Genomic DNA, 72089 nt, shown 5'->3' with positions numbered 1-72089 from the left:
TTTGCCCATCATAATAATTTTGTTCATACTGAAAGCATAGGGCGTCATGAACCCGAGGAGTAATTCTACATAATACAGGGAGGGCCAGTGCTGATGGTGCTGGTCCAAAACAGAGCATCGTGCGGGGTCAACCCGGGGAAACTCGGGAGATTTCTATCAGGCCACCGTATGCTTCGCTTATCCGTCGTGTCCTAAGAACGAGATACACGGCTCCTATCGGGATCGTCGACACGTCGGGCGGCCTTGCTGTATTAGTTTTACCTTTGACGAAATATCTTGTGCATCGGGATTCCGGTGATGCTTTGGGTATTCTAAGAGTTGAGGTTTTCCACTAGGGAATCCGACAAGATCTCGAGCTTCGTGATTGAGGATTTCTATGCGGCTTGTGGTCATTTGTGATGCACTAGTTGGAGCACCCCTGCAGGGTTAAATCTTTTCGGAAAGCCGCGCCCGCGGTTATGTGGCAACGTGAAAACTTTGTTTAACACTGGTTCTAGATAACTTGAAGTTAAATTAATTAAAGCATGCCAACTGTGTGCGCAACCGTGACTGTCTCTTTCGTGAGTTCCTTGTCCGATCGAGAACATGGTGGGGTTATGTCTGACGTAGGTAGGTGTTCAGGATCATTCATTTGATCATCAGTAGTTCACGTCCGCTATGCGTAGATCTTCCCCCTCTTATTTCTTGTACTCGTAAGTTAGCCACCATATATATTTGCTTAGTCGCTGCTGCAACCTCACCACTTAACCATACCTCACCCATTAAGCTTTGCTAGTCTTGATACCTTTGGAAATGAGATTGCTCAGTCCCCTGTGGCTCACAGATTACGACAACACCAGTTGAAGGTACAGGTAAAGGTTACTTGACGTGAGCGGCGTTGATTGTTCATTTGGAGTTGCTTCTTCGTTTTCTTCTTCATCGATCTAGGATGGGTTCCAGGCCGACAGCCTGTGATAGCAAGGATGGACGTCGTTCTTCTTTTCTCGTTTGTTTTCGTCCGTTGTCGGACCCTGCTCTTACTCCTGATGATTATGTAATGTACTGATGTGACTCTGATGTAGCTTGTGGCGAGTGTAAGCCAATTCTATATATATATATATCTCTTCTTTTCAGTACATGTACTTGTAACGATATCCATTCTTGCAACACGACGAGATGCGCTTCTATCCTTGAGGAGGACTTCGTGCCAAATTGAGGATAGGGTCGCATCTTGGGCGTGACGCATTGTCACTCCTGATGTGTTTGATCTTGACGCCGAAGTTCGTCGAGGCCCTTGAGGAAAATCGTTTGAAGACTTCCTGCACTTCAGTTTTATACAGAATGATGTGTACCCAAGTATAGCGAGAATAGTCATCAATGATGACAGAGCCATATAAAGATGCTACATTGGTTAGAGTAGCATAATGAGTAGGTCCAAACAGATCCATGTGAAGCAATTCAAATGGACGAGTAGTAGTCATGATAGTCTTTGAGGGGTGTTTGGATCTAGTTATTTTTCCACACTCACAAGCACCGCCGGGATGGTCCTTGTGGAATTTGAATGATTTGATGCCAATGACATGCTTCTTCATCGCCAGTGTGTGCAAATTCCTCATGCCTGCATGACCAAGTCGTCGATGCCATAGCCAGCCTTCTGAGGTCTTTGCTAGTAAGCATGTGGATGGTTTAGGACTTGTGGTAACATAAACATATACAAATTTCCTCTCCTAGAGCCTTCGAAGACTTTGGATTTGTCGGATTCCATGATGACTACACATCTATATTTTCCAAAGATGACAATCATATCAAGATCACAAAGCATTGAGACTAACATGAGGTTAAACCCAAGGGGATCGACAAGCATGACTTTGTCCATGTGCCTGTCCTTGGAGATAGCCACTTTGCCAAGTCCCAATACCTTGCTTTTACCTTTATCAGCGTAAGTGATTTGCTCCAGTGGTGATGGAGTCAATGGCATATTCATCAACAAGATTCTATCACCAGTCATGTGATTTGTGCAACCATTGTCCAAAACTCATTCTGCGTTCTTGGGTTGGTCATCCTGCAGATCAATTAGTACAACTTACCATCTCATATACTTCACACTTGAAGAATATGATATCAATTTCATCATAAACAGTAAATTTGAGGACGTATGAAATGTAATCATTTCATCATTTTTAACTTGCGTCCAATCAACCAATTTCCTCACGTCTCCAGCAAATTCTTCAGATGATGACTTTCATTTGGAGACCTGACCTCTGGAAGTGATTAGTTCAATTTCTTCACCACCCACATCTAAAGGGGTGAGAAAGAGTTCATCATCCTAGGAGCACCATATGAAAATGGAGGCATTGAAGCTAGTGCACTTCTTTTCACAGTAGTAGGGTTAGAGTACTCAAATGAATAGGCAGAGAAATTTTATGAGGACTTATGAACTTAATGATTTAAGGAATAACGCTCATATTCATGTCCCTTGTAGTTTCCCTGCATATCAGAACCATTAGAGCGAGTACGAGCATAATAATGACCATTTGAAGAATTTGATACTCGTTAAGACTTTAGTCCACCTGAGGAATTTGATCTGGTGTTCTGGTGCTTCACTGTTAGTGTCATGAGGAAATTCAACTGAAGATTTTCCAAGCAACCTTTGGGGACCCAGATTTTCCTCAGGGGTGGTCCATGTAACAGCCCAAGACCGACGCTACAGAGGATTCCCCTTTTATTCCGTTGTTGATGTGGTATTATATTGTTTGTCACACTCATCATCGCATCATTCACATCATCCGCATTGCATCAGCACTCCGTTGCCACCCGTTTTTAAACTTGCATCCGTTATTAGTTGTCGGTTCTTGCCATTTTCATCGTTGACCGTTTTGAGCCCAACCACACATGCACGCGCCCGCGTCATCGCTAAAATCTTGTTTTTAAAGGTGTCGGGAAACTATTCTCGGATTGGGTTGAAAGTTGGTGTGCGGTCTTAATATATTGTAGGTAGGCTGCGTGTCAAATTTCATCGCGGTCGGAGCTCGTTTGATACCCGAACGGTCGATCGTAGCGGTACCGTCATCGGGTTATCGTCGGTCGTTTTCGGTGTTTAAAAACTCTGTCGCTGTGTTGCCGCTATTCCCTCTCATCTCCGCCTAGCCCTGTGCACAGTGCACTCATCCTACGCGTAGCCTAGTTTGAAAACCTCCCAGAACCTGATCCGGGCATTCGTGGCCATTCGATCCAAATCAACCCAGTTTAACCGCAAACCGTCATCACTTTGTCAATTGGACCCCCTAACCTAGTTATTTGTGACCGTCCGATTTAAGTCGTAGGGCCAAAATAGCTCGTCCACCTAAACCCATTTATTCCATATAGATCCACTTAGGCCAAATCAGAACAAAACCTACAGATCCTCCCGAGTCCCATCCAGCACCGCCACCCCACCTAGTTGTTCCCATCCAGCCAATTCCCCCGAGATCCACCGCAACCCGTATCAGAGCAAGTACAATAGAGCTGAGTGAGCTGGATATAAGAAATAAATTAATATATTTTTATTTAGTTAGAGTAAAGAGAAGAGGAGGGAGAAAGTAAGCGGGCTCTTAGCTAAGAGCCATCTCTAGCACGTGCTCCTAGGCATTTTGTGAGTATGAAAGATGGATCATATAATGAAGAAATAATACACTTTTGTAATGAACTATTATACTATTGTAGTTTCTCTCAGCCTAGAGGGTCTCCTCGTGCCCAGCCCTGTCGTTGACCTCGCCTCCGCCTCCAGCCACTCGTCGCGTGTGTGGCAAGTGCCAGCCCACAGCAAGTCGTCCCCGACCACGACTCGTGCAGCTCGCGTTTCCCCCACCGGCGAGCATCATATTCATCAGGCCAGGTCCTCGTGCCCCGCTCCTTTCTCTCCATCCCTGCCTTCTTCTCTCTTCTCTCTCACACATCTCTGTATCTTTCTCTCTCTATGTACCTCCAGGACATCCATGGCACATCCAGCCGAGGCCCCGCCGCCCGATCGAGCTCCCGCGGGTGGGAATAGATTTGCCTCGACCGAGCCCGTCCGTTCTGCCGCCCAAGACCTCTCCTGCATCTCGCCTTGCCCCGCGCAAGCAAGTGGCTGCCGCGCAAGGCCTTTGCCCCGTCGCTGATGTGCTTCCTGCGCCAGTGGAATGCAACGAGCGCTCCCCTTCGACACCGCGTGGGTGGGCTGCGACGGCCGCGACCTGCCCTACATGCGCTGCCCTAGCCGTAACCGCGACCCCGAGCTATCCAAGCTCATCACCGGCCTCTAGTTTCCCCGCTGTAAGTAGTCCCGTCAAGGCTGGAACTTAGGTTCTATTCAGATCCATTCTGGCAGTAGAGGTTGTTTAGTTTTGGCACTAGTTTTATACAAAAGTTAGTTAGCAGCCGAGTTGGTAGCGCAGTCATGTTCCAAGCCACAGATTTAGGTTCGAATCCCTTGTTTAACAATATATTTCATCCTTTTGGCCGTGTCGTGTTGATCTGCCCGTGTCGAAGTGCTGCTACTTCTTCTTAGGTTCGTGTGCTATATAAAAACCAGAGTAATAGCTTAGTTGGCTAGCGCAGCGGGTTTTCCACCACGAAGTCCAGGGATCAAATGGCCTACCTTTATGTGTGTATATCTTTTGCATGCATGCTGCATCGATGTCATATGATCTCATGTTGCTCGGATCTCTTAGGCCGTATTTTCGTTGGAGATGAGTCATATATGTAAATGGACTAGAACAACAAGTAGAATCACGTGAACCACTTTGTTTTGTCATCTAGCAAACATAAAATGTGCTTAGGACAAATCTAGACAGAATTCAAAGTTAATTTGTGGGGTCATCTCGGAGATGTTATATGTCGTTTTCGGCCTCATTAAAAATGCCTAGAGTGGTAGATTAATTTGTGCTTCACCCTTGCCATGTTAACAACATATTAATAAACATGAGTTAACCAAATAAGTAAATGTGAATTTCTGTCAATATGCAACGAGCTTCACTTAATGTGTAGCGTTTGACTGTGTGAATTGCCATGCCATGCCTTGTATATTTGAAACTTCTCATGCATGATATGTGTTCTGCATCATGTCGTGCATGTGTCGTGGTGAATATTGTGTGTTGATTGTTGTTTCGGTTTGCTTCATCTCGATAGAGTTCGGCAAGCGTATCATAATATGAGGACCCGTTCGACTACGTCGGTTCGTCTGCTTCACGTAGTCATTCTTCTTCCAAGCGCGATCTCACGCAAGATAAATATTTTCCAGATATCAATATTGTCATTGCCATGCCAGTTGTTTCGTTTCTATCATTATGTCTCGCTGCCTACCACATGTTAAATATCATCCTCTCAACATTGCCATGTAAACCTTCAACCTTTCTACAACCTAGCAAACCACTGACTGGCTATGTTACCGCTTGCTTAACCATGTGATAGTGTTGCTAGTTACAGGTGCAGTTGCTTCCATGTGATAACATGGGTTCCTTGTTATCTCACTCTATTAAATGCTATTTATTTTAATGCACCTATATACTTGCTAAAAGGTGGAAGGCTCGACCTTTCTAGCCTGGTGTTTTGTTCTTCCTTTTTCGCCTTAGTTTCGGCTACCGGTGTTATGTTCCATAATGAGCGCTCATACCATGCTTGGGGTTGTTATGGGGACCCCCTAGATTCTGGTTCTGGGATAAAGGTCGTTTGGCAAGGCCCAACATTGGTACTATTTTTGCCTATATAAATAATGAACCGCATATGCTTTTATCACCCCATGGATAATTAATCACCCCCCGGGCCAGTGCTCCTCATGATTGTTGGTCCAAACTACAGTCGTGTGCGGGGCCAACCCGGGATATTTCTATCAGTCCACTATACGATGCGCTCATCCGATTGAGCCCTCAGAACGAGATACGCGGCTCCTATCGGGATGTCGGCACGTCGGGCAGCCTTGCTAGTCTTGTTTTACCTTTCTTGAGCGTCTTGCGCGAGGGATTCTAAGGATACTTTGGGCTATCCCGAGGTTGAGGTTTTCCAATAGGAACCGGAGGAGATCATGGGTATTCCCTCATTGAGGTTATTCCTTCGCAGCGTGTTGTCGGCGATGCTAGGTCGACACCTATGGAGATAACCATGATACCCTTGTAATCGTAGGGAGGGGAAAACAACGTCAAGAGCAGACCTAACGATCAACACCCGACAAGCCTTTTTACCCAGGTTCGGGCCGCTTACGCGTAAAACCCTACGTCATGCTCGTCTAATCGTGTTAAGCATTGTTTCGTTGTTCGTTACAGTGATGATAACCATCTTCTTGGCCAATCTCCAGAGAGTCTAACCCCTAGTGAATGAGCTAAGGGCCTCATTTTATAGTAAAGGGGTCACCTACAATGCTCGATGGTAGGTTCATGAGATGTTACAGTGAACCTACAATGGTGCTTATCTATCTAACATTGTCAGGTGCATTAAACGCACGTCTTGTTCATGTCAGCTAAGTGCTGGTGAAGACATGTGTCCAGGTGTTTCGACACCTGGACGCCCCGCTGGCGCATGCGGAATGCGCTGGAACTCAGGGGGCGGTGGCACTATGGCAAGGGCGGTCGCCCTCTGGTATCTTGCCACGTCATCCTGGCAAGGGAGCTTGCCGGGGCCTTGGTTCTTCGTCCCGGCAAGGAAGCTTGTCGGGGACTTCAGATGTCTTCTCGACGAGGGATGCTCGCCTGGGCCTTGCCCTAGGTGCGGTCATCACGTCCATTAGTCAAACATGGCCTTGGGTGTCTTCCCGGCAAGGCAGGCTTGTCGGGTCCTTAGGGCCAGTTCTTTTGGAGCTTTTTTCAGCTTTTTGTCAAATTAAGGCAGAAGCCCAAAAGAACTAGTTTAGAAAAAGTTGCCTCAGCTTATTTTCACCGTCTAGGCACGTGCAATGAGAAAAAAGCTCGTGCCTGGTGGCTCCCCGCAGCTTCCCGCAAGTGAAACTAACAGGCATGACGAAGGGTCATATTGTTTGGTGTTATTTACGGCCGAATTGCCACCGAGAGAAAAAACCCGCCTCGTCCCGCACCAAGAACCGCGCGAGCCTCTCCCACCTCGCCGTTCTGTGTCTCTCTGCTCCAAGGGAACTGCTGCGCCGCCGCCCCGCCCTGGCACCGTCACCGACCCGCTGCGGCCGCCCCTCCCCGCCGCCCCTCCTCGTTGCCCCTCCCCGCCCCCCTCCCCGCTGCTCCATTCCCACTCCGCGAATGCCCCAGATCCGTCCCCGCGGGCGGCACGCCTCCCTCCCGTTGACCCGGTCCGGGGCAACACTCCGGCGACCCACTTCTCCGGCGCCCCACCACCGTTCCCTCTCCCCTCTTGTGAGGCAGCAAGGTGAGCAGCTCATATGTGTTATTTTTTGGGCTTTTTTATAGCAACTCATATGAAAGAAATTTGATATAGATTGTGTGGTTGATTTCTGTTGCTGTGAGCAGCTCATATATATAAATTATTCCTATTCTTTTGTATTGGCATGATGAAAAATAGATGAAAGCACATTGGGATAATATTGTTCTTAGATCTTTCATTGATATATGTGTGGAAGAAGTGAATGCCAATAACCGTGGCAAAGAAGGAACATTGACACCACATGGATATGACAATGTGGTAAGAAAGTTTTTTGAGCGCACGAGGAGAGAATATAGCAAAAAACAATTCAAGAATAAGTGGGATGTGCTGAAAAAGATTATATTGTTTGGAAGACATTAACCCAAAAGGCAACATGCATTGGGTTTGATCCTATTACCAAGACTATTGCAGCTAGTGATGAATGGTGGGCAAATGAGATACAGGTATACATTAACACGACCATTGTTTGGAATTTGTTGCTCTTGCAATTGTTGCACTAATTTGTGATATGTTTGTTTTTAGAGAAATGAACTTGCCGCCAAGTTTCGATTTGCTCCATTAGAGGATAAGATCAAACTGAGTACTATATTTGATGATGTTAGTGTGACAAATAAGTATGCGAAGGCGGCACCTCCCACCTCTCAAGTTGATTGCTCTCAAATTCTCATTGATGATGATGATGTGGGAGGCTTAGGATGTGATATAGATGTTACTCACGTGACACCTAAACCTAAAGGTCGTAAGAAGAGATCATGTCCTTATTCCCCTAGTCCCGTGATGGTGCAAAAGAGTGGAAAAGATAGTGAGGAAAGAATGCAATTTAAGCGTATTGCGGACCTTTGGGAAAAGAGGGAGACAAGCCGCAATTCGGTGACATCTGAAATGAAGGTGGATCTCGTGAGAGATGAGATAAAGGAGATTAAGGACATGGTGGTGAATGATGGAGGTATACCTGGAAGTGAAGTGTATTTCCATGCTCTAGAACTCTTTACGAAGAAGGAACATCGTGATGTATTTAGTGCTCTGAAGGATGAACTTCCAAGTGTGAGGCTTGAGTGGATCAACAGGGCCTGGGAAACATTTATGAAAAAGAATTAGAGCAAATCTGTAGTGTTGTGAACCTAATTGTTTTGTTGTGAACTCATTTGTTTTGTTGTGAACTCATTTGTACTGTTGTGAACCTATTTGTTTTGTTGTGAACTCATTTGTTTTGTTGTGAACTCATTTGTATTGTTGTGAACCTATTTTCTATTAATCTTTGTATTGTTGTGAACTGATTTGTAGTCATATTTCTGTTGTGTTGTTTTTATATGACAGATGGACATCTCTATTGAGGAGGAACAAGAGGACGAACTTGATTTTGTTGTTGTTGCAATGGCATATTATGTTTTAAACAAAGAGAGGCTGCCGTATGGACCTATAAGAGCACCAATAATGACGGGATTGCAGTGGGTCGAAGAAAAAGAGAAGCAACCACAAATATTCTACTCTATGTTCAGGATGTGAAGGTCAGTGTTTTACTCACTACATGACATTTTAGTTGAGAGGTATGGTCTAAGGTAAACTTGCAACATGTCAAGCAAATAAGCATTAGCACAGTTCTTGTGAACTTTGGGGTCACGCCAGACTACCGACAATGTAGCAGATCGATTTGAACACAGTCGGTCTACCATCAACAAAAAATTTAAGGTCATACTGTTGTGTGTGTACCGTATGGGCGGTGATTACATTCAACCCAAAGATCGTTCTTTTACCCAAGTTCATGATTCACTTACAAACACAAGATTTTGGCCTCGCTTCAAGGCTGCCATTGGGGCAATCGATGGTACACACATTGAATGTGTTGTGCCTGCTAGTGAGCAACCCAAGTATCGCAATAGGAAAGGTTCGACAACTCAGAATGTCATGGCAATTTGCGATTTTGATATGAGATTTACGTTTGTTGTTGCTGGATGGCCTGGATCTGTTCATGACATGCTTGTACTCAATGATGCACAAGTTGAATATTCCTACTTTCCACACCCTCCAGATGGTAATAACTTGTACATGCATTCTTGTGCTCTAATGTTTTGCGTGAACTAATTGATTTTGGTTATTTGTATTGTCAATGCAGGAAAATATTATCTTGTTGACTCTGGATATCCAAACAGAGTTGGATATCTAGCACCATACAAAGGACAACGTTATCATGTACCATATTTCCAACAAGTACCACCAAGAGGGAGATATGAAACATTCAATCATCTACATTCATCACTAAGAACCGTCATCGAATGATCGTTCGGTGTTCTAAAGATGAAATGGAGAATCCTCCTCAGCATCACACGGTACAAACCTTCTACGCAAAAAATGATCATTACTGCATGCACGTGTCTTCATAACTTCATACGTGAGAAAAAACTAAGTGATCAACACTTTGACATGGTTTAGAGTGGATCTTATGCTCACGAGGAGAGCCTTTCTCATCACTATGCACCCATTGGTGATGGTACTATGGGTTCCATCCGTGATGCTATTGCGACAAGTGTTTTCCCTTGATGCTTAGAGTTGTATGCTTTTGTTGGGAGTATCATGTAATAATTTAAAGATATTTTTTATTCAGTACTTCTTCTCAAGTACTCGTACTCGTACATGAGACAATGAATCATGTATGATATTCGTATGCGAGATAATGATCCTCCTTTATGTTCGATTAGGACATGTTGTTGTTGTTATGTTTCAAAGTCGATTTTATATTCACATGGCAACAAAATATTAAATAATACCGCAGTATCAATTAATCCGAACAAACAATATAACCAAAGGGCATTACAGACTTTTCCCTGATCATACCAGAAATAAGCTGAGAAAAGAGACACTCAAAAGAACTGGCTAGCTTATTATCTGGAGCTTATTTTCACAACAGCTTATTTTTAGCTTATTTCCACAGGAGCTTATTTCCACAGCTATGCTCAAAAGCACTGGCCCTTAGATACCTTGGGGGTGCTTCTTGTTTTGATTCTGCCGCACCCTTCCGTTAGGGGCTCTTCGCGCCCGTGCACAAGTCTAGGGCACTAGAGAGCCCAGTCTTTATTGCACCGACACGAGCCCTCGGGCCTGGGCCACACACGCACGCGGAGCATTGTTGGGCCAGGCCCAAAGAGGTGTACGGTCCTTTGCGGCTGGATCTGCTAGCAGTTGCCTTTCCCCACACCGCGCATCGGATGCGCGAAGTGGGGGGTCGTGCACGGAGTGGCCTTTCCGCCTCCTAAAACGCCTCTGCCACGCGCGTGGCATGCGCAGTCGTTGATGGATAGGTGACAATCGACGCCTTGAAAGGCGCAGTAGTGGTTGGGCCCACCCGTGCGTGCTTTGGCGCATCAGGCCGGTTCCCTGTTCGCCCGTGATCTAGAGAGATTGGCCGTAGAGGGTGGTGGCTTCTGGAGTAAGGGAGGCTAGCCCTCGTGCCCCGTCCAATAAATTGGGAGGGGTTTGTGAGGGGTTTTGCTCACTCAACTCCCCTTGAATCTGCCAACTCCTTGATCTTTGCCTTCTGAATCTTTTTTTGTCTGCTGGTGGCACTTGCCCCTAACCATGGTTAGGGAACGGGGGCAGCCACCGTCTGCCGTGAGGGAAGCTAGGGGATACCGTTCGGATCATGCCATAACTTCAGAGGGTGCGGCGGCAGAAGGCGGCCCGAACGTCCGTGGTGGAGGAAGGGAGAGGGGCCGAGGTCGCTGCAAAGGTCGAGGCGGGGGGAGGCGGAGCGCTACCCCAACGCCTCCGCCTTCTTGGGGCTTGCTGCTGTGGCGGCCCTCCATTTGCTTTAGGGGCCCCATGTATGCTTCTCGACTACTGCGAAGGTTGCTCGAGCGACATTGGGAGCTCCGCTTCGAGCGACAGTGATGAGGGGGACGGTGGCGGTGAGGGTGTCGGGCCTAGTCCCGAGCCTGGGGGAATTGAATCGCGTGGCAACTCCCTCGGCTGGGACTGAGTGCTTCCTGCACTGACGCATCCCGGCTACGCCCCTCCCTTGCCTCAGAGGGGGGATCTCAACCGGATCCGTCGCCTCCTTCTCGCAGCTTGACGAGGCTGAACCCACTTCCTTTGGTACATCGCTCGGAGAGCCAACATGGATGTACCGCAGGCCCCTGCTCTGTCTTCATGAACAACAATTCCTCCGCGTCGGTTAATACTCGTCAAAAGACAGGGTCCTTAGGTTAGGATAACCACGCTTCGTAAGTGAAGCCAAATGTATCTATTCATATGAATGAAAAAGATTGTTTTTCCCTTTTTCGATTCTGCTCTCTGTGTGATTTGTTCTTGCATATCTCGGAGCTTGCGGGCGACTACCGGCAAGGCTCCTTGCCACGTTCGGTGCAACCATGGAAATCGCCAAGCGCAGCTTGAGACGAAAATTGGTGCTATGTAGCCGCTTGCTCTGTTGATCAGGTTCACAACTGTTTGAAGGCGCTCTGTGGACATTCTGGTCGTTTGAACTAGTTCAGAACAAAGACAAGGTGCACCGAGATTTTGAAAGGTCACAGTACGCAAAAACTCCTCACACAAAGATTTGAAACTTCTGAAGGAAAAAAGCAAAAGATCTATCTACATAAAATCTGAATCTCAAACTTAAGAAATTATCTGTTCGCGCCGTGGCTGCGAGGCGCTTGAATCTTTTGCCGGGGCGTAGGAGCCCTCGGCGAGCAGGGAATCACCTCTCCTGGCGGTCTCTTCTCTGGCAAGGACTTCTTGCCGACGGTCCGTGACTGTCGCTTGGAGAAAGAGTCAGCCAGGTTGTAACCACTTTTCTTTTCTCTTGCTAGGCTGTGCTTGCGGAGCCCCTGAGCGCGTCTTTGGGCGATGATGCGACGCTCTAAGGTGCATAACATTCGCACTGGAGTGCGTGTCGGGGCTTCGGACCGTGTGGCGCATCCTCAACGACTATGCATCGCTCCATGGAGGTGCTTCCACCGGACTATGCGTGGGAGGCTTTGTGAAGCGCCCAGGCACACCCTCGACAGCTGCACGTTGGCCCCCGAGCGAAGCATCGGCCTGACGATGCTGCTCTTGGAGTCTCTGCCTCCCTGGCCCGCTCGTGCGTGTAGCAACTCGCTCGAGGATGCCTTGGGAATCCGTAGCAGAATAGGGCGCCCGCCGTGGTACTCCGTTTCCGAAGGAACGCGACATAGCGCCCAAACTTCAATGGAGTCGGCGTTGAGCGTGCTCCGATTCACGCGTTTCTCCCCTCCCCCTACCTGACGCGCCAAAGATGTCGGCGATGTTAGGTCGACACCTATGGGGATCAACGTGATACCCTTGTAATCGAAGGGAGGGGAAAAACCACGTCAAGAGCGGGACGCTTACGTGTAAAACCCTACGTCATGCTCGTCTGATCGTGTTAAGCGTTCTTCCACTCTTTATTACAGTGATGATTACCATCTTCTTGGCCAATCTCCAGAGAGTCTAACCCCTAGTGAATGAGCTAAGGGCCTCCTTTTATAGGCAAATGGGTCACCTACACTGCTCGCTAGTAGGTTTATGAGATGTTACAGTAAACCTACAGCTGTGCTTATCTATCTACCGCTGTCAGGAGCATTAGATGCACGTCTTGACCATGTTAGCTGAGTGCTGGTAAAGACATGTGTCCAGGTATTTCAACACATGGACGCCCCGCTTGCGCATGCGGAATGCGCAGGAACTCGGGGGGTGGCGGTAGTATGGCAAGGGCGGTCGCCCTCTAGTATCTTGACACGTCATCCCGACAAGGGAGCTTGCCGGGGCCTTGGTTCTTCGGCCCGGCATGGAAGCTTGCCGGGGGCTTCGGCTGTCTTCCCGGTGAGGGATGCTCGCCTGGGCCTTGCGCTAGGTGTAGTCATCACGTCCATTAGTCGGACGTGGCCTTGGGTGTCTTCCCTACAAGGCACGCTTGCCGAGGCCTTGGATACCTTGGGGGTGCTTCTTGTCTGGATTCTGCCGCGCCCTTCCGTCCGGGGTTCTTCGCACCCGTGCACAAGTCTGGGGCACTAGAGACCCCAGTCTTTAGTGCACCGACACGTGTGGTAGTTTGTGATGGACTAGTTGGAGCACCCCTGCAAGGTTTAATCTTTCGGAAACCGTTCCCACGGTTATGTTACAACGTGGAAACTTTGTTTAACATCCAGTTCTAGATAACTTGAAGTAAGCTTAATTCTAATATGCCAACTGAGTGCGTAACCGTAACTTTCTCTTTCGTGAGCTCCGTCTCCGAGCGAGGACACGGTGGGGTTATGTCTAATGTATGTAGGTGTTCAAATTCATTCATTTGATCATCAGTAGTTCATGTTTGCTATGCGTAGATTATCCCCCTCTTATTCTTGTACTCGTAAGTTAGCCACCTCAAATAAATCCTTAGTCGCTGCAGCCTCACCACTTAACCTCACCCATTAATCTTTGCTAGTCATGATACCTTTGGAAATGAGATTGCTCAGTCCCTGTGGCTCACAGATTACTACATCACCAGTTGGAGGTACATGTTAAGGTTACTTGACGCGAGCGCGTTGATTGTTCATTTGGAGTTTCTTCTTCATCATCGATCTAGGATGGGTTCGAGGCCGGCAACCTGGGATAGCAAGGATGGACGTTGTTCTTTTATCGTTTGGTTTCGTCCATAGACGGGCCCTGCTCTTCTTCATGATGATTGTATGTATTGTACTCATGTGACTCTTATGTAGCTTGTGGCGAGTGTAAGCCAACTCTGTATACTCATCTTTTCAGGACATGTACTTGTAGAGATATCCATTCTTGCGAAACGACGAGAAGCGTTTCTATCCCTGTCGAGGCCCTCGCGCTAAAATAAGGATAGGAACGCATCTTGGGCGTTACAGTCCATTCCTGTAGTTAGTTTCGACATATCGAGGAAATACTTCTTGATAGAGCACCAGATAGCGGGGAGGGTGCCCCGATCTTTCGGTGAGATGGTGACTTTCGATTTGGTAGAGATGACTTCGATGATCCGACTACAAACGTGAATGACGTTGCGCCTTAGCAATCGCTAAACAATTTTCCAAGAGGTTATTGACCACGCCGGAGCATGATCAACCTGACCACGAAGGTTTAAGAAATCAAAGAACAAGCAAGAATATGATATTGCAATCTGAATATTGCGAATGTATATGAAGTATTGATAAGGGTGGGAATCCGAAAGAGGTCTTCGTCTGGTCGTTGGACACAAATGAAGTACACGAAGTTGCAATGGCTATCTTTTAACTAAACAAATCCAAAGAAAAAAGCTACTAGGTTGATCTACTTATATAGGAGCAAGGGCTGGCGGCCAAGGAGGTGGGGGGACATCCCAAGGCAGCCTAAAACTAACCCTAGGTCGTACAAGGCCTATGGGCCCAAGTGGAGGTGGTGCAACACCTTTGGACTTGTTGTTTCACTCAGATTCTGGTGCAACGTCATTTGTTTGCTCGATATCTCCACTCTCCAGACGAATTTGAAGGTGATTCCAACTGGCCGTGAAAGCACATAAAAGCATTTTGGTACAGGTATGTTTGTGTAGTCCGAATTTGAGTCCAAAACATGAAAGACTTGGACTCTATCTTCTCTTGGGCTAAAAGTGACGTGAGAGAACTTCTTGAACAATAACTAATTATTTCCTTTGACATAAGAGGACCTCTTGAATATCATCCAACCATTTCCTCTTTCCTTGTGATCACACGTGATTCATACAAGTGTACGGCCATTCTGTATTTAGGCATAAAATAAAACAGGTGAAGTATTTTGTTCCGGATAACATAAGTAAATTATTGCATGAGTTTTATCAGAAATCACCTCAAATAAATACGCATATGCAATGATTGTGATAATATCCATAGGTAGTCATGTCCTCATCACTTCACCATATTGATTTTTAAACAATTTATAGTTGGAGTCAAATGACTCATCTCAGGAATAAGACATTTCACATGCAAAGCTTGTTAGTGTGGATGGATCCCCGGGAGGGCCTTTAGAAACAACCCATGAGGTTTTTGGGTACTTCTCAGGTTTCCAGTATGATCCATCGGCATTTAATTTCCATTCAAAGCAATGCCTTCTTTCCTCGGGTTCATGTTCAGAGTCTACTTTTTGAGCACATTCCAAAGGGTTTGATGCCCTTTGAGACTTTTGTATATGCCTGTCACATACAATTCCTTCAACCCTGCATTTTCGTGAGTAGCATTTGTGGTTTCTTCAAGTGAAGAATTTGATACCACAGGAACAGTTGAAGAATTTGCAGCAGTAGAAGCATTTGATGATTCTGGTGAAGAATTAGCAGTTTCATGCTCGATCCATTTCAAACACGGTGGAATGAATTCAACCTGAGCGGTACTGATCTGTTGATTAAGCAATGAGTCATGTTCCACTCAAAGATCATCACGAGCCATTTATAACTTCTCAAGATCAAGCTTCCTTTGAAGAAATTCATAGGAAAATTTCTCATGATCAGCCAAGAGTGTGCCATAACGATCTTGAAGACTGTCAAATCTAGACTGAAGACTTTTCACATCTTATGTGAGGATTTGAGTACGATTCATTTCATCATTCAACAGATAATCGCTTCTGTCTAGCAGATTCTGAAGCTTTTTGATGACACTTTGTTGCTTAGTGGCAATGTTGGCAAGTTTATAGTAACTGGGTTTTTGATAATCATCATATTCACAGTCACTAGAATCAGAGGAGGAATATGGCTTGGTAGCTTTGTACCTTTTGCCATGAAGCAATTGGTTGGAGCGAAGTCATCAACATATTCATCAGTGTGGACAGCGTTGTCATCTTCTTCAAGGTTGAAGATTGACTTGCTAATGAATGTGGTAGCCAGTGCAAGACTTGCCACACCAGACTCTGACTCCACTTCAAAACCTTCCTCTTCATCACATTCCTTAGATTCTTCTTCAGAATCCATTTCCTTGCCAATGAGTGCCCGAGCCTTTCTGAAATTGGTCTTCTTGTGCGATGAGGACTTTGATGATGAGGATTTTCAAGTTTCTTCTTTTTCTTCGAGTTATCAAAACTTTCATCCTTGTATTTCCCGTTCCTTGATTCTTTCACCTAGTGAGGACAATCAGCAATGTATTGACCAGATTTCTTGCATTTGTGGCAGGTTCTTTTCTTGTAGACCTAAGATGAAGATTCTTATGTCCTCATATCTCTTTTTCAAGATTTACCAAACTGGCCACGCTTTGTGAACTTCTGGAATTTCCTCACGGGCATTGCGAGCTCCTTTCCAAGTTCTTGAGGGTCACCAATGTTGCAATCCGAGTCTTTTTCTTTAGATGAGGAAATAGACTTAGCCTTCAGCGCGCGAAGCATAAAGATCTCTCGTTTCTTCTTTAGATGAGTAGCTAGGTCCATAAAGATCTCTCGTTTCTTCTTGTTGGAATTCATGAGTATCGAGTCTCTCAAGTATATCGGCAACATCAAGCATCTCGTCGTCTCTTCGTTCTTGAATCATCAGAACTAGTGTGTTAAATGATGGATCAAGAGATCATAGTAGTTTCTTCACAACTTCATGGCCAGTGATGTTTCTAGCTCCTAGTGCTTGCAGTTCGTTGGAGATGTCAGTGAGGCGATCAAAGATATCTTGGCAGCTTTCATTGTCAAGCCTCTTGAAGTGATTGAAGAAACTGCAGAAAACATCAACAGGAGAGTCACGCTATATTGAGACTTCCTCATTGACCTTGGACACCATATCAGAGATAAGGTTAGTTGTGCCCAAAGCACTCACTCTGCCATACCGACCTTTGCTCAGCCAAAGATGATATTCTTTGCTTGCGAGTCAAGTTGCTTGAACTTCTTCACATCAGCGGCAGAGATAGTTGAAGTGATGGAGGGAACACCATTTTCCACAATATACAAGAGATCATTATCAATAGCTTGAAGATGCATTTGCATCTTGGTCTTCCAATAGGGGAAGTCTTTTCCATCGAAGGTAGGACATCCTCTAGTAACCTTGATCATACTAGTGGTCGACATAACTAAAACTCCAGGCGGTTAAAATGAAATCACATAGAACAAGGGAGTACCTTGCTCTGGTACCAATTGAAAGTGCGTTATATCGACTAGAGGGGGGTGAATAGGCAATTTTCACAATTTCATCACTTAGTAAATTCCTAGTGAGGAAAGTCCTTGAAATGCCCCAAGTGCAACATTGCCATATTTGCATCCTTGCCATGTTTGGATCCATGATGTCATTCTATGGGTTATCATTTCATGTGTTATTTCATGTGATCTTGCCTTGTCATCCCCTTTTGCATCATGCATTCATATCATTCATGCCATCCTTGTGTTGTTGTGTTGATCCTTATGTGTGGTGTGATGAGTGCAATTGGAGTGAAGTGGTATGCAAGCTTGATTTCAACTTTACTTCTTCTTCCAAAGCTAGGTTTTGAAAAGACCATTTCTTCCTCATTTTGTGATCTTGTGGAATTTACGTGGTTAAACCCTGTTTTAAAAATGTTGTTAAATTTGTGTTTAAGATTTGTGGCAGATTGGGTAGCTCCCCTTGATTAGATAGGTTTTGGATTATTTTCTATTGATTAAAACAGTAGGGTAAAACCGGTTTTCCATTTGTATTTTATTTGCTTAAAAATTCAGTTTTCCATTTTATTTTATTAGGGCATAATTCCCTAATGCCCAGAGTATTTTTATCTTGTTTTTATTGTGCAAGTTTGGCTCTGGGCATTTTGTATTTGGGGTGGTTTTAAATAAAAGGGAAAACCCTTTTGGATTTGATCTGTCAGGCCAAGTGTGTAGCTGGGCTTCCTCCCTCCTTCCTCGTGGGCCTCCTCCTTTTTCCCCAGCGACAGCCCGCGCGCTTGCTTTCTCCTTCCTCCTGACGCCGTCTCCCCCCGTGCTGCTTTCCGTCAGCACTTAAGAGAGAGCAAGAAAGCGTGACGCCGTGCCATCCCATCCGCGTGCTTTATATGCATCGGCGTGCATGCCCGATAGGGTTTCCCTATCCCCCCTCGTCGCCGCCGGTATCTTCCTCCTCCATCTCTCTTCCTCCCCAAGGTAAGTCTCTGTAGGGTAGATCAGAGAGGTAGCAGAGTAGAAACACGAAGGGCACCGCCGTCTCATCGCACGTCCCTCGTCGTTGGTGCCGACGAGGATGTCCGGGAACTCGGGGTGTCTCCCCACGTTCCATTCCCGTCGTCGATGAGGCCGGAGCACGACTACAACAACGGCCACGACCTCATCTCCGACGAGCTCCCGGCGAACCCGAAGCCCTGCAGCAACCTTTCTTATTCTTCCTCTTCCGCGAGATCTGCTCCATCAAGAGTCCCCAGGGTGAGCAAACACCTTCCCCTCTTCTTCTACCGCGTGTCCTTGCGTCGTCCTCGCGTAGATCGGAACGGCTCACCAGAGAACACTCTGTGCCGGCAGTGCGTGTGTGTGTGTGTGTAGTAGGGCATGGGATCTGCTCAAAAGGGGCAAGCTTCCCTCTCTGGTAGACCCCATAGCAGTGGCGTAGTGGTTGGTTGTGCGTGTTGTGATGGGCAGGTCTCGGGTTCGAGCCCCAGCGCCCCCTCCTTTTTGTTCCCTGCAAATTATTCGGTAGTGGTAGTGCAAAGAGTAGTATACCTGGTAGTATTCCCCTGTTAGGCCAGTACCCGCAGCGTAGCAGAGTGGCAGCAGGGTGGTTTTGCTGCCAGGAGGTCTTGGGTTCGAATCCTTGTGCCCCCTTATATATTTTTTGTTTTATTTGTTGCCGTTTTTAGCTTAGCTCATTTATACCTTGTCTTGGGCAGCAAGATGAGGTGATTATGCCTCAAGCCAGTAGTTTCTTCTCTATTTTAGCCTAAGTGAGATTGTAGTGTGAGTGTGCATGTGTGTTGATGTGTGAGGAAGGAGTATGTGGTGTTTGTGTGTATGTGTGCTTGTGAACATGTGCACTAGTGTGTGCATGTGTGCATGTGTGTGGGTTTCCCCCACATATTTGTGCAAGTGTGCACCTACACATGTGGTGTGTGTGTGTGTGCAAGAGCTTGTACTTGCACTTGTGTGAGTAGGTGTGTATAGTTGATGTGTAGGCGTGTGTGCATGAGCATTGTGATGCAAGCATGTATGTGTGTGTGTGGTGGTGTGCTAAGGCACATGCACATGAGGGCTACCCCTCATGTTCACCTTTGGAGTTGTGAGCGTGAGCATGTGCAAGTTAGGTGATGAGTTAGTGAACATCACATGTGATGATGCACTATTTGGCCTTATGGGTTTCTATGTAGTTTTTCGAGCTAACCTTGTGCCTATTTGTTCCATGCAAGTGCCCATGTATTATATATGGATTTGGGGTAGAATCATCCCAGGAATCCACTGGTGGGATCAGATTTCACTTTGGAGCAATTTCATAAACTGTCTTTTTTCTGTCTTGATGCTATGTTTAGAGCTTGGTGTCATGTGGTGTGTTGAGCCTATGAGGATGAATCCTTGATGTGGCAATAGTGGGTGAACCCATCTACAACATGGTAGTTTTGTTTTATGGCAATAGTGGGTGAACCCATCAACAACATGTGCAAGTTGTGCCTTGTCAAAGTTGGCATGTGGCTGAAATTGTCTACTTAGTGAAAATCTGTGATTTTCACTAAGTCTGGGAAACTGCTGTTATTTTCTTCCCTTGTTGTTGCGGTTACAACAGCTCATGTGTTGGGAATCCTCCGTTGCAATCAACTAGAGAGTTGGCGCTTTTGTTTTTGTCTAGCTCTCTGTTAAATTTCATGCTCTTTCACTTCCTGTAGATATCATTTTGGAGGCTGTCAAAATGCTTCAGAGCATAAGCAGCTGGTGAAAATCTGAGATTTTCACTAAGTCCCTGAAATCTGTTATTTTTGTCCAAGTTAGCACCTGTAGACCTTCTTGTGTGTGACTCCTTTGTATTATCTTCTTGCTCAGGCTTGTAGAGATTTTGGATAGATTTTGCCACATATCTTGTTTGGCACATTTGGGTGGCTGTAGGTGCTTTGCATGTTGCTCACAAACTGCTATGATGCTGTTTAGGACATATTGCATGTTTTAGTTGTTTTGAAGCTCGTGTTAGTATTGTTGGTCGTGTGGTGAGTTTCTTTGCACCACCTGACCTATATTTGTTTGTTTGATCACGTGGTAAGATAGCTTAGAGTGAAGTTCTGACCTATGGTGTAGTTGTTTGAAGCTCCGATCTCAATGTTCTTTATATAATTTTGCATCGTTTTCTCGTGATGCACCTGTTAATGTTATCTTCATTAATGTCAAGATAGCTTAGAGTGAAGTTATGTCCAGAAGTTTATCTTCTCTACTCATGCATAAGCAAGCGACTAGAATAGAGATGCATGCTTCATTCTCATCTCATGCATCATGTGTTGATTGCATCATGTGGTGTTGGTGTTCATTGGTTGTTATTTTTATCTTGGGTAGCACTGGTATCGAAGAGCGAGTACGTGGATTCATGAGAGTACGTGCAGGACGAACAAGAGCAGTTCCAAGCTGAAGACATCACAGGCAAGATGACCGTGACCTTGATACTGTATCTAGCTTTGTTATGCTTAGATTCATGTTTTCTTCGATATATGCTCGCTGCCTACCACTTGATATAATTGCCACCTGATATTGCCATGAAACCCAAACACCTTCCCCTCCTAGCTAATGTTGTATGTCTAAGTTGGCTTGCTCAGCTTCTAATGATAGCTTTGCTAGTTGCAGGGGCCAACTGTCTCATGTGATAACATGAGTATTTGATATCAGTATGTTTTAAACAGCTAATTAATTAATGCACCTATATACATGGTAAATGACGGAAGGCCTAGCCTTTTGCCGGGTGGTTTGTTCCGTTATTGACGCCTTAGTTTCGGCTACCGGTGTTTGGTTCCATAACTAATCGCTCCTAACACGTTCGGGATTTTTATGGGGACCCCCTTGATAAATCGTATAGTGTTAAGGCTTGTCCGGTAGGACCCAACATTGGTTTTTAATTTGCTAATCACATAATAATAATATGCATAGGTAATAGCTACCCCGAGTATTTAATCAACAACCCGGGCCAGTGCTCCTCATGAGTGTTGGTCCAAACTGGTCTGCCCGCGGGGCCACCACAAGGAAACTTGAGGTTTGGTTATCGTAGTTAGTTCCATCCGTCGTGTCCTAAGACTGAGATAAGTGGCTCTTATCGGGGTCATCGACACGACGGGAGGTCCTGCTAGTCTTGTCTTACCTTAGCGATATATCTTGCATATAGGAATCCCGGTGAAACTTTGGTTCTCCCCAGAGTTGAGGTGTTCCTCTAAGGAATCCGACGAGATCACGAGATTCGTGATACAGGATTACTTTGCGGCCCGTGACCATTTGTGATGGACTAGTTTGAGCACCCCTACAGGTTTTAATCTTTCGGAGAGTCGTGCCCGCGGTTATGTGGCAATTTGGATAATTTGTTAACATCCGGTTATAGATAATTTGAACTAACTCTAATAAAACTGCCAACTGTGTGCGTAACCGTGACTGTCTCTTTCTAAGACCTCTCTTCGATCGGGAAGACGGTGGGGTTATGCTTGACGTAGGTAGGTGTTGGGGATATTATCTGCCATCTGACCCGCCCTAGTTGGGCCGGGTCACCAAGTGGGCGACTCATACTTTGGCGGTTCAAGCTTTGGCCGAGAAGGCCCAGGAGCTGGATGGCGGTTCAAGATCTAATGGAGGATAAGTCATCAGGGAGTCCTCCAGTCTTGGAAGGGACGACGATTTAGAGATTAAAGGAATCACGACTTGTGTTATGGCAAGGACTTTTCTAAACCCTAGGGCCTCGACCTGTATATAAAGGCGAGTCCCTGGAGAGGAGAGGGTAAGTTAGAAATCATCAAGAGCTAGGTCAGGCGAGTTACACCCTCCTTGTAATCGAAACATCATCAATACAACAGAAAGCAGGACGTCGACTTTTACCTCCTCACGAGGGGCCGAACCTGGGATAATCCGAGTCCCGCTTCCACTCAACCCCTTTGAGTCGCCACCAAGGTGCGATGGCTCCATCATTAAGTCCTTTCACTATGACATCTTCCATGAGAAAACCACGACAGTTGGCACCCACCATGGGTCCTACGCACGGTAGAGTTGAGTTCTCGAAGGGAGCCCTAGCAGGGTGAGGGAGCTGTGCGGCTGGGCTGATGACCTGGAGCCGCCGCGGAAAGTACTACATCGACAACTCGCTGTGGGGACCCGAGGCCGATTCGATCGAATCCGGCTACACAGTCCCCTACGGCAAGGTCAACATCTTCATCGGCATGGTCGGAGCACCCATGCCTGAGCTGGACATCTTCACCGACACCGTCGAGCCGGCCAGGTATGTCTGTCCCGTCGCGCCACAAAGCCTGACGCACCCATTTTTCATCGGCTTCACGTAGGGATCTGATGAGCCAGAGCGGTCGGCGACTCGGGAGGCCACACTGGTCAACTCTGACGACGAGTCATCCATGGGCGACACAGATTCAATCCAGTCCCTGCATGAAGGCCGCCTCGGAGATCTGTCGCTGGCGATGGATCCCGAAGATCTCGAGCGGACCCATCGTCAGATCGCCATATACATGACGGGGGCAACACAGTCCCAGCAAAACCCTGCATGCAACGACGAGGCTGGTGGCCCATCCAGAAGCCCAGCTGTGGTCCTGGTGGACCTGTCGGCAGAGATAACGAGGCTCATGGCAACCCCTATGACGGTAGAAAACCAGGGAATGATCAACGCCGAGTTGGCAAAGCTGCGAGATGAGATGGCGAAGGCCCAGCGAGATGCAAAGGCAGAAGCCGCCAGGATTGCGACCCAGCAAGCTCAGATCACCGCGGAGACGGCCCGCTTAAACACCGAGAAATGGCGACTTGAAAGACAGCAGCGCACGTCCGACGCTGTCCATCAGAGGAGGCACCAGGGCCGTTTACCCCCTGATATGAACCCTACCCGCCTTTTCGACACTCCGCGTACCCCCGGGACTGGAACCATTCCAGGGGGAGGGCCGACTCAGCCACCAAACCACCGCGTCAGCCAGCGGATGATCGCGTTCCCCGTTTCCAGATGCCTCAGGGCCACTTTTCCAACCCCATGGACAACGTGCTCGTAGCGACTCGCCACTTGGAGTCCCTTCCAATTTATGGAAACACCCCGGCTGAAACAGAAGCAAGAAACGCCAATTAGATGTTGAAAATTGCGGTGGTCCAGAACGCGCAATTCTCACACAGCCTCGACCGGCTGCACTCCACCCCAAGGCGATCCGCACCAGAAGCCGGCCGGAGGATCCACCCCCCGTAACCAGCGGACTGCGGCACCTACCTCAGGGTAACCCGCCCGATAATCGGGACCCTCGTGCCCGCAACACCGTTGGTGCGACGGGCCAGGATCATCAAGGCCACATCCAGACCCACCCAGCGTCACTCAGCGGAGGCGGCAGTCACGTCGGGGTGCCGTGTTTGGCCCTTGCCCTGCGCAACGAGCGAATGCCGAAGGACTTCAAAGGACCAAGGAAGGTGCCCAACTACACCCCAGATCTTGAGCCGACATAGTGGGTTAGAGTTATGAACTCACGATGGACATGCTCGACGTGAGTGAAGCGGTTTGTGCCAGGTACTTCACAATGATGCTCGAAGGAACGGCGCGCACTTGGTTGAAAAACCTACCACCCAACTCCATCCAGACTTGGGCTAAACTGAAGGAGCATTTCATCAAAAACTTTCGGGGAACTTGCAAACGCCCAATGACGATCGTCGACTTACAACATTGCATTAAACGGCCCGACGAGTCGGCTCATCATTGGACGCGGCGGGTTGCAGAAATCATCCACTCGTCGGATGGCCTCACAGCGGCCCAGATCGTGCTGATTTTGGAGCAAAACTGCCACTACGAGCCCCTCGTGCATAAGATGGGGCGACTCAAGCGCAAGGTCCAGGATATGGGCGAATTGATGGATACCCTCACTCGGTACGCCGAAGCGGACGATACCAAAGATCCAGGACAGGACGGAAGCAAGGCCAACCCGCTAAGGAAAGGCGAGTCATCCAAGAATCACTCCCAGTTTCAAGGACGCGCCAACCATAATCATGGTGGAAATGGCAAGAGAAGGCAGCAGGAAGGACCCACGGACTTCGTCGCCAATAGCAACGCTAACAATGGCAACCAACGCCAGAAGAAGAGGGGTTACAGTGGCTAGAAGCCGCACAATTATAATGAGATACTTAAGGGACCCTGCCCGCATCACGCCACGACGGAAGGACCGGCGACCCACTCTTGGGAAGACTACTACGTGATGCAGGAATTTCGGGCGGAGGCACTCAAGAAAGGCCAAGTCGGGGACCAGAGCCAATGGCAGGAACAGTTCGGTGCGCCTAATCAACGTCAGAACCCGTTCGACGGCTTTCCCAAACCAGGACGCCAGGGCAGCTCGCAACCAAGCAGTGGCCAGTACCCTGTGCATAACCAGCAGCAGTATAACTCGCCCGGAGTGTTTCAGCAGCCACCCCCACAGGGGGCTCCCCAGGGGCAATATGATAATGGCGGATTCCACAGCAATCCCAGGCAATTAAAGAGCGGACTATACCATGTATTCACCACCAGTGCCTGTAAGCGAGGCAAGAAGGTGAAGCACATGACGTATAGCGTGTCTGAGCCGGCGCTCCCTAGGTACCTCCAGTGGTCTGAGCAAATTATTTCTTGGAGTAGGGAGGACCACCCGCCCAGAATAACAACCCCGGCGACTTGGCATTGGTCGTAGCCCCCCAAGTCGGGGATATACCCTTTCAAAGGTTCTTATGGATGGTGGCAGCAGCATCAACACATTATATTTCGACACCTTTCGAAGGATGAACCTCTTGGAGAAGGACCTAATGCCCTCAACCACGGTTTTCCATGGTATCGTTACGGGTAAGTCGGCATATCCAATTGGGCGAGTCAAACTTAACGTGGCTTTTGGTACAACATCCAATTACAGGAGCGAGTCGCTTATATTTGAGGTGGTCAAGCTGAAGAGCCCTTATAATGCATGGTTCGGGCGGCCGGCTTACGCCCGGTTCATGGCTCGCCCCTGCTATGTCTACCTTAAACTCAAGATGCCTGGCCCTAAGGGACCCATCACGGTCGATGGTGACAGGAGGATAGCAAAGGAGTGCGAGGAAGGAGATGCTTCTTACGCAGAAATCGCTTGCGCCGCGGAAGAGCTCAAGTATCACGAAGCCAATGTTGACCCGACGGATATGTTGCCTCTCAAGAAGCCAACAACTGATGCTGAGCCTCTCCTCAAGTTTAAGCCGACAGATGACACTAACATGGTGGACTTCACTACTGGCGACTCGTCCAAGCTGTTCACTATCGGGGCGGGTCTGGATCCCAAATAGGAAAGCGCGATCATCGAATTCATCCGTGAGAATAGGGACATCTTCGCATGGAAACCTTTTGACATGCCTGGTGTACCGAGAGAATTTGCTGAGCATCATCTTAATGTTGACCCTAAAGCAAAGCCAATTCAGCAATATCTTCGCAAATTTAATGAGGAGCGATGCAAGGCGATCGGAGAAGAAGTCGCCCGTCTTTTGGCTGCCGGATTCATCGTTGAGGTCTTCCACCCTAAATGGTTGGCTAGCCCAGTCCTGGTGCTCAAGAAGATCGACAATTTTCGCATGTGCATCGACTACACCGACCTCAACAGAGCTTGCCCAAAAGATCATTTCACCCTTCCCCGCATTGATCAAATCATTGACTCGGTTACGGGATGCGAGCGTTTCTTCGACGCCTACTCTGGATATCACCAGATCAAGATGTATGTGGAAGATCAGGAGAAGACGGCCTTCATAACCCCGTTTGGGGCTTTTTGCTATGTATCCATGCCGTTTGGGCTCAAGAGCACTGGGGCGACTTACCAGCGTTGTATCCAAAACTGTCTCCACGGCCAAATCGGATGCAACATCCATGCTTACGTTGATGACATCGTGGTTAAATCTCGCAAGAAGGAGACGCTCTTGGAGGATCTCAAGGAAACCTTTGACAATCTGCGTGTGTATCAGATGAAGCTTAATCCCACCAAATGTGTCTTTGGTGTTCCTCCAAGAAAGATTTTGGGTTTTCTAGTGGCAGAACGCGGCATTGAGGCCAACCCAGACAAAATCTAAGCAATCACCTCACTTGGGAAACCAACGAATATTAATCAAGTCCAACGCATGGCGGGTCGTATTGCGGCCTTGAGTCGCTTTATAAGCCGCCTGGGGGAGAAAGCCATTCCCCTCTATCAGTTGCTTAAGGAAGCTGATCAGTTTGTTTGGACGGACGAGGCCAATGAAGCTTTTGAAGCCCTGAAGTAGCAACTCGTCAACCCGCCGGTTCTAGCCGCCCCGACTGAAAAGGAGATTATGCTTTTGTACATCGCGGCGAATACCAAGGCGGTGAGCGTGGCAGTGGTTGTTGAACGGAAGGAAGAAGGAAAGGAATACCCGGTACAACACCCGGTGTATTTTATTAGTGAGGTTCTAACGCTCTCCAAACAATGTTATCCACATTGGCAGAAGTTTGTTTATGGGGTGTTTATGGCGAGTCGGAAGCAAAACATTATTTACAAGAACATCCTATCACGGTGGTTAGCTCTGCTCCTCTTGGGGATATCATCCAGAACCGAGAAGCAACGGGACGAATCGCCAAGTGGGCAATTGAGCTTGGGCCACACCACGTGCGGTATACGCCTCGCACGGCTATCATGTCCCAGGCATTGGTCAACTTTACCAATGATTGGACCGAGTTACAGATTCCCAAAGACAAGCCTGATCTCACGTACTGAACCATCTACTTTGACGGGTCTAGGCAACTGGAGGGCTCGGGGGCTGGCGTGGTGTTGATTTCACCCCAGTGAGACAAGTTATGTTCTCCGACTCATGTTCCCGTGTACCAATAATGCTGCGGACTTTGAAGCCCTGCTTCATGGTTTGCGACTCGCCAATGAGATGAAGCTCACACACGTCAGGTGCTTGGGCGATTCCGATCTGGTGGCACAACAAGTTTCAGGTACATGGGATTCCCGGGACCCCCTGACGGCGGCTTACAAAAGGGTTGTGTCTGATGTGGCGGATCATTTCCATGCTTATCAAGTCGATCATATCGACCGGGGACTCAATGAAGCAGCTGATGCCCTCTTGCGTCTTGGCTCGCAACGTAAGCCGGTCCCTCCTAATGTCTTTCTGGATATTCTACATAATCCTTCTGTAAGGTTGCCTTCAGAAGAGGAATTGGCGATATCAGATCCCGAGTCTCAGTTTGTGGCGGCTCTACGTGTTACGCCGGATTGGGTTCTTCCTTACTTGGCGTACCTCACGCGAGGCGAGTTACCTTCAGATGAGGTGTTGGCCCTTCAAATCTTTCGTCGGAGCAAATCCATGGTCGTCATCAACGGCGAGTTATACAAACGAAGTACTTCTGGGGTATTTCAAAGATGCGTTTCTTCTGATGAAGGGTGCATAATTCTCAACGAAATCCATGTAGGAGATTGCGGGCATCAGGCCGGGTCACGTTCCCTGGTTTCCAAGGCGTTCCGACATGGGTTCTTTTGGTTGATGGCTCATGCGGATGCATAAGAGATAGTTCGTCGATGTGATGGATGTCAACGTTTTGGACGACAGGTTCATGTGTCGGCTCAAGAATTAAGGATGATCCGCATCAATTGGCCTTTTGCGATTTGGGGGTTAGATATGGTTGGTCCCTTTAAGATGTCATCCAATAAAAAGACTCATCTACTGGTGGCGGTCGATAAATTCACCAAGTCGGTCGAAGCAGAGCCTGTTGGCAGCTGTGACGCGGAAACGGTCGTCAAATTCTTGAAAAAGTTGATATTCCGGTTTGGATACCCATACAGCATTGTCACTGATAATGGTACCAACTTATCACAAGGGGCGATGCATGAGTTTTGCAACCGGGAGCATATCCGGCTGGATGTGTGTGCGGTTGCTCATCCACAATCTAATGGGCAGGCGGAACAGGCGAATCAGGAAGTGGTGCGAGGAATCAAACCCCGACCTATGTTTCCCCTGGAACGCACCTCAAGGTGTTGGGTTGAGGAGTTGCCTTCGGTATTATGGAGCATTCGAACCACCCCAAATTGTTCTACGGGTTTTACTCCTTTCTTCTTGGTGTACGAAGCAGAAACCTTTCTTCCCAGTGACATTAGGCATGACTCGCCCCGAGTCGCCGCTTATGTGGATCAGGATAATGAGTTGGCACGTCAAGATTCTTTGGATGCTTTGGGGGAAGCACGTGATTTGGCTGCCTCCCGATCGGCTATCTATCAGCAAGACTTGCGGCGTTATCATAGCCGTCGGGTCAAGAGCCGAGCTTTTCAGGAGGGTGACTTAGTGCTACAGTTGATCCAAGATCGCACTGGCATGCATAAGTTGTCACCGCCATGGGAAGGACCGTTTGTCGTCAGCAAAAATCTTCGCAACGGGTCATACTATTTTGTGTATCTTCGGTCTGATCAGCCAACCACGGAGGATGAGTCAACTCGCCCCTGGAACATAGCCCATCTGCGGACTTACTACACTTGAGCTATTGGCTCCCCTTTTCCTTTTCTCTCCCATCTTTGGAAATTGTAAGTCCTTTGTTTAGATAAAGCAATAAAGTCGATACCCACGAATTTTGGGTTTTCCTGCCACTTCATCTTCTTGAAAGCATGGATCTTTATTGTCCTTCAACAAGTCGCCCAAGCATGGACGCTATCAATACCACAGAGCATAAGTCGCCATGCTGCACTTATTACAACACTGGGTATCGATAAGCCAAAGAGGATCAAGTCGCTATATGCGCACGATTCAAACATGGGCGCCTTATATGATTCTGAGGATTGGGCCGGCTTACATGGGGGCTATTAGCTCCCAAGTCGTTTTGTGGTAAGAGCATATACGCTTCTACAATCCTATGACCGGTCTTTCCCCTAATCATAGGTCACATGGGGGCTTTCTCTCACTGAGATCAGCCTAACTACCCATTTGGCTAGCGAAAAATTACCGCACTACAAATGGTTATACTGGATTGTGTGTTGGCCAAATCGCCATAAGGACCCATGAACTCTTCGCGAGTCAATCCGCTATTTGGACCCTGAACTCACCTCGGTTAAAACATGCATGGTACCGGCTAGCGCCCCACATGGAAAATAGAGAAACCATTGGTTCATTGAACCTGCTTCACCAAAGCTTGACTCGCGCCTGATCAGCCGGTCTAAATACTTGAGCTTTTTTATACAAAAAGTCTCCTTTGGGTAGCACTTGAGTTTTTCTAACTCGTCCTATCCTGTCTGACTTGAACGAGCCGACGAAATTCTTACTATCACCTTCCTGGCACTACCACAAGGTTTCACAGATTTATGAGACTCGCCGTGTCTCGTTGAGCCGGGTTATTATTTATCATCATCCATTACTCATTGATATGGTTTGATATCTGCTTTTGCTAGCCAAACAGGTTGATGATCGAATCTTTACTGATATGGCGGGTCAAGCATCTTGGCACCCCAAGGGCGGCACAAGGTTTTTTCAAAGTCACAGAAGAGTTCCACAACAGACATAAGCAAAGGATTGTTTGCTACAATGACCTATTACATGGCTCAGTTGGCCAAATCAGTAAGGTCTATTCTGCTGGTGCCTCCGGGTCAACTTGCCTCGAGCTCTGTCCGACTTCAAGTTGTAAATCGCCCAGTACCCAATTACACTTGGATAGAGCGGCAAATTCGTCTTCATCGTTCAAAAATGCCGAGAGATCCGACTCCAAATCAAAAGGGTTCTGTAACACCCAGTTTTTGGCCTTCCTGATTAATTAACTTAATTCAAAATTTAGGACAAATTAATTTTTTTGTGAAATACTTGTGATGCTTGAAGTGACTATTGTTTGCCTTGCTTGTTTGCATGATTGTGTTTGATACCTAATAAATCCTGTCACTCTCCTAATCACCTCCTCAACCCATGATCTCCTGCCTAATGATAATGCCATGTATTTAGGATAAATATCTATTTTCACCAATATTTATTTTTACCCCAAAAGCATTTCTTTGAATTAATCTTTCAAACCCCTAAGATGAGGTTTGTACTACAAGTCCTCAAATTAGGGAATTTATTTTGCACCAATTTTTTTATTTAAAACCTATTATCAAAAGGTCTTCCAAAACCCACCATATTATTATTTTAAAAGTTATTTTATTATTTTATTTAAAATCCTTTCTGTGTGGCCAGAAATGGTCTCTTATGAAGGAAAGTTATTTTTTTTGCTTTAAAAATATTTAAGAAAATTTAGGGAAACTTAGTGGATATATTTATTACATATTTATGAGTTTCAACACATGGTCATGTTCAAAATATTGGGCAAACCCCTCCAAAACCATTCCTGCCTATTCCAAGCTTTTGGAATATTTCTATAAGAAATATTCTCAATAAATTCGAGTAAAATTCTAGCATGTCATCTATGATATTATTGATGATCTTGCTAAGTTTCATTTCAATCCAAGTTGATTTGGCTCTGCTAATCACTCTAAAACCCTATCTGTCCAGAATCAAATTTGAGCAACTCTACATTGTGAAGTGCTCCAATTGTGCTCAAATTTGGTGGACATGTTCCAATACTCCAATGAGGCATCCACACCAAGTGGTACATCAAGGAGAATATAGGAACTTGTCCTAACACCCCCAAAACCCTCTTTGTTGATTTCTGACTTTTGTAAACTTTACATTATAAAGTTTCTCCAATTATCCTTAAACTTTTTGTGCATGCCTTAATGCTCAAATAATGCCCCTACACCAAATATTGGATTTGTGGGAATTTATTTGAATAGGGTTATAAGCAGAAACCCATTTCTGCCCATTTCTAGGGTTTTTCAAGTCTACATTGGAAAACTTCTCCAGCAAATCCCAAATTAGGTGTGCAAGACTATTTTCATCTATTATTTGACCCTGTTAAGTTTCATAGCCATTAGAATTCATCTGGTAGCCCAATCACAGATCAAACACCTTGTGTGCACTCACTAAATTGGCTTCTTTTCCCCCATCCACTTTTATCCTTGAGCTCAACTTTCTACCACAGCCTCACATAGTTAAATTTCACCTCCAGTAACATACCCATGGCCACTGGTTAATTATTGGAGATGGACCCTTTGTAAGTTTCTCTCATTTTCACCCTTGACAACACTGTTTTACCTCTCTTCTCATGCTTCTGCTTATGCTATCACCCCCAATTCTTTCCAGAGCCTCTCTAGTGTGTCAATACATCATTTCACACTAATAGATGGCCTGCTCATGTAGGAAAAATGATCAGCACCTCTTCAAGTTTATTTTGGCTGAAAAGTAGCCTTGTACAGCAAGTGCTAGCTACACTTCTTTTCTTGAGCTAAATTTTTGCAGGTGTGTAGTCCATCTATACCTATAAAAACCACTTTATCAGCCTCTAGTTTCCTGCTGGAATGTTTTCAGCACTCAAACCCCCCCCCAAAACTTGTCCTATTGGGTTCAAACTCCACCAGTGCTTCGAGGCACGCATGCCTTGCATGCTTGACACCTTGGATGGCCAAGGGGTGGCCTAGGACACCAGGTGGGGTGGTGACCACCCCTATGGCGTGTAGAAACGGTGCTCTGCGCCTTGTCTTCTTTCTCCAGGGCGCAGCTAGCCGTTTCATCATGTCTTAGATGACCAGAGCACCTCCTTTGACTAGTCCAAGGCCTTCCCCAATGCCAGGATGCAGCCAAGGTGGCTCAGGAACGCGTCGCCGCCATGCCCAGAGAGCACCAGGGAGCATCCGAGCTTTTCTTCTCTCCTCCTCTCCATTTTGGCTTCCCCCGAGCGCCCTGAGCCTCCCAAATCCTCTTTCTCTCCTCCTGGGATCCATCCCCTCCTTCGCTCCTCATTCCCTCCTTCGCTCCTCATTCCGCCATTACCGAAGGTCGCCGGAGGCCTTCGCTCGAGCCAGGTCGCCAGCAAGGTTCCCCCTCGGCCCTAGCTTCTCGCGGGGTCCTCTTGACTAGATCTGCTCCCCTCGAGCACCACCCGTTCCCCTCCCTTCGCTGCTAGTGTCAGAGCTGGTAAGGCCGTCGGCCTCCCGTAGATGCGCAGCCGACTCCCCCAGTGCAGCCCCTCCGCGGGCGCCATGGGAGGGAATGGGGGCGGCGCGACCTCCTGAGCCTGCCGGTGCTCTCACCTGGGCAGGGGAGTGGCCCGAGGCGCGACGCCTACGCGGCAACCGTGCCCCTGCTGCTCTCCCATGCTGGCGAGAGATTAGGGACGAAGCTGACAGGCGGGGCCCATCGTCAGCCTCTCCTCATCGGGATGCTCCTTTTAAAAGGAAAGTGCACTTCGGGACTCCGTTTCCCCAAGGCCGTATACGCCTTACCTCCACTGCGCCATCGACGTGGCCACTTAGCTGGCCAGCTAGCGCAGCTGGGCCGGCCCGAAGGCCTAACTAGCACCTGATGCGCAGGATAGCCAAGTCTGGGGGCCCACTTTCCTTTTATTCATTTATCCGCAATCTTCTAAAACCTCCCATAAATTCATTCTAACTCCAAAAATGTTGATTCAAATTTCTGCAGGTCCCAAAAATCAAGGCCTATCAATATCTGTGCTTCGCACATTTTTCCAAGCACTTTTCCTGTTGTATTATTTTTCAAATGTCAAACTGGACATTGAAAACTCCATCTTGTAAAAATCCTAGAAGATTCAAATCAACTCCAAATGGAGTAATTCAAACTTCCAGAGCCTTCTAAAATCCTTACCTATTTTTAGAACCCTGGTCAAAATTTTCGTGTGGCTTACTTCTGTTGCAATAAATAAATAAATCCTATTGCTACTTATTCCACACTGTAAAATCTCTAGAATATTCATACCAACTCCAAACCTAGTGAAACCACTTCCTAAAAATTTCTAAAATCATTCTCTGTAAATGCATGCCTCTACTCATTTTTAACAGAATGATTTATGTTGGCTTCTTCAATGATCACCTATTGCTCTTTCCATCCATTCAAAAATCCCCTGATGATCCAAAACCCCTTGGCAAGGATTCGGGTATTTTTCTTATGACCCGAAAGGTCCAAGAAAAATATAACTTCTATTTTTGTGGCGCTTTTATTCTGATTGCTATGTGGCTTACTATGGTTGTTTCCGACGATAGTTGTCGGTAGACGGAGTATTCGGAGACGAAGCGGAAGACCTCAAAGACCCCGAGGACTTACGTGAGCAAGGCAAGCAACCCTTTGACCATGACTTGAGCACATATATTGATGCATGCTAGAATAGCAAGTACTTTTCCGTTACATGTGATCATAATGCCGGTTCATCATTGGCGTGATGGTACCGAAGGCTTCTTCGAAGCACTTGCATGATGGTGATGTTATACATATGGCTCCTCGGAGCACAAGCATGATGAGCTTGATCCTACCATCTATGAAGATCATGCTACTAGCATGTTGACTAGTAGAGTTAGAGAACCATTGCATGAGCATGATGATGAGTTAAATCAAAGGTTTATGAAAAACTCCGTTGCGTGCCACTAATGCCCGAGGGTGATGATGAGATGGGTGGCCAGTTTTGGTGAAGTGGTGCACCTGTGTTTTGTGTGAGTATGGTTTCGGAAATGGGATTAGATGTATGATGTGTCGACCGTCCCAAGCTCACCTGTGCGACCACGTTACCCCTTTATGGGATGGGGCTTTATTGATTACTCTGGTCGGTACTAGCAAAGAGCCACATTACTAGTGGCGGAAGTGATTGTCGTCACTCTCGTGATGGGGTCGTGCCAGGAAGGACGACTATGCCATTTTAATGAGTTCCAGGCACACCGTTGGTCCCCGTGTGGTTGATACTATCCAGAGTCGGTGCTCATAAGACGTACAACATGTGGGTTGGGTACCAATCGAGTGGACTTCTTTGTCCAGTATCGTCAGGGGAAAGATAATGATCGGGTACTTACCTCGGGTATATGTGATATACCGCGAGTCGTGGATGACACGGAAGTTTCCCGGTTCTCATGGGTATAGCGCGCAACCTCTACAGAGTTTCAAACTATTCGAATAGCCGTGTCCACGGTCAAGGATAATTGGGTAATCCTGCTTAAACTACGTCCTGATATTTCTGCATAAACCAAGAGTGTGTGAGTGTGTGTGGGTGTGGTGTTAAGACAGGTGTTGCTTTGATAGCAATGATACGACCAAGTTCGGTGACTTGGGGTATAGGGTGAACCCGGATGGTTCAACCCTCAATGTATATATTGAGGATAGGACCAAGTTCGGTGACTTGGCCTATAGGGTGAACCCGGATGGTTCAGCCCTCAATAGATATATTGATATCTTTAACCTGTTCTTCAAAAGTAATTCTTTAACTTGATGCATGTTCATGATCATTCTACCCAGATGAGTTACACTAAAGATGCATAATATTGTTTTCCTTCACTTTCATTGTTCATGTCATGGGCTGTTTGCGAGTACATTGAAAGTACTCATTGGCTTGCCACTGGTTATTTCATTAACCAGGTATGAAAGAACATGATATGGTGGAGATTAACTCGGTGATGTTCTTGTGAGGTAGGACGCTTCCCAGTCAGAATGCCTGTAGGGTAAGGATGATGGCATGGTTTCACGCTTTCAACCAATAATTCCGCTATTGATTCAGTTTCAAGTGTAGGCCTTTAAGGCCCTATATATATATGCAAGACTCGACCGAAGTGGTCATTTGTTATATCAAACGGTATGTATGGATGTAAGACTCTTTTATTCGGTATCTTATTGGGAAGACAAAGAGGATAAAACTTTACCTCTGAAGATGCTTCGCCGACTTGGGATTCGTCCACATCAGACGATTCGGTGACAGCGGCTTGGTTTTTGCCCTTAGACTTCTTTTTTGTAGGCGGTTTGGTTTGCTTCACGGCAAGCTTGTTCGGGCTTTGTGACCAGAATCGGTCGCCCTTCTGAGGTGGAATTGTCATTACGCAAGTCATATTCCGGGTAAGTCAGAAAGAGTGAACCAAGGGCGGGTCAAATTATTTACCTTAGGAGCCGGGTTAATCTTGCAAAATGGCCTAAGCCCTATTTTTCTACACTTGCCCAAAGGCTCGTCGGTTTGCTTCTTGATGATACTCACAATGTCTTCCTCTGTGAGTGCTGTGTGGAAGTAGCATTGAGGATGGTTCAAAGTACCATCAAACTCGCACATCAAGCCGTCTCAGCGACTCATGGGAAGGATGCACCATTCCACCCAGTAGCGGATGAAATCAACTCCAGTAAGACTATTGTTTTCTAAAGATCGTAACTCGGATAGCACTGGAATGAAATCCGATTCATCTTCTTCGGTGAGCTTGTCAGGAAGTTTGAAGTTTTTGGGCAGACGCTCCTTCCTGTAGCCTAGGAGTTTGTTCTCACCCGGAGGAGAAGTTTCCCGGCAATAAAACCACGACTCGGCCCAGCCTTTGGGGTGGCTGGGCATGGCGAGTGATGGGAATGGACTATCCTTGCGTCGTTGAACATTAACCCCTCCAAGTTCTAAGCTAGGGCCATTGGAGAACTCGGTTTGGCGATTCAGGTGGAAGAAGTACCAAAACAAAGTGACTGACGGTTCCATTCATAGGTAAGCTTCATAGAATACCTGGAATTGGCACATGTTGCTGATCGAGTTGGGGCCCAGGTCTTGGAGGTAGACATTCATGAAAAACATAGCATCTCTGAGGAACTTTGACCCTGGCGGCTTAAACCCTCATTCGAGGTGGTGAGCAAAAACAACTATTTCCCCTTCGGTCGGGTTGGGAATTTCGTCGCCTAGTCCAGATCGCCATCCAATGACTTCCTTCGGGTCAAGGTTCCGTGTCTTTACGCACTGTTCGAGGAAGGTGTCATCAATTTTGGTCGGGAGCCAGTCGGCCTTAAAGACGGCACCCATAGCTATAGAGGAAAAGGTCATGGGTATGTTAACCCGCCAAAACGCTTGTCGAGTGGCTGAGAGAATCTATTAACTCGCCAACAAGGGACCAGGTTTGGGCACGAGGGCGTTTGAGGAATTTCCCATTACTCACAGGAGGTATCTCAGGGCATCAAAAACATACAGAAAAATGACGAAGTATGAATCTACAAACAGTCTTCTACATAGCAAGCAATGCAATGTGGATCTACGAGCAAGGTAAAATAACGGAGAAAGCCTGGATAAGATGAAACAGGTCACGGTTGAAAGCAACTATGGCAGGGATGACCTAACCAAAGCCCTCTTGGTTCTCTAAACCGAAATTAAATGGATTGGAGATGCGGTCGGTGCTAATATGCTAAGCTACCGTTTTGAATCGAATGGGAAACGCCGAGGAGTTCGAGGAGTTCTAGGGCGCAGCGAGTGGTGAACGTTGAAAAGCTCGGATCTGTTCGTAATGTTGGAGGACTAACCTGTTGACCGACGTCCGAGGCGGTTGTACAGACCCGCGGTGGAGATGGTGTCCCCGTTTAGCTCGACGGTGCGACGGACGCAGTGGTCGGCGGCGGTGCCCCTCGGACGATGCGGGAGACCCTCGGGCGGCGGCGGAGTTCCTTGCGTGGCGATGAGGAAGAAGAAGAAACAGAAGACGAGTGGGCAAAGATTCCCTTCACCCTGTTCCCGAGCCTATTTAATAGGTCAGGTGCGGGGATCGAGGCACCTCGCGCGGGAACCGAACTGGGCAAAGTAAAGATTCACAGTTATGGCGCCAAGATTTTTGGGATATTTGCGCGGAGAGATCCGTTGGGAATTGCGTCATCATTTTCCTGAATTAAAGGGATAAGGTGATGTCATCGAAAACGGTTCGGCGACTTGGGTATTTCCATGGTGGATGGCCGCTTAAGCGTATGGTGCACAAAAAAGGTGGAATGAGTCGTTCCTAAACTATGTAAAAGTTTATTGGCGTGAATAGGTTCAAGTCAATCTTGGGCCTAATGTTGGGGATATTATCTACCATGTGACCTGCCCTAGTTGGGCCGGGTCACCAAGTGGGCGACTCATACTTTAGCGGTTCAAGCTTTGGCCCAGAAAGCCCACGAGCTGGATGGCAGTTAAAGATCTACATGGAGGATAAGTCATCAGGGAGTCCTCCAGTCTTGGAAGGCACGGCGATTTAGAGATTAAAGGAATCATGACTAGTGTTATGGCAAGGACTCTTGTAAACCCTAGAGCCTCGACCTGTATATAAAGGCGAGTCCCTGGAGAGGAGAGGGTAAGTTAGAAATCATCGAGAGCTAGGTCAGGCGAGTTACGTCCTCCTTGTAATCGAAACATCATTAATACAACACAAAGCAGGACGTAGGCTTTTACCTCCTCACGAGGGGCCGAACCTGGGTAAATCTGAGTCCCGCTTCCACTCAACCCCTTTGAGTCACCACCAAGGTGCGATGGCTCCATCATTAAGTCCTTTCACGAGGACATCTGCCGTGAGAAAACCAAGACAGTAGGTATTACGTGATCACTTAGTGATCACCTAGTCTTCGACCGCTCGCGTAGACCACCACATATATAAATTTGATCTTCGTAAGATAGTCACCATAAAAGCTTAAGATGCTGCAACCTAAACACCGAACCTTCCTCACCTAATAACTTGGCTAGTTTCGGTACCAAGGTCATCGATTGCTCAGTCCCCGTGCCTCACAGATTACTTCAACACCCCAACAGGTACAAGTACGCCTGACGTAGGTGATCCAGATGGCACGCAGCTGGCGTGGCAGTACGATGAGGAGAACGACCGCCTGTACGTGAACTATCGAGAAGACTGAGGCCGTGGTCGTGATCGTAGGCAAGCATGTGGGATAGCATAGTCTTTTCCTTGTGTTATGTTGTCCGTAGTGGAACTACCGTGTCTGAATAAATGTGTGGATGTAACTCTAATATTATCTATGTGAGATGGCAAATGAATGCCCTATTTGTCAATCTTAAGTTATGTATGTGCTATGTTTATCTCGCTTGCGAAACGCTTAGATGCGCTTCTTTCCCTTTTGGGGCATCGCCCCCCTAAATAGGAAAGGACCGCATCTTAGTCATTACAAGTTGGTAATCAGAGCCTTAAGACCTTAGGAGCCTTTGTGTGATCGTACTTGGCCGAGTCGAGTCTAGTAAAATGTTTTGAGTCTTAGTTATATCGGAGAGTAGTTTTCTTTTTTCTCCTCTTCCATGCTCTGGTGAAGTTCTCGACTTAGGAAATATTAATTCTACCCCTCTTCGCGCTCAAAAAAATAGGATCACGTGGGTATTTTGAAATCTATATGATATCGATGTGACGGAGTTCTGTCTTGGTGCCTCCTGTCTGCCTTGATTTCTTCCACGGAGTTGATCTTCACGGGATTCTTGCGCACATCGCCATCATTCAGATTTCTTAGTATCTTAGAACGAATGATGTTCGTAATTGCTTCAATACTGGTAGTGGCGAGATAACCCCAATGTCCCCAGCACTGGTTCAGATTGTTCGGGAGTACTGCCATACTTTGTATCGTTGTGATCATGAGGGTCTGTAGTAGATGAATGTTCGAGATTCTGGTTATGTGTTGACGGATGTGATACATTGGACGGGTTAGTATAGGAGTTGTGAGAAATATTACTCCTTGTATCCATGCAGCAAATTGAATGACCAAATATTTTGGAAATTCATAGGTGGGATATCTAGTGGTGACTTATAGGACAATCTTCCTGCAGATGCATGATGTGAGGTTGGGATTCGACATTCAGTGGGTACGTTTGTTCATGGTCGTCTTACATCGGTTCTCGTTGTGTCTTAAAGAGTCCTTGTAGCTTGCTACGACTCGGGGATGCTTTGTAAGTCGTGTGCACTACCTTGCACAGGATGGTACTGTAAATTTGAGCCCGTGCAATCTTATCCACGAAGATATCAGATGAAATCTCGATCATATGTTTGTTCCGAGCAGTTCTAGCTCATACTTGTTGGCAAGTGGTCTTAATCCGAATTTTGTCGACAGTCACTTTGGGGAAGCATTCTTACTATTTTGTTCGAGTGCAATTGCTATATTCCTGTTCAGATATTCCTGCCTTTTTGATTCAGCTTTACCTTCAATATTATTCTGTGGTCTAATGTGTTGTCCGTCTTCAGGATGGCTCCACCAACTCGTCAGAATCCAGGTCGTGAGGGTGCTGAGATGCCGCCACCACCCCCTCCACCACCTCCTCCATCGCCGCCTCCTCCTGCATAGGCTTGGCTTGCGGTGATGGTTGCTACTAATGCAAACACTCAGATGTTGATCCACTATTGCAAGCAAGGCAACTTCAACCATGGTGGTAATCAGTTTGCTAATCTGAGTCAATTCCTGGCAAATCAACCGAAGACCTTCACGTCGTGTGATCAGCCGTTTGACGCTGAGGATTGGATTCGCGACATGAACAAACACTTTGAGTGCAGCAATGTCCATCCAGAGGATTTCTTCAAGTTTGCAACATTCCAGCTGAAGGGGCAAGCATCGATCTGGTGGCACCAGTTGAAGGATTCCAGGGGTGCTAGAGTGATCACTTGGGATGAGTTCTACAGAGATTTCAGGTCCCACTATATCCCATCTAGCTTTGTGGAGGAGATGCGTGACAAGTTTAGGCGCTTGAAGCAAGGTGGTAACTCCGTGTACAAGTACAACGTCGAGTTCCACGAGCTAGCCCGATATGCCTTTTAGGACATTCCAGATCAGAAGAGCAAGATCTATCAGTTCAGAGGTGGTGTGAAAGAGGATTTCCAGCTAGCCCTCGCTTTGCACGATCCTGAGGAGTTCGATAAGTTCTACAACTTGGCTCTCAGGGCTGAGGCAGCTTTGCTCAGGGTGGGGAATTCAAAGAAGCGTTTCAGAGATTCCAGCTCGTCTTCCTCAACTCAGGTGGTTCAGAAGCAACAGAAATATTGGGTGTCTCCTCCTCCTCCTCGGCACACGCAGCAGTTCAAGCAATCAGGTGGTCGTGGTTCTTCCCATCCACCCAACCCAACTTTCCAACAGAGATTTCAGCAGCAGAAGCAAGGGACTCCTCAGACACAGTACCGTCAGCCGACAGATATTATTTGTCATAAGTGTGGGCAGAAGGGTAACTATGCCAACAAATGTACCTCTCAGCTGCGTCTTCCGCCTTCTCCTCCACGCAAACCTCCAAGCAATTCTATCCTGATGTTCAACCCCATGTCTGCTAGAGTCAATATGGTGAATGCAGCTGAAGCAGAAAATTCGTCAGACGTCATTTTGGGTAATCTCCTCGTCAATGATATTCCTGCTGAAGTGTTGTTTGATTCTGGCGCATCGCATTCTTTCATGTCATATCCCTTTGCATCTGCTAATAATGTTGCGACCGAGTTTTTACCAAAGTCATTGCAAGTTGTGTCTCCAGGTATGCGGATGAGCTCTCAGGTGTTTGTTCCGGAGGTTACTGTCAAGTTGGGTAAATATGCTTTTCTGGCGTCTCCTCTTGTCATGGGCAATTCTGACATTGATTTGATCCTTGGCATGGACTGGTTGGCTATGAACAAGGCATCTATTGATTGTGAAGCTAAAGAAGTGAAGCTAACTCACTCTTCGCAGGACGTGATTATCTTTGTAGCGCGCGATGACACAATCCGTCTATTTTCCTTGAATGAGAAGGGTGAGATTTCTCCAATTTCGGATGTCCCAGTGGTCTATGAATATGAAGAAGTTTTTTCGGAAGAACTGCCAGGAATGCCTCTGCACCGAGAAGTTGAGTTCGTAATTGAGCTTGAACCGGGTACTGAGCGTGTGTGCAAACGGCCGTACAAATTGGGTCCACAAGAGCTGAAGGAGTTGAAGAGACAACTCGATGAGCAGGAGCATCTGGGTCTGCTCAGACCAAGCTCATCTCCATGGGGCTGTGGAGTGCTTTTTGTCAAGAAGAAGGATGGCACAGACCAATTGTGTGTCGACTATCGTCCATTCAACAAGAAGACAATCAGAAACAAGTATCCACTTCCTGACATCAATGAGTTGTTCGAGGAATTGAAAGGGGCTAAGGTCTTCTCCCAGCTCAATCTCAGGATGGGTTATCACCAGATTCACATTCGCAAAGAGGATATTCCAAGGACTGCTTTCAGGACAAGCTTTGGCTCGTATGAGTATACAGTGATGTCTTTTGGTCTGGCAAATGCTCCACCGACCTTCTGTTGAATGATGAATTATATCTTCTCCCGATTCAGGAATGAATTCGTCTTGCTATATCTTGATGATATTCTGGTCTTTTCGGAAACTGAGGAAGAGCATGAAGAACATCTCAGGCTGGTGCTTGATAAGATGAGAGAGCATAAGTTCTATGCCAAGTTTTCCACATGTGAGTTCTGGTTGAAAGAAGTTGTCTATATTGGGCACATCATCTCTACCGAGGGCATCAAAGTTGATCCGTCGAAGGTGCGGGACATTTGTTGGGGATATTACCTATGGGAGACCCGCCCCTAGTGGGCCGGGTCACCAAAGGGGCGACTCACCATTAGCTGCGTGTCCCGTGGCCCAGATGCTGATGGCGGTTTGAGAGGTCGTGCGGATGATGGATTACCAAGAAAGCTCCTGGTCGTGGGGAACACGGTGACTTAAAGATAAGGAAAGTCACAAATACTAGAATGTCAGGACTTTGTAAACCCTAGGGCCTCGACCTGTATATAAAGGCGAGTCCCAGGGAGAGATCAGGCGAGTTATAGAGAACCGAGAGCTAGGTCAGGCGAGTTACGCCCTCCTTGTAATTGAAACCACCATTAATCCATACATAGCAGGACGTAGGCTTTTACCTCCTCACGAGGGGCCAAACCTGGGTAAATCTGAGTCTCGCTTTCGCTCACCCCCTTTGAGTTGTCACCAAGGTGCAATGGCTCCATCTCTAAGTCCTTTCACGAGGACATCTGCCGTGACAAAACCACGAAAGTTGGCGCCCATCATGAGGCAAGCGCACGGTGGAGTTGAGTTCTCGAAGGGAGCCCTACCAGGGTTAGAAAGCTATGCGGTCGGCATCATGACTTAGAGCCGCCTCGGGAAGTACTACGTCGACAACTCGCTGTGGGAGCCGGAGGCTGATTCTGTTGAATCTGCCTACCGAGTCCCCTTCGGCATGATCAACATCTTCATCGTCATGATCAGGATGCCTGTGCCTGAGCCAGACATCTCCACCGACATCGTCGAGCCAGCCAGGTACGTCCTCCCCATTACACGACGGAACAAGAGTCGCCATGTTTTCGTCGGTTCTACGCAGGGAGACGACGCGCAAGACGAAGTGGCGGGCCAGGAGATCACCCATGTCAATTCTGATGGCGACCCATCCATGGGTAAGATGGAATCGATCCTCCCTCTTAAGGAAGGACAGGTCGGGGCGCTGTCGTTGGCAATGGATCTCGAGGGGAGGAGCGGTTCCACCGCCCAATCCGCGGCTGACTCATCCAATGGATGCCCATGCGACTCGGTTCCTGACGCCGTGGGGTCACTTCTCGAACCTCGTCGACAATGTGCTGGCAGGAACCCACACCTGGAGTCCCTTCCGATCTACGGAAACACCCCAGCCGAGATAGAAGCCAGAAACGCCATCGAGATGCTAAAAACGGACGTGCTTCAGCATGCACAGTAATCCCATAGCCTTGATCGGCTACGCTCCACGCCTCAGGAAAGTCACACCAGAAGTCGCCATGAGGACTTCCCCGCAGTAACCAGTGGGCCGCGGCGACTCCCCCAACATGACCTGCTCGGGATGCCCGACACACGAGCCCAGGATATTTTGGATGCAGCGCGAGCCGCGCGGCACATGGAGCCAACGGCCGTGGCGGGTCAGGCTTACCCGGCTTACATACCGTCACCTCCCGCGCCCCTGGACATTGGGGGCAAGCACATTGGGGTATAGTGTCTCGCACCAGTTTTGCGCAACGAGCGCATGCAGATGGACTTCAAAGGGCCCATGAAGGTTCCCAACTACTCGTCGGATCTCGAACCCGGGTCATGGATCGAGAGCTACGAACTCGCGATGGATATGCTTGATGTAAGAGAGGCGGTCTACGCTAAATACTTCACTATGATGCTAGAAGGGACGGCACACGCGTGGCTGAAAAACCTGCCGCCCAACTCCATCAATACTTGGGCGGAGCTGAAGAAGCGCTTCATCAAGAACATCAGAGGGACCTGCAAGCACCCAATGAGTATCATCGACCTACAACACTGCATCCAGTGGCCGGATGAGTCGGCCCACCATTGGACCCGACGAGTCGCGGAAGTTATTCATTCATCGGAAGGCATTTTGGCGGCTCAGGCAGTGTTGATCCTGGAGAAGAACAGTCATTACGAACCTTTGGTACTGAAGCTAGGGAGACTTAAACGAAAGGTACATGAGATGGGCGAGTTAATGGATGCCCTTACCAGATAAGCTGAGTCAGACGACACCTAGGATCCTGGAGAGGGCAACGACAAAATTAGTACCGCCAGGAAGGGCGAGTTACATAAGGGCCATTCCCAGTTTCAAAGCCGGGTCAATCACCACCATGGCGGGCATGGCAAGAAGAGGCAACAGGAAGGACCTACGGAATTTGTGGCTAATACTAATGCCGGCAACGCAAACCCACGCCAGAAGAAGCGGGGCTTTAGTGGAAAAAAACCACGTAATTACCATGAAATGCTCATAGGACCGTGCCCATAGCACGCCACGGCCGAAGGACCGACCACTCACTCGTGGGAAGATTGCCACATGATGCAAGAGTTCCGGGCCGAGGCGCTCACGAGAAGTCAAGGCGGCGAGCAGGGCCAGCGACAGGAACAACCCGGCGCGTCCGGGTCATGCCAGGTCACGTTCGGTGGTTTTCCTAACCTAGGACCACAGGGCGGGTCACATCCCAATGCTGGCCAATACCAAGTTCATAACCAGCAGTACCACCCGTCGGGAGTGTTCCAACACCCCCCCCCCCCGCAAAGAGACCCCAACAGCAGGAGGATCGATGCGGGTTCCAAAATAACCCCAAACAATTGAGCAACGGGCAGTATCACGTGTTCACCACCAACACTTGTAAGCGGGATCATGAGATGAAGCATAGAACTTTCGTAGCTGAGCCGACGCTCCCCCGATACCTTCACTGGTCTGAGCAATCCATAACATGGAGGAGGGAAGACCATCCACCCCGAGTGGACAACCTTGGAGACTTAGCCCTGGTAGTGGCCCCCCAAGTCGAGGGATACACCCTCTCCAAGGTCCTCATGGACGGGGGTAGCAGCATCAACAACCTATATTTTGACAGTTTCCGGCGGATGAACCTCTTGGAGAAAGATCTGATGCCATCATCCACGGTCTTCCACGGCATTGTCCCCGGTAAGTCGGCGTACCCGATTGGGCGGATTAAGCTTAACGTGGCTTTTGGCACGGAGTCGAACTACAGGAGCGAGTCCCTCCTGTTTGAGGTGGTCAATATCAAGAGCCCCTATCATGCGATGTTTGGACGGCCGGCGTACGCCAAGTTCATGGCCCGCCCATGCTATGTTTATCTCAAGCTCAAGATGCCCGGACCGAAGGGTCCTATTACTGTCCACGGTGACAGGAAGATAGCCCAAGAGTGTGAAGAAGGAGACGTGGCTTATGCCGAGTCGGCTTGCATGGCTGAGGAGCTCGAGTTTCACCAATCCAACGTCGACCTGGCGGACATGACGCCGTTCAAAATGACGATGTCGATTCTGAGCTGCCTCTCAAGTTTAAACCAATGGATGACACCAAGGTTATCGACTTTCCCCAGGCGACTCCACTAAGCAGTTCACTACTGGGGCGGGTCTCGACCCCAAATAGGAAAGCACGCTCATCGAATCCATCCGTGAGAATCGGGACATCTTTGCATGGAAACCTTCTGACATGCCGGGTGTACCGAGAGAATTTGCTGAGCACCATCTTAATACTAACCCTATAGTTAAGCCAGTGTGACAGTACCTTTGTAGGTTTAATGAAGAACGCCGTAAGGCGATCGGAGAGGAAGTACCCCGGCTCCTTGCCGCTGGGTTCATCATCGAGGTTTTCCATCCTGAATGGCTGGCTAACCCGGTCTTGGTGCTCAAGAAGAACGGCACTTTCCGCAGGTGCATTGATTACACTAACCTTAACAGAGCCTGCCCGAAGGATCCTTTCGCCCTTCCTGCATTGATCAAATTATTGATTCGACGGCGAGTTGCGAACGTCTGTGTTTCTTGGACGCTTTTTCAGGATACCATCAGATAAAGATGGCGGTGGCGGATCAGGACAAGACATCGTTCATAACCCCATTCGGAGCTTTCTGTTACGTGTCCATGCAGTTTGGGCTCAAGAGTGCGGGGGTGACTTACCAGCGCTGCATCCAAAACTACTTACACAGCCAGATAGGCCGTAACGTCCACGCTTATGTGGACGACATCGTGGTCAGGTCTCACCGCAAGGAGTCGCTCTTGGAGGATCTCAAAGAAACCTTCGACAACGTGCACGTTTACCAGATGAGGCTTAACCCCACCATGTGTGTTTTTGGTGTCCCTGCGGGGAAGTTATTGGGTTTCTTGGTATCAGAACGTGGCATTGAGGCCAACCCGGACAAGATTGAGGCAATTACCTCAATTGGGAAACCAGCCAACGTTAACCAGGTGCAGCGTATGGCGGGTCGAATTGCGGCCTTGAGCCGCTTCATAAGTCGCCTTGGGGAGAAGGCCATCCCTCTCTACCAGCTGCTCAAGAAAACCGATCGTTTCGTATGGACGGACGAGGCCAATGAAGCCTTCGAAGCCTTGAAGCGACAATTAGCTAACCCACCAGTGTTGGTTGCTCCGGCAGACAAGGAACCTATGCTCCTGTACATTGGAGCCAATTCCAAAGCGGTCAGCGTGGCAGTAGTTGTCGAGAGAAAGGAAGAAGGAAAGGACTACCTGGTCGAGCGACCGGTTTATTTCATCAGCGAGGTCCTCACCCTCTCCAAGCAATGCTACCCACATTGGCAAAAGTTGTTTTTTGGGGTGTTCATGACGAGTCGAAAGATGAAACATTACTTCCAGGAACACCCGATCATGGTCGTCAACTCCGCCCCCTCGGTGACATCATCCAGAACCGAGAGGCTACTGGACAGATTGCTAAGTGGGCTATCGAGCTTGGGTCCCATGAGGTGCGATATACGCCTCGGACAACCATCAAATCTCAAGCACTCGTGGACTTCATCAATGATTGGACCGTGTTACAAATCCCTGAGGAAAGACCAAATCTTACGTATTGGACCATCTATTTCGATGGGTCCAGACAGTTGGAAGGCTCGGGGGCTAGTGTTGTGATAACTTCGCCTCAAGGTGACAAGTTTTGCTATGTCCTTCGGCTCATGTTCCCATGTACCAATAATGCAGCAGAATACGAAGCTTTGCTCCATGGTTTGCGACTCGCCAAACTGATGAATCTCACGTGAGTGAGATGTTTGGGCGACTCAGATCTGGTGGCGCAGCAGGTTTCTGGCACCTGGGATTCACGAGACCCTCTAATGGCGGCTTACAGACGAGCTGTGTCAGATGTGGCGGGTCACTTCAATGGCTATCAAGTGGATCACATCGACCGACGGATTAACGAAGCAGCGGACGCTCTTTCCTTCCTTGTTTGCAGCGTAAGCCGGTTCCTCCCAATGTCTTTTGGTATATATTACATAACCCTTCACTGAAACTGTCTTCGGAGGAAGATTTAGCGGTACCAGACCCCGAGTGTCAACTCGTGGCGGCTCTTCATGCTACTCCAGACTGGGTGATTCCCTACATGGCGTACCTCACCGGAGGCGAGTTACCAGCCGACGAGTTGCTAGCTCGCCAAATCGTCCGTCGGTGTAAATCCATGGTCATACACAATGGCGAGTTGCACAAACGAAGCACCTCGGGTGTATTTCAAAGATGCATCTCTTCTGAAGAAGGATGTATGATACTCAATGAGATTCACGTGGGCATATGTGGTCATCATGTTGGGTCTTGATCCTTGGTTTCTAAAGCCTTCAAACATGGGTTTTATTGGTTGAGGCCTCACGCAGACGTAGAGGAGATCGTTTGCCGATGTGATGGCTGCCAAAAGTTTGGACGCCAGATGCATGTCCCAGCTCAGGAATTGCGGATGATACCAATCATTTGGCCCTTTGCAGTCTGGGGGCTTGATATGGTCGGTCCCTTCAAGACGTCTTCCACCAAAAAGACTCACCTATTGGTGGCGGTTCAGAAATTTACCAAGTGGGTGGAGGCAGAACATGTTAGCAGTTGTGACGCTGATACGGCCGTCAAATTCTTGAAGAAACTGATTTTCAGATTCGGATATCCTCATAGTATCATTACTAAAAATGGTACTAACCTATCCAAAGGTGCAATGCAAGAGTTCTTTTCACGAGAGCATATACGGCTTGATGTTTCCGCAGTTGCACATCCCTAGTCCAATGGACAGGTAGAGAGGGTGAATCAGGAAATATTATGGGGGATTAAGCTTCGGCTCATGGGGCCTTTGGAACTCACACCAGGATGTTGGGTCGAGTAGTTGCCATCAGTACTGTGGAGTATCAGGACAACTCCAAACTGCTCCACGGGTTTTACTCCTTTCTTTCTGGTCTAGTGGGTAGAAGCGGTGTTACCAAGTGGCATCAAACATGATTCCCCACGAGTTGCCGCCTATGTGGAGCAGGACAACGGGTTGGCCCTGGAAGAGGAACGTGACTTGTCCGCGTCACGATGAGCGATTTACCAACAGGACTTGCGACATTACCATAGTCGCAGGGTCAAGAGCCGAGCTTTCCAAGAAGGCGTCTTGGTTCTCCGTTTGATTCAAGATCATACTGGTATGCACAAGCTATCACCTCCATGGGAAGGACCGGTTGTCGTCAGCAAGATTCTTCGGAACGGCTCATACTATTTGATGGATCTTCACCCAGATCACTCAACTACAGATGTTGAGACAACACGCCCCTGGAACATTGCCCATCTGCGGCCTTACGACACTTAGAGCCATGAGCTCCCACTTTTTTCTTTACCAGTTTTCAGCAAATCGTAATCCATGAATTATGAAAGCAATAAAGCCGGCACTCACGAACTTCGGGGTCCTTTGTTGTTTCAGCTTTTGAAAGGATGAGTCTTTATTGTTCTATAAATCGCCCAAACATGGACGCTATTAAAGTCAAAGAGCGTAAGTCGCCATGCTGCACTTGCTTCAAAACTGGGCTTTGATAAAAGCCAAAGAGGACCAACGTTTCCACGTCGCACGGTCCAAACATAGGCGCCTTAAATGGTTTTGAGAATTAAGCCGGCTTACTTGGGGGATACTATAGTCCCCATGTCGTTTTGCAGTAAGAGTGTATACGCTTCTGTAATCCTATGCATGGTTTCTTCCTAAATCATTAGTCACTTGGGGGCTTCCACTCATTTAGTTTAGCCTAAATACCCTCTTGGCTAGCGAAAAATTACCACATTACAAATGGTTATACTAGACTGTGTTGAACAAGTCGCCACATGGACCTATGTAATCAAGGCGAGTCAATCCGTTATTTCGGCCGTGAACTCGCCTTGGTTAAAACATAAAAGGTATCGGCCAGACTCACACATGGGAAGTAGAGAAACCATTGGTTCATTGAACCTGCTTCACAGAATCTTGACTCGCGCGTGATCAGCCGGTCTAAAACAACAAGGCTTTTTTGCAAAAGCTTCCTAAGGGTAATACTAGAGTTTTGCAAACTCTTCTTATCCTATCAAAACTCATTGAGTCGATAATTTTTTTAGTTCTCGATGACAAGATCACAAGGTTTTTTAACATATCTTTGAGCCGGCTTTGAATATAACTCACCCCGGCTCATATTTCTCGCCACAACACGGGGGCTGATTTATTTCTCGCCATACCACGGGGGCTAATTTATTTCTTGCCATGATCGAGGGGGCTGGTTTATTCCTAGCCATGCACTTACTGACTCGGCTGCTGTTTTTCCTAACATACCAGGAAAAAAATTGTTTGTCACATTGAGACATTCCTTGGTTTATCAAAAATTGCAGGCGAGTCATGCATAGATTCAAGGATGTTAGGAATCTGACGCAAGATTCGCTCTGCGAATGTTTCTGAGGCCGACAAGGTGACCTTTGCGGCATATTTTCTGGAAGGACCCGCCAATCTGTGGTGGGAAAACTTTGAAGCTATGCGTCCTGCTGAACCAGCCGCCACATGGGCAGATTTTAGTTCAGCTTTCCGTCTGCACCATATTCCAGAGGGCCTGATGGACAGAAAGAGAGAGGATTCCTGTGCTTTCACCCAGCGCAAGTTGACCCTGGATGCCTATAGCCGCGAGTTCGGTAACATCGCCCACTATGCAACAGAGGAGGTGTCTACTGACGCCGAGAAGCAAGCAAGATTCCATAAGGGCCTGAGTCCTGAGCTTCGTCGTGATTTGTGCCTCCACGAGTGTGCAAGTTTCCAAGCCCTGGTCAACAAGGCGATCAATGACGAGACTGGTCATACCAACTTTGAAGCCACAAGGAAGCACTCCCGTGACTTTGGCTCGTCATCTGGTTCCGCGTTTCCAAACTGCAGGCTGTGGGTTCCGAACAGTTCTCTGCCCCAAGATACACTCCGAGGCCATCCTACGTGGCGCCTCAGACAAATCAGACCAACCCTCCAGCAAAAACTTATGGTGGTCCAGCTAGCAATGCTGCACCACGTGCCAACCAAGTGATATGCTACAAGTGTGGAGAACCAGGGCACTATTCCCATGAGTGTCCTCAGAATGTGGGTGCCAAGCAACCCGGAAAGTCCGTCGGGCAAGGCAAGTCGGGCAAAGCTTAATATGTGAAGCCAACTCTTGCACGCGGCCGTGTGAACTATGTCTCAGCAGAAGAAGCTGCAGAGGATCCCGACGTCATACTGGGTACGCTCCTTGTTAATCATCACCCAGCGTCTGTTCTCTTTGACACTGGGTCTTCTCATTCTTTCATTTCAGAAAGTTATGCACAGTTGCATAACATGTCTTTTTGTGATATGGCAATCCCATTGGTTGTCCAAACTCCTGGTAGTAAATGGCAAACCTCTAGGATAACCTATGACAATGAAATTCTAGTAGACAAGCTAGTTTTTCTAGCCTCATTGATAGCCTTGAAATCTTCGGATATCAATATCATCTTGGGTATGAACTGGATGTCAGCTCACTATGCCAAGATTGATACTCATTCTAGAAATGCTCAGCTTACCCATCCCTCGGGTGAGATAGTCAATGTCTCTACTCGAGTTGCCAAATGCCAACTCTGTTCCCTAAATGCCAACCCTCTTCCGGAACTTGAAGACATTTCGGTAGTCCGTGACTTCCCGGATGGTTTTCGATAGGAACTGCCAGGAATTCCACCTGACAGAGATGTAGAGTTTGTGATAGATCTTGATCCGAGAACTGTCCCAATAGCCAGAAGACCATATAAGATGGCACCCCTGGAGCTAGCCGAACTTAAGAAGCAACTAGATGAGGCCTTGAATAAAGGTTTCATTCGTCCTACCTCTTCTCCATGGGCTTGCCCCGTCCTCTTCGTCAAGAAGAAAGACGGAACGGATCGGATGGTTGTAGATTATCGACCAGTTAATCTGGTCACCATAAAGAACAAGTATGCGTTCCCCAGGATCAACGATCTGTACGATCAGCTCGCTGGATCCTCAGTCTTCTCAAAATGGATTTGAGGTTGGGATACCATCAAATCAAGATCAAGAACGGGGACATTCCAAAAACGGCTTTTGTCACTCGTTATGGCTAATACGAGTACACCGTCATGTCCTTCGGTTTAACCAATGCCCCAGCCACTTTCTCTCGTTTGATGAATTCAATCTTCATGGAGTATTTGGATAAATTCATCGTAGTATACCTCGTTGATATTCTCATCTACTCGAAGAATGAACAAGATCATGTCGAGCATCTAAGGCTGGTATTGATGAAACTTCGAGAGCATCGCCTTTATGCCAAGTTTTCAAAATGTGAATTTTGGTTACCAGAAGTGACCTATCTAGGTCACGTAATCTCTGGTAAGGGTATTGTTGTCAATCCCGAGAGAGTTCAAGCCGTCCTTGATTGGACTCAACCTGAATCGGTTAAGCAAGTTAGGAGTTTTCTTGGTCTAGCGAGCTATTGTCGCCGCTTTGTCGAGAATTTCTCCAAGGTTGCAAAGCGTCTAACTGAACTCCTCAAGAAGGATAAAAAGTTCGAGTGGACACCACAGTGTGAGCATAGTTTTCAGGAACTGAAAAGACGCCTGACTTCCGCACCTATGTTGCTACCACCAGATTTTTCTAAGGACTTTGTTATCTATTGCGACGCCTCGCGACAAGGATTAGGTTGCATTCTCATGCAAGATCGTCATGTGGTCGCATATGCATCTCGACAGTTGCGTCCACACGAGGATAATTATCCCACACATGACCTTGAGCTTGCAGCAGTGGTCCATGCACTAAAAACCTGGCGACATTACCTTTTGGGTAATCGTTGCGAAATATTCACTGATCACCAAAGTCTGAAATATATCTTCACCCAGCCGGATTTGAATCTCAGGCAAAGATGGTAGGTTGAGTTGATCTCGGATTACGACTTCTGGATAACTTACACCCCGGGGAAGGCCAATGTTATGGCTGATGCACTAAGTCGTAAATATTATTGTAACAACTTGATATTACAACAAGGTCAACCACATCTCTATGAGGAATTTCGGAAGTTGAATCTTCATATTGTTCCTCAAGGATTCCTTTCTACCCTGGTGGCGAAGCATACTCTTAGGTATCAAATCATAGCCGTGCAGGCTTATGATAAGGGTATATCCCGGATCAATGAGAATATTGCTAGCGGTAACGCTAGGGATTTCTCCATCAATGAGAAAGGTGTTGTGTTCTTTCAGAACCGTTTAGTTGTTCCAAAGAGCAAACGTCTGCGGCAATTGATCCTTAAGGAGGCTCATGATTCTCCTCTCACCATTCATCCCGGTAGTACTAAGATGTATCAGGACCTATGCTAGAGGTTCTGGTGGACTAGGATGAAGAGAGAAATTGCTGAGTTCGTTGCTAACTGCGACGTTTGTCGTCGAGTTAAGGCAGAACATCAAAAGCCTGCTGGCACTCTTCAACCTTTAGCTATTCCTGAACGGAAATGGGATAAAGTTAGTATGGATTTCGTTACCGGATTTCCCAAGACCAAGAAAGGAAATAATGCTATCTTTGTGGTCATTGACCGACTCTCCAAAGTAGCTCATTTTCTTCCCGTTCGTGAGAGTATAACAGCTAGCGAGCTAGTGGAGTTATATATCTCTCGAATATTGTCTCTTCATGGTGTTCCCATGGAGATTAACTCAGACCATGGGAGTAACTTTACTTCTCTCTTCTCGGAAAGTTTTCAGAATGCTGTGGGACTCACTTATCTTTTAGCACTGCTTTCCATCCTCAATCAAGTCGTCAAGTAGAAAGAGTGAATCAAGTCCTAGAAGATATGCTCTGAGCTTGTGTTATATCGTTCGGTATGAATTGGGAGAAATGCCTTCCATTCGCCGAATTTGCTTATAACAATAGTTATCAATCAAGCTTGGGCAAAGCACCTTTTGAAGTTCTCTTTGGACGAAGATGTCGAACACCTCTTAATTGGTCAGAAACCGGAGAGAGGCAAATCTTTGGCTCGTATATGATCCAGGATGGAGAAGAGCAGGTTTGCATGATTCGTGAAAAGTTGAAACCAGCCCAGTCTCGTCAAAAGAGCCAATATGATCGTCATCATAAGGCTGTGACCTTTGAAGTTGACGAAAAGGCTTACCTTCGGGTTACACCTTTGAAGGGTACCCATCGATTCGGTATCAAGGGCAAGTTGGCTCCTCGTTACATTGGTCCTTTTCGCGTTCTTTCCAAGCGCGGAGAAGTTGCCTACCAGTTGGAACTTCCTCCGCATCTTTCCAAGGTTCATGATGTCTTCCACGTCTCGCAACTCACGCGTTGCTTTTCGGACCCTATCCGTGGAGTGGACCACGAAATGCTTGATCTCCAAGATAACCATTCTTATCGAGAATACCCTTTTCGTATACTCGACCAAGCTGAGCGTACAACTCGACGTCGAAACCTCAAGTTTCTTAAAGTTCAATGGTCAAATCATTCTGAAAAGGAGGCAACTTGGGAAAGAGAGGATCGTCTCCGACTTGAGTATCCTGCGTTATTCTCGACGACTTCTAAATCTCGGGACGAGATTCTTTTGAGTGGGGGTGAGTTGTCACATCCCTGACACCTTACCAAGGTTTAGCATTGTGCTGACATCTTCTTTGCATTGCATCTAGGAAATTTTCAACAAGAGCAAGCAAGTGGTGAAGGAACACTCAAAAACCCTAGCCACTTCTCAAATTCAAAGGAATTATAAACTTGTTCAAATCAATGAACTCAAAATGGCCTCAAGAAAAGTTCAACTCTTCTAATAATTCATGGAAGCAAATAAGCAATGAAGAAAACCACTTTCATAACACTTTTGGCATTTTAAATAAATGCAAAAAGCTACTGGTTTCAAGTTTAAAATTTGAATTCAAAAACATTAAGTTTTCAAAACTGTTGAAAACTCCAGGATTGGTTGGATATATTCCAACAAATATTCTTGTGTGTTCAAAATACTTTTTTACAAACTATTTGGGAGCTGAAATAAATAGCAAATCAAATAGTTAGCAAAACAGAAACAAAACACAAAAAAAGGAGGAAAGAATTACCTGTTGCCCACCTCAGCCCAGGCCCAGTCGCGCTGTCGTCTTCCTCCTCGCCAGTAGGAGCACGAGGTGGCCGCCGCGACGCCGTGCGCCTCCACGCAGCTCTCTGCCTGCCTGGCCGCCGCTTCGCGCTCGCGAGCACAGGGATAACCTCCCCGAGCACGTATCTATCCATTCCCGTACTCCATCTTCCCCCTCTCCTCTCGGTTCTTCCGATCCCCATTGCCACCATTGACACGAGCTCGAGCTCGAGCTGCCCGTGCCCCTAGCCACAGGATCTTCCTCCCGAGTGTGCCATTAGCTCCGCCTCAATGAGCTGGTCCTCCCTGCAGAAGCCGAAGCCTCCCCGAGCCCTGCAACCCCCACGGCACAGTCGTCTTCAACCTTCGGCCGCCGGCGAGCTCTGCTCGATTCGTCGCCCTCAGCGCTTCCCCAAGCCGTCTAAGCCCTCCTCTGCACTCCTCGTGAGCTTGCGCAGCTTTCCCCTAAGATTTCCCCGTCGATCTCCTTCTCTAGGCCTAGTTCCACTGGAGCCCGACGAGGATCGCCGCTGCAGCTCGTCGCCGGTAGCCGTCCGGTGAAGGGTTGGTCTGTCTGAGGCCACCAGCAACCTCACGACGTCACGTAGATGCTTTAGGAACCCAGCCCCGCGCGATTTGAACTGTGTTCGATGACTTCGACGATGGCCGAACTTGGCCGCTGCCGACCTCGTCGCCGGCATCGATTCCGGCCACCCCAGCCCCTGGGGTTTGCCCCATCGTGCGCGTCGTCGAGTGGCAGTTCTCCCCGTGGTCTACGCCGTGCGTTCGGTCGTCGGAGGCGTGTTTCGGATGCCCTCCGCCGTACTGGTGGTCGCCGGAGGCACCCCGCCGGCGAGGACGACCTCGCCGCCGGTGGATCTCAGCTGGCCTCAGCCGCTGACGTGTGGGGCCAGCCTCTGGATAATTTGGACTAGTAAAAATAAAATTAAATAAATTAATAAGTCACTGACATGTGGGTCCAATGAGGTTAATTAGCTAATTAAGATTAAAACTAATCTAAAACTGACCAGAGTCACTGACCAATGGGTCCCACTAGTCAGGTTTGACTTTCAACGGCCAGTTGGACCTGCTGATGTCATGCTGATGCGGTAAAGAGTTTTCTAATTTAAAAGAATTCCAGAAAAATGCCAACTTCTAAAAATCATAGAAATTAATCTTCAACTCCAATGAAAATAATTTATATATGAAAAAGTATCAGAAAAATCCAAGGAATCTGAATATGTCATTTTCAAACATGTTTGAAAATGTTACTGAACCCAAACATGTAGATTAATGAATAAGTTAATTCTTATAAATACTTTGGAGTTGGAATTTGGAAATTATTAAAATTTCACTACTAATTATATGATCAAACACTGTCCAAATCACAAACCAGCAACCTAACATGTCACTACATGCATGTTAAAAGCGAGTTGATCTGAGCATCAGGTCGAATCAATTAAAATGGTATCCGAGAATACCTCGTTTGAAGTCATATTGAATTTGGTTCAAATCAACTTCAAACCTAATAAATGTTAGCTATAATAGTATACAACTTTGCATCCTCGTGCCATGCCCATGCATCATCTTGTTGCATATGCTTGTGATTGATTGTTGTCACTCTTTTCGGTAGGCTCCGCTCCTCCGGATTCCACCGAATATCCGATTGACGAATATTGTCCCTCCTCTGAGCAACAAGGCAAGCAACCATTTTGATCATCCCGATAAATCCCATGTTCTCGCTCCTGCACATACTTATTGCATTAGGAACAAATGCTTCAAATGCTTTTGCCACGTTAGTTGAACCCACTTCCTTTGCATGACCTGTCCTTGTCACTATAAATAGTTGAACCTTGCAACCTAGCATACCTGGTAGTTGCTTGAGCCATGATGTGCCTTATCATACTATGCATGCTATGCTTAGAGTTGTGTATGGTCTGTCATTTGAGAGATGAACAGAATTGTGAGAATGTGTTCAGTAGGTAAAGGTTATGTGTTGAACCAGATTTGGTAAAGGTACTGGTGAAAGGCTATGTAGGAGTACATGGCGGGTTGTTTCATTGGAACCGTCCTTAGGAACTGAGTTCCGTGTATGTAATCCAAGACTAGATACTACCACACGTTGGGATACTTAATTGACCCTCTCGACTTATTAATCGCTCAGTACTCGGTCCAGGAGTTGCAAGTAGTTTCTGGTGTTTATAGTCATGCTGGAGGCCGTGCATAGCGCTGACCTGAGAGGTGGGCTGTGATGCGGTAGGTAGTGGCACGGTGTACCAAGTGGCACCCGGATGGTGGGCTTGGGAACCCTGCGCACATCGTTTGGGGCTGTGGCGGAAACCTCGGCCGGATTTCCGTGCGGGTTACCCTGAGATAGGCGATAGACCTGGACTAGGTACTAGTGTGATTAACGGTCGTGGCCGACTCCCTCGCTGGGCTTCCGCTTGAAGGTTGCCGAGGTGCATGACGTGCACATGGCCATATGTGGCGAGAGTGTGTGTGACGAAGTACACCCCTGCAGGGTTATGATCTATTCGAATAGCCGCGTCCGCGGATATGGACTACTTGGAGACATATGTTGTTCATAGATAACTTCAATGGCTACTCATAAAATTGTCAAGATAAGTGTGAGTGTCGTGGACGACATTTCCGTATGGAGACGGAATGATTCCACGATGGAGTATTGTTGTGGTGTTAGTGGACTCGTGTGCGAGAAATCAAGTTGTCAAAAATTGTTTTAAAATGTAAGTTTTCTAGCCACGAGTCAAATGCTGGCTTTCTGCATGATACTGCACAATTCCTTATTCATACATTGCATGAGTAGATAGTTATCCTAAAGTCTTGCTGAGTACCTCCGTACTCATGTTTGTTTAATAATTGTTGCAGAGGTTGTTAATGACCCTAACGGAGGGTTCTTCCTAGACATCGACGATGACGAGTAGCTGGTGTCCCAGCTACGATCTGGCCCTAGGTTGGGTCTGTAGTATAGTCAGGCCACGTGCCTTCTAGTTTCACGTGTCTGTACTCAGACAGTTTTTTAAACACTTCCACTGGCTTGTAACTGAATGACTGCTATGATGGGTCATGAGACCATTACTGTGTAATATTATGTGTGTGGCTCTTCCGAGCCTTTTAAATAAAGCTTGTATGTTTATGGTTATGTGGTGAGGCCATCGATGTATCTATACATATCAGTATGCCATGCGTACGTGTGTCGTACTTGATATGTATGGGGTTCGATTACCTAGCTGTAAACTTTAGTAGCACTCCTTACACGGAAATGCCCCTTTGTGATCCAACAAGCCATGGTAGCTCGCTACTACTCCGGACACATTGGTAGACCGGCATGTGTCCTTCTTAGCTGCCGTGTCTGTCCTCTTTGGGGAAATGTCACGCGATGTAATGGAGTCCTTGTAGCTTGCTATGACTCGTCTACATCCGCTGGTGACCGACACCTGCTTTGCTGGGTCATGTATGTCTGTCCTTGTGCGGAACTGCCACTTTGGTTTATGACTAGACATGTGGATCCGGGTTCTTTGTCATTGGAATGCTAGCGATACAATTGCATACGTGAGTGAAAAGGTGCAAACGGTCCCGGCTAAGGTAATGCTGCAGCCGTGGGGTTAACCGTGCGTGAGACCGCAAAGGAATGCGATGTGTTACACGCTGGATTCCTATGGCTTAGGATCGGGGTACCGACATATTACATGGCTCGCATGGCCAGAATGGGTGTCATCCCCCAGTGAAGGAAGGATCCCTGGGCGAATCAGGCCGTCGCTGAGTCACCTTGCCTTGAGATCTCCTCGCCTTTGATTCATAAGTCGCCCAGCTTCCAGTTACACTTGGACAAGGCAACGAACTCGTCTTCAACATCAAGGAAGAGAGATAGGTCCATGTCAAGATCAAAAGGATTCTTGGGTCGACTAGGAACCAGGCTAGCAGTTTCATATGAAGGAGGCATCACCTTCTTTTTGTTCTTGTCATAGGCGGCTTGGTATTTGTTCAGATCTAAACTGGATGCTAGTTGAGTCGCCGCATTGCGAGATTCTACGATGGTTCGGTGATAGTCCACCTCGGTGAATTCTGACGGGTCATCTTTCAGCTCGGGGTAGCCGGCGGCCATTTCTTCGGTTTCGAGCTCAGGGGCGTACGCTAAGCACCGACTCAGGGTGTTCAATACTCCCTTTCGGGCGGCTGATCTTTTTAATTCCTCTATCTCAAGAGGCAATGTAGATAGGAAGCCGAGCATCTGCTTGATGGTCATCACTGGTCCCTTGTTGCCCATCACTGCCTTGATTGTCAGCAAGACCCCGGTGTATAGCTGCTCAGCGAATGTATATATGGCTTTTAACTTAAGAAGGCAGTCGTCTGGAAGATTGGCGGCTCGTGCACCTGCAAAGGGTACATCAGTATTTGAAATTTTTTGATACCAGATTAGTTAATCAAACAGTCAAAGGATAATGCTTACCAAACATGGCGACTGTCATATTGGACACATGCTTTTTTAAGCCGGTTAGCTCTTGCTGAGCGGCTTCCAATTTCTCCCCAGCCTGCTCAGCATGCTTAAGAATGGCGGCTTGGTCGACCTTGGCTTTCTTCTCAAAAAATTTCTGGCCAGCCTTGATCTTCTCCAACTCAGCCTCCAGTAAGTGGAATTTCGTCTCCAACTCGTAGTGGGCATCCTGTTGTTCAGCCAGATTTTTCTTTAAGTCGGCCACCGTCGACTCAGTCTGTGTCACAAACTCCTGCACATCAAATTTGGGGAGGCAATTTCAGCATTACTGCAAGCAATACTCCTCATACTTGGGGGCTAATGTATGATTTTTATCAAAATCATACCGTATGCAAAACCAGGCTCATCTTCCAAAAGATGACCCGCCCTTGGGGGTTACAGGTTGAAGCTTTTTCTCTAATACAAGACCCGGCTCATCTTGCACAAGATGACCCGGCCCTTGGGGTCTACAGGTTGAAGCTTTTTCTCTAATACAAGACCCGTCTCATCTTACAAAAGATGACTCGACCCTTGGGGCCTACAGGTTGAAGCTTTTTCTCTAATACAAGACCCGACTCATCTTCCAAAAGATGACCCGACCCTTGGGGGCTACAGGTTGGACATTTTTTCTAATACAAGACCTGACTCATCTTTCAAAAGATGACCCGGCCCTTGGGGGCTACATGTTGGAGATTTTTTATTCAAAGACCCGACTCATCTTTTCAAAGATGAGACGGCCCTTGGAAGGCTAATGGGTGCAGGAAAATGCATCAACATACGTACCTCATGTTTAGTCTTCATAAGACGGATCAAGCTCTTGTTCAGTTCGAAATCCCTCTCCAAATGACTTGTGAAATCGGAACAAAGTTGGTCGAATTCTAGCTTATCATATGGGGGGAGCTTGAGGGTGTCTGTGTCTTCATCAGGAGAAAGGCGAGTTGCCTTGGAGGTATGTTTGGAAAGCACTACAGTCTGAGGAGTGGAGTAGCCAATGCCAGTGACCATGACGTGTCACACCCCGTTTTTCACCACAAGTATTTTATGTTGCAAAAATCAGAGCTTGTTAAACCTTTTTCAAATAATGTTGTGAGTACAATGTGAACCCTTGTTTGAGTGTATGCTTGTTTGTTTGATGACTCAAACCTATGAAAACTTATTATTTTGCTCTCTTCAAAAACCCTTTCTCCTTTTTATCAAGATCACCTTCATCATGTTGGGATACACTACTAGCTCATGAAGCCAAGTGGAACTTCCAACCAAAGTTGGTGGTCTGATCCAAATATTATTTTCATTCATTAAAAACACTAATTGGTGATTTAAAATATTATTTTTCTATTTTATAACTATGTCTGTTTCTAAGGCGAGTAATGATTTTCCCACAAGGAAAATTGCTTTCCTGTCTTAGAAAATCCTGAGTAAATTCATGGAAGCTCAGAAGGACATATATTTTCCATATATAAGATTTTCAACCCTATTTTATATTAATATTATTTGAGTAAAACCCTGAAAACCATTTCTGTCTATTTTAGCTTTTTGAGATGTTTCCAAAGGAAATTATCTCAATAAAATCCCATAAAATTTCAGGAGCCCTCCCAAGCCATATTAGGTGCTCACCTAAAATCTCACCTTGATCCAAGGTGGGGAAGTGCACCTAATGAGCCCAAAACCCTCTCTGTCCAGAGTAGAGTTGGAACAATTCTACATTGCAAAGTTTCTCCAATGGAGCTGAAACTTTGCAGAGGTGTTTAACACCCCAAATGAGGACTCCACACCAAAGATGGGACTTGTGAGACTCTGTTTGGCCACACTCCCTTTGTAACGGACAGTACTGGTCATTTTGAGACATTTTCAGGTTTACAAAGTCAAACTTGTTCAATGGAGCTCTGATTTGGTGGAACCCCATGTTTTTACCCCAAGACCAAACCTGTTAAGTTTCATTTACAGTGGTGGAGTGGAAGCACCCCAAGTCACTGTCGAACACCTACTGACAGGAAAGTAAAAACCCTCCTAGCCACTGTTTTACCCAATGTCAAGGCCCCAAACTTGGTGGGTTAGAGCACCAGAACACCCTGAGCACCCAGTCAATCAGCCCCTCCCCAACTCCAAGCACAAGTGACAAGAACTCCAAGTTAAGCCGCAGGGCAGTACTGGCAACCCTAGTGTTCCTTGCTACCTTGACCAGCTCGAGCTCCCACTAAGCCACAACGGCTAGGCACACTCCTAGCTACACTCAGGACATGAAGGACACGTCCCAAGTGCCCCAGAGTGAGCCAGCATGCCGTGGCATGCCAAAACTGCGCTTTGGGTGAGCTGTAGAGAGACACCAGCAAGGGGACGACTCTCCGGCCGGTCCCAACCTCCTCAGTTATGTCCAAACGCTCACCCGACAAGCATTCAGTGCAAAGCTACCCCAGGGACACTCTCCCCCTCGCGCAAGAGCTCAGGCGATGCGTGCCTGTGCGCGCCCGACGCGGCCGAGCATGCACGGTCACTGCGGCTCGACCCCACTTGCTTTCCCTCTGCGGCCGTTGCACCAGGAGGTCCTAAACCACGTCCTGGACCCGTGGTTTCGCGGACAGCACCTCACTGTGCTCGCACACACGCCACGGTGAGTCACTGGCGCGCCCGAGTCGGGTCACCGTCGTTGGCCTATAAATAGGTCCCCCCCGGCACCCCATGTAGTGCCCCAAGTGCAAAGCTTTCCCTTTTTGTAACCTTACATGTGGGACCACTTTGACTTTGTCATGAGAGCTATCTATGCATGTGTGATTTCATGTGTCACCTTGTTTTGCTTCTTTTGCATGCATGCATCCATGCCATAGAGATCTTTGCCATACCGTAATGTTTCATGCCATGAGATCTTGTTGTGATTGCTTGTGATCTTGCTAGGGGTGATTTTTGTGAAGTTATGTGTTGAGGCATATGTGTTGATGTGGTGGGAAGTAATGAGGGTGTGGTGTTTGGCATTGTTTTTAAAACCCCTTGTTGGTTTCAAACCTTTCTCTCTTCAATTCTCATGTTCAAAACCTGCTTGCTCCTATGCTGCTTTATAAATGTTACACCTTTAGCCCATTTTATTTGGAGTGTGGGCATGTAGGAGAGGGGTTTTTAAAACCTCTTGTGCTTGGGGTTTTTCTTTATTTCAGTTCAATTTAAATGTGTTTGGCAATTATTTTAGTTGCCCACTTAGCCTTTTTGGTATTTTATTCATTTGGTGCATAATTCCCTTATGCCCAGGGATATTTTATCTCTTTTATTTATGCCTTAGTTTTTCCTAGAAATATTTGTGGCTCTCATGTTGTTTGGATATTAGAGAGGGCCAGGTTTTCCCTCTTTCTCTCAAACCTTCGCAGCAGCAGCCCATCTCCTTCCAGGCCCAATACCCCTTCGCACAACAGCAGCAGCCCAGGAGGCGATCGTCTCCTTCCTCCCGACGTCACGTCTGTACGAACGCAGCTCCACCTCCCGATCGCCTCCCCCGAGGTAATATAAGGTGGAGGGAACCTTCCTCCTTCCCCTAGGGTTCCCTCTCCTTCCCCCAGCGCCGCCACCACCTCCCTCCTTTTCTCCTCCCTCTCCCTGGTAAGTCCTCTGTAGAGTAGGAACAGAGAGAGAGAGAGGGTTCGGCCGCCGCGTCTACCCCGTCTACTCCGTTGAGCAGCGCCGGTGGCCATGTCCAGGGGCTCGGGGAGACTCCCCGCGAGCCATTCCCACTAGCGTTGAGGATGAGGGGCGACAACAGCGACGGCCCGCAACGCGTCATCACCTCGGCCTCGGAGCACCTCGTCTTCCTCTACCCCCGTGGGCAGCAGGAACCGCCGGCGTCTTCTTCCCCTGCGGCTACTTCTTCGATCGGGTGGCCTCCTCTCCTTCCTTCCCCAAGGTGAGGAACGTCTTCCCCTTCCTTCCTTCTCCTCCCTCGGCCTAGACCCGCCATGGTACTCCTTGTGTCTCTCTGTTCGCGGTAGCCAGCAGGAGAGCAGTAGTTCGTGCTCGTTGTGTGGTGCAGTAGTAGGACCATGTGCGTTTGTGTTGTGTAGCGGAGGTTCTTCCCCCTCGTAGTGCTTCCTTGGATGTGTAGATGGCTCCCTTCGTTGAAATCAGCAGCAACGATTCTGCCCGACGTCCTCCCTGACGCCGGCGTGCAGAGCACAGGTTGAGGTGCTCGTGTAAGTTTAGCCTGCGGTACTCCTGTGTTCTAGTAGATACCTATGGTAGCGCAGTGGTAGATGTGTGTGTGTGTGTTATCGTCAGGTGCAGGGATCGAATCCCAGCAGGAGCATCCCCCTTTTTTGTTGTTGTTTCCTTTTTTGTTTTGACAGTAGGGTAGCGCGGCATGTAGATCCCCTGCATCGACCCTCCTATGTCGAGTACCTTGACCCTAGCAGAGTGGTAGGGCTGCAGTTTGCACCTCCAGTAGGTCTGGGGTTCGACCCCAGCACCTCTCCTGTTTGCCTTACCTTTGTTTTCTTTTATTCTCTCCCTTACTGATTGGTAGCTAAGCATCCCTTGGTAATTTGTAGCATGGTATTTCTTTTCTTCCTTGTCATTTTTCCTTTCCTGCCTAGTTTAGGAGTGTGTGCATGTGATAGACTTGGTGTAGGTCTTGTGATGGTGTGTGTGCATGGTGGCACACACACAAGGGGTGTTTATGTGCATAAGAGTGTGTGTGTGTGTGTATGATTTTGCCCCCACACACCTTGTATAGATGTTGGTGTAGGGTGCTTGCAAGCATGTGCTTGTGGCTCAAGTCGCATGCATGTGTGTGTGTTTGCACTAGGGCTGCATATGTAGCAAAAATCATGTGTAGGAGATCATGTAGCTTTATCTTGCTTAGAAGTGCATTTTTGTTGAGTGCATGTATGTATAGAGTTGCTAGATCCTATGGTGTGTGTATGTTTGCCATGTGGTGCAAGCTATGTTTAGTATGTGTAGGTATGTGTGTTGATCTAGAGCATGATGTTGTTGTGAATGATGTGGAGTATATGTGTGTGTGTGGAACCTCCCCACCTTTGCAAAACTCTGCACCTTCACATGTCTATATGTGAGAGGGCATGGAGTTTGTGTGTGGGGATAGTTTGGTAGATGTGCTTGTGATGTTGATTTGCATGACACAAACATGGGGTTCAAACCCCCATGTCACATTGTCATTGTGCACATGAACCCAAACTTTGTAGTTGTTGTCTTAGTAGGGTACTTTATGGAGTTGCATATTCAGATTTGTTGCAAGTTTGAGCCTTGATTCCATGGAATAGGTGGAGCCCAAGGGCATGAGTTTTTGTGTGTTAGTAGTAGGGGTTTTGCTCTACACTATAGTGGTGTCAATTATCAATTGGTGCAATGTGTGTGCATACTATGCCTAGACAAAGTGGGCATGTGGTTAAAAAATTCCAGATTGATGAACTCTGAAATTTCACTAAGTCTGGGATTCTGGAAACATTTTCTTCTCTTATAGATGAGAATGTGCTGGTCATTCTGTTGAGAACTAGCCTTAGTTCAATTCTAGGATTTTGAACCTTGTATGTTTGGGAAGATTCCTGTCAACTTTCAAATCATTTGGAGTCCAGTAGGTTGTGTTTTGCTTGCTGTCAAAAAGCTTCAGAACAGAAACAGAAACTCAGGTGCAGGAATTTTCACTAAGTGCCTGAGATCTGATGGTTTAGGGAAAGTTGGTGGCCTTGTATCTTCTAGAGTTTAATTCATTTTTCTGTGATTCTTGCTGGTGCTTGTAGTGTTCTTGGTGGGCAACAGCCACATATATTATTTGTCATGTTTGAAGACCTGTAGCTATGTTGCATGAAGCTCCCAAAGAGCTAAGATGCAGATTATGGCAGATTATGTAGTTTTGTCATTTTGACCAATGTGTGTGCTTAATTGATGTTGTGGTGTTCTTCCTTGCTCAAATTCATTCATGTTTTAATGATACAGGTCTTGGCAACCTGGGAATACCAGATTTGTGACATTTGAGTCTCTGGTGTTGAATCTTCCACATAGAGCTTCATATCTTGTTTCGTTGATTCCCGTTGATCCGTAGCTCCGTTTGCATTGTTCTTTATATGGTTTTGCACCGTTTTCACGAGTCGCATCTGTTCATGTCATTCTCATGCATGTCAAAATAGCTTAGTGTACAGTTCTGTTCAGAAACTTGCAGTAGTTTAATTTGCTTGTGCTAGTGGTAGAATTAGTGATGCATGCCCATTCTTCATCTCATGCATCATGTGATTGTTGCATCTTGTGGTGCTTCTGTTCATTGGCTGTTATTCTTATGTTGGGTAGCACCGGGATCGGAGAACGAATACGTGGAGTCAGGAGAGTACGTGCAGGACGAACCAGATCCATTCCAAGCTGAGGATATCACACTCAAGATGATATGACCTTGATTCCATCTCTAGACTTGTTATGCTAGTTTACGTTTCCTTGTCTTATTGCTCGCTGCCTACCACTGAAATTAAATTTCCTCTTGAAATGCCATGAGCCCAAACACCGTTCTCCTTCCTAGCAAACTTGTGTGGCTAACTAGGCTTGCTCAGCTACTAATGTTAGCATTGCTAGTTGCAGGTGTTTTTGACTCATGTGATAAACATGCGCTTGATATCATTATCTTAAATTCTGTTATTTATTTTAGTGTACCTATATACTTGGTAAAAGACGAGAGGCCTAGCCTTTTACCGGGTGCTTTGTTCCGTTATTGCCGCCTTAGTTACCGGTTACCGGTGTTTGATTCCATAATGATCGCTCCTAACACGTTCGGGGTTGTTATGGGGACTCCCTAGATAAATCGCGTAGTGCTAAGGCTTGTCCGGCAGGACCTAACATTGGTGTTAAATTGCTAATCACTTAATAATAAACTGCATAGGGAATAGCTACCCCGAGGATTCTAATCAACAACCCGGGCCAGTGCTCCTCATGAGTGTTGGTCCAAACTAGAGTCGTGTGCGGGGCCAACCCGGGGCAACTCGGGAGATGTCTATCAGGCCACGGTATGTTGTGCTCATCCGGCGTGTCCTGAGACTGAGATACGCGGCTCTTATCAGGGTCGTCGACACGTCGGGAGGTCCTGCTAGCCTTGCCTTACCTAAGCGGTATATCTTGCGTATAGGAATCCCAGTGAAGCTTTGGTTTCCCCTAGAGTTGAGGTTTTCCTCTAAGGAATCCGACGAGATCACGAGATTTGTGATAGAGGATGCTTTTGCGGCCTGTGTTCGTTTGTGATGGACTAGTTGGAGCACCCCTGCAGGGTTTAATCTTTCAGAAAGCCGTGCCCGCGGTTATGTGGCAAGTTGGAATATTTTGTTAACATCCGGTATTAGAGAATTTAAACATAAGTTAATAAAATTGCCAACTGTGTGCATAACCGTGACTGTCCCTTCGAAGATCTCTCTTCGATCGGGAACATGGTGGGGTTATGAATGCCGTAGGTAGGTGTTCAGGATCACTTAGTGATCAAGTAAATCCGACCGCTAGTGTAGACCACCTTTACTTCTATTTTGCGTAAGTTAGCCACTTAATCAAGCATAGGATGCTGCAGCCTGATACAATTCATCCTTACCCTACCCAATAACATGACTAGTTCTGGCACCAAGGTCTTAGATTGCTGAGTCCCCGTGGCTCACGGATTCCTCCGAAACTCCCAGCAGGTACAGGTACCCCAGAGACAGATGATCCCGACGTCACCCAGCTGGCGTGGCAGTACGACGAGGAGACAGACCGCCTCTACGTGAACTATCCAGAGGAGTGAGGCGTGGTCGTGATCGTGGGCCTGCAGCAGGGTAGCAAAGTATTTTTCCATGTTTTGTAGTCCGTAGCAGAACTACCTTGATTGTATCTGTGTTGTACTCTGAGTTATTAATAAGAAGACAGTTCAATCCCAAATTGTCTACTTTTATTATTATTTTTGCTATGTTACTTGCTTGCGAAACGCTTAGATGCGCTTCTTTCCTATTCGGGGGCCTCGACCCCCAGATCAGAAAGGACCGCATCTTGGTCGTTACAAGTTGGTAATTAGAGCCTTACGACCATAGGAGCCTTTGTGTGATCGTATTTGGCCGAGTCGAGTCTAGAAAATGTTTTGAGTCTTAGTTATATCGGTGAGTAGGATTCTTTTTTCTCCTCTTCTATGCTCTGGTGAGGTTCCCGTCTTAGGAAATCTTTAACTCTACTCCTTTTCTCGCTGAGACTTTTTTTAGGATCACGCGGGTATTTGTGAAATCTATATGATTTCGATGTGACGGAATCATGTCCTGGTGCCTCCTATCTGCTCTAAGTATCAGGGGAGTTGAGCTCCAGGGATTCTTGTGCACATCGCCATCATTCAGATTTCTGAGTATCTAAGAACGGAGGGTGTTCGTTACTGCTTCAAGACGGGTAGTGGTGAGATAACCCCGATGTCCCCAGTACTGGTGTAGATTGTTCGGGGGTATTACCACACTTGGTATAGTTGTGATCACGAGGATCTGTTTTAGATGAAGGTCCGAGATGCTGGTTGTGTGTTGAAGGATGTGATACAGGTGACGGGTTAGTTTAGGAGTTTTGTGAAATACTCCTTGTATCCGTGTACCTGATTGCATGACCGGTTATTTCGGGAATTCATAGGTGGGATATCTAGTAGTATCTTATAGGACTATCTTCCTACAGACGCTTGATTGAGGTTTGGAAAATCTCGGTCTTATGTTTGTTCCGACCAGTTCTAGCTCACACTTGTTTGCATTGGTCCTTATGGGAATTTTGTCGTCTATTACTTTGAGGATGCACTCTTGCTATGTTGTTCGAGTGCAATGCTAAATTTTATTCAGATATCCTGTCTTTTGATTCAGCAATATCTTCAATTATTCTGTGGACTAATATGATGTCGGTCTTCAGGATGGCTCCACCGACTCGTCAGACCCCAGCGCGTGAGGATGTGCCGCCTCCTCCTCCTCCCCCGCCTCCGCTGCCGCCTCCTCCTGCATTGGCCTGGCAGGCGATGATGGCAGCTACTAATGCAAACACTCAGATGATGTTGCAGATGATCCAGGAGAGAGCCAATCATCAGTAGGGCAATTTCCAGCAGGGTGGCAATCACTTCGCCAGTCTGGGTCAGTTCCTGTCAAACCAGCGTAAGACGTTCACTTCTTGCGACCAGCCGTTTGAGGCGAAAGATTGTATCCGTGATATGAACAAGCATTTGGAGTGTAGCAATGTGCGTCCGGAGGACTATGTCAAGTTTGCAACGTTTCAGTTGAAGGGGCAGGCTTCTAGTTGGTGGCAGCAGCTTAAGGACTCCAGAGGTGGCAGGGTGATGTCTTGGGACGAGTTTTGTCGTGACTTCAGGTCCCACTACATCCCTTCCAGTTTTGTTGAGGAGATGCATGAGAAGTTCAGGCGCTTGAAGCAGGGCAGCAATTCTGCGTACAAGTACAACGTCGAGTTCCACGAGCTGGCCCGTTACGCGTTGCAGGATGTCCCGGATCAGAAGAGCAAGATCTACCAGTTCAGGGTTGGTTTGAAGGAGGATTTGCAGTTAGCACGTGCTTTGCATGATCCTGAGGAGTTTGACAAGTTCTACAACTTAGCTCTCCGAGCAGAGGCAGCCTTGCTCAGGCTGGAGAACTCCAAGAAGCGTTTCAGAGATTCCAGCTCTTCCTCGACTCAGGTGGTTCAGAAGCAACAGAGATTTTGGGTTTCTCCTCCTCCTCCTCGGCACTCGCAGCACTTGAAGCACTCAGGTGGACGTGGTTCTTCCCACCCACCCAACCCTGGCTTCCAACAGAGATACCAGCATCAGAAGCAAGGGCCTCCTCAGTCTCAGTTCCGGCAGCCAGCAGATGTCATTTGTCACAAATGTGGGCAGAAGGGTCACTATGCCAACAAATGCACTTCTCGGCTCCGTCTGCCGCCTCCTCCTCCAGGCAAACCTCCAAGCAACGCTCTTGTCAAGTTCAACCCCAGATCAGCTCGAGTCAACATGGTGAATGCAGCTGAAGCAGACAACTCCTCTGATGTGATCATGGGTAACCTCCTCGTCAATGATTATCATGGGTAACCTCCTCGTCAATGATTTTCCTGCTAAAGTCTTGTTCGATTCTGGAGCATCACACTGCTTCATGTCCCGTCCTTTCTTTGCTAAGCATGAGTTTGTTTGTCAAGATTTGGTTAAGCCTATGTCCATAGTGTCTCCTGGGAGATTGATGAATTCCAATTGTCTGGTTCCGGATGTTTCTATCAAGATGGGCAGTTATTCTTTTCTGGCCTCTCCGTATGTCTTGGGCAAGTCCGACATTGATTTGATCCTTGGTATGGACTGGTTGGCCATGAACAAGGCATCAATTGACTGTGAAGCTAAAGAATTCAAGCTTACCCACTCTTCGGAGGATGTGATTATATTCGCGGCGCGCGATGACACAATCCGTTTGTTCTCCTTGCATGAAAAGGGTGAGATCAATCCCATTGAGCAAGTTCTAGTAGTCTGCGAATATCAAGATGTGTTTCCTGAAGAGCTACCAGGCATGCCTCCGCACCGTGAAGTTGAGTTCGTCATTGAGCTTGAGCCAGGCACAGAGCCAGTGTGCAAACGGCCGTACAAGCTAGGTCCAGAAGAGTTGAAGGAACTCAAGAGGCAACTCGATGAGCAGGAGCGTTTGGGTTTGATCAGACCAAGCTCGTCTCCGTGGGGATGTGGTGTTCTGTTTGTCAAGAAGAAGGATGGTTCGGACCGGCTGTGTGTCGATTACCACCCATTGAACAAGAAGACAATCAAGAACAAATATCCACTTCCGAACATAAATGAGTTGTTCGAACAGCTGAAAGGTGCTAAAGTATTCTCCAAGCTTGATCTCAGAATGGGCTATCATCAAATTCGCATTCGCGAGGAAGATATTCCGAGGACGGCATTCAGGACCAGTTTTGGCTCGTATGAGTATATGGTCATGTCTTTTGGTCTGGCTAATGCTCCTCCGACTTTTTGCCGTTTGATGAACTATATTTTCTCACCATTTAAGAATGAATTTGTCTTGCTCTATCTCGACGACATTCTGGTCTTTTCTGAGGATCAGGAAGAACATGAGAAACATCTCAGGTTGGTGCTTGATAATCTGAGAGAATACAAGCTGTATGCCAAGTTTTCCAAGTGCGAGTTCTGGCTGAAAGAAATGGTTTATCTTGGGCAAATTATCTCTGCCGAGGGCATTAAGGTTGACCAGTCCAAGGTTCAAGCCATTGTTGAATGGGAACCTCCGCAGAATGTGAAGCAGCTTCGAAGATTTCTCGGTCTTGCCGGATATTGCAGAAGATTCGTTGAGAACTTCTCCAAAATCGCCAAGCCGCTCTCTAGTCTTCTTCAGGAGGGTGTCAAGTATGTTTGGTCTCCAGAGTGTCAACTGGCTTTCGATACAATCAAAGAAAAGCTTATCTCCACTCCGGTATTGGCCCCTCCGGATGATTCCAAGCCGTACCAGGTCTTTTGCGATGCTTCTCTCCAAGGTTTCGGTGCAGTCTTGATGCAAAATAGGAAGGTGGTTGCTTATACCTCCAGGCAGCTGAAGCGTGCGGAGAAGAACTTTCCTATGCACGATCTCGAGCTAGTAGCTGTTGTGCACGCCTTGATGACTTGGAGACATCTCTTGTTGGAACGTAAGGTTGATGTTTTCACCGATCATAAGAGCCTCAAGTATATCTTCACTCAGCCTAACTTGAATCTTCGGCAAACACGTTGGGTGGAAATGCTCCAGGATTTTAATCCGAGTGTTGAGTACACGCCACGCAAGGCAAACGTTGTGGCAGATGCATTGAGCAGGAAGGCATATTGCAATAGTCTGATTCTGCAACCTCTCCAGCCGGGTCTTCCTGAGTCTTTCACGAAGCTCAATCTTCAGCTGGTTCCTCAGGGTTTTCTTGCGAACCTTCAGATCTCTCCTACCTTGGAAGATCAGGTCACAGCAGCTCAACTACTTGACGCTATGGTGAAGAAGGTCAAGATTGGTGTGGGAAAGAGTCTTCCAAAGTATAAGTGTTTCACTGTTGATGCCAGGGACACATTGTTTTTCGAGGATCGCCTTGTTGTCCCGAAAGGTGATCTCAGGAAGGTGATCATGGAAGAAGCTCATAACTCTCTGCTCTCTATTCATCCTGGAAGTTCCAAAATGTACCATGACTTGAAGCAGACTTTTTGGTGGACTCGTATGAAATGCGAAATTGCACAATTCGTAAATGAGTGTGATGTATGTCGAAGGGTGAAAGCAGAACATCAAAGACTAGCGGGCCTCTTGCAGCCTTTGCCGATTCCCAAGTGGAAGTTCGATCACATTGAGATGGACTTCGTCACCGGGTTTCCGAAGTCCAAGAAGGGCAATGATGCTATCTTCGTCGTCATCGACAAATTGAGTAAAGTAGCGCATTTTCTTCCAGTCAAGGAGTCTATTTCAGCAACTCAGCTGGCAGAGTTGTACACCTCCAGGATTGTCTCTTTGCACGGCGTACCTATGATGATCTTGTCAGATCGCGGAAGTATCTTCACTTCCATGTTCTGGACTCCTTTCAGTCTGCTATGGGCATGAAGATCCGCTTCAGCACAACGTTCCATCCTCAGACTAGTGGTCAAGTGGAGAGAGTGAATCAAGTTCTTGAGGATATGCTGAGAGCGTGTGTTAGCTCTTTTGGCATGAAGTGGGAGGATTGTCTGCCTTTCCCGGAGTTCTCATATAACAACAGTTATCAAGCTAGTTCTGGCAAGGCTCCGTTTGAAATTCTCTATGGCAGGAAGTGTCGTACTCCGCTCAACTGGTCCCAGACAGGCGAGCGTTAGATCCTTGGCAATGATATGATAGAAGAAGCTGAGGAGATGTGTCGGATCATTCGCGACAACCTTAGAGCAGCGCAGTCCCGGCAGAAGAGCTATTACGATAGCAAGCACCGTGACATGTCATATGAGCTTGATGATTTTGTCTATCTCAAGGTGTCGCCTATGAAGGGTATGCAGCGCTTTGGCATCAAAGGCAAGCTTGCGCCTCGTTTCGTTGGTCCGTTCACAGTGGTTGGCAAGAGGGGTGACCTTGCATACCAGCTCGAGCTTCCGTCAACCTTTGCAAATGTCCATGATGTGTTCCATGTTTCTCAGCTTCGGAGGTGTTTCAAGAACCCCGAGCGCACTGTGTATCTTCAAGATATCGACCTTCAGCCTGACCTTTCTTATCGTGAGCATCCAGTTGCGGTTCTCGAGGTGACTGAGAGCAAGACCCGTAACAAGACTGTCAAGTTTCTCAAAGTGCAGCGGTCACACCTTTCCGATAAAGAGGCTACGTGGGAACGCGAGGATCACCTCCGTTCCGAATTTCCCGATTTCTTTCAGTCATAGATCTCGAGGGCGAGATCTTCTTTGTAGTGCGGGATAATTTGTAGTGCCCCAAGTGTAACGCTTTCCCTTTTTGTAACCTTACATGTGGGACCACTTTGACTTTGTCATGCGAGCTATCTATGCATGTGTGATTTCATGTGTCACCTTGTTTTTCTTCTTTTGCATGCATGCATCCATGCCATAGAGATCTTTGCCATACCATAATGTTTCATGCCATGAGTTCTTGTTGTGATTGCTTGTGATCTTGCTAGGGGTGATTTTTGTGAAGTCATGTGTTGAGGCATATGTGTTGATG

Source organism: Hordeum vulgare, chromosome 7H, assembly GCF_904849725.1.
Source record: "Hordeum vulgare subsp. vulgare chromosome 7H, MorexV3_pseudomolecules_assembly, whole genome shotgun sequence".
Classification (NCBI taxonomy): Eukaryota; Viridiplantae; Streptophyta; class Magnoliopsida; order Poales; family Poaceae; genus Hordeum; species Hordeum vulgare.
Note: the sequence above shows the minus strand (reverse complement) of the source record.